Here is a 60948-nt window from a genome sequence, read left to right as displayed (position 1 = left end):
CCTGATTTCTCTGTTCAAAGGTGTAGCACATGTAAAGAATTCTTTAATGACTTTTAAAGTGTTTTAATTGAATTTTCTAAATGCTGAGTCATATCATTATTTATGCAGTTAATTTTGTCTTTCCTTCAGTCCCTGAAGCCACAAAAAGTAACTGTATTCATTGTTCATCCAATTATGGTAAAATGTCAAAGTTCTTCCCCTGCCCCCTCGTGCCCCCTCCCTTTCCTCAGAATAAAGTTTTCTGAATTTCTACACCAACTATTGCACTTGATTGAAATCACAAGCATCCAGTAACCCCTCCCCGCCCCCTACCCCATAAAACCAGCATAGCAAATACAGCAACCGAAAAGAAAATCTGTCGTGAAAATTGTTTTCAAAGTAAGTAATACTGAACATCAAATAACTGGAGACACTCTCTTTTCATTTAACAGAGAGCAGAGAATAATTCTGGTTGTGGTGGTTTGTTTTATTTTGTTTTTATTAGAGATCTTGTTTTACATCATGGCTGAAAGCCAAGCAGATTTCAGGGAAATTTTTTTGCAGTTTTTAAATCAAGCAAAATAAATTCCAGTAAGAAAACAAACCCAACCCTGTGTCCTAGTAGTGGTACTGTATGCTAATACATTATTTTCAGGAATGTTTGTCAAGAGAGTCTGCACAGTGATTGTATATTTACAGTAGTTTAACTCCCTGCTCCCCAAAGAAGCTGTTCCCTCATGTTTCTTCCACATTACTTAACTTGACACAAGAAAGAAATCCACTATACCCAGAGTCCCAGCACCTATCTGCTCTGCATTCAGTTAGAGTACCCCAACAATTCAGTGCTCACAAAGGCTAACCTAAACGTTGCCTTGCTGTGTACTCCTTTCCCCTTGCAGGTTGCAGGGCTTGAGGCAAGGGAGTGCTCTGGTCTGCATGACAACTTACCCGCCAGTTACTTGCTTCTTTACTCCTTTACAAAGTGGCACTGAGATCTTGTCATTCAGTTCAGTTCAGCTTTGGAAGCCTTAGGCCACATTTGTGTGTTTCCCAAGTGTGATAAGGAACAGTGCCAGGACAGAACAACCACTAACTGTGGTCAACAGTCATCACTGGTCTAATTTACAAACAATAAACCCTCTGTGTAAAAGGTTACTAGGAGATGAATCACATTTTCCTGGTCCTGAAAACTAGAAACCCCAAATACAGATATTCATTAATTTAGAATCAAGAACTATTAATACATATGACCGTATAATTTGGCTTATCATTCTAGTTAGATTCAGAGAGAAAATTAACTTATTAGTCTAACAGGGCTGATACACATTATGGTGCACTCCCTCCCGATCACACTCTTTGCACTCCAGTCTCGTAAAAAAAAGCACACCCAACACTTGCAGTTGCTTGGATCTGTCCCAGAGCATCATACCACCTTTTGCGGGTGTGGGTCTGTAAAGTGGAAAACACGTTGGATTAAGGCAGAAGACCAACATAAGCGAGCAGTTCATCACAGACACAGCCAATTAGACACAATCGGCTTGAACAGGCAAGTGACTGCCAACAAATATGCATTTATGTATTTACACCTTAAAGTCCAAGAGTCTTTGTAGCCTTCTCCATCCAGTCCGCATGTTTAAACTGACAAAAAATAATCTGTACACACAGCACTTAAACAGGGAGGCAAAGGAAAAAAAAACTGAAAAAGAAAGCAGGCAGACCAGCAGCTTCATCTTGGTATAATCATCCTTTCTATGGCACAAATGATATGATCCCAGTTTTTACAAAATATTGCCAGCAGTGTCACTGCGAAAAAAGTGCAGATGATATGAAAACGGCTCTTCATCATAGGAGCAATGAACTTTGCAATAGTAGAAACACACACTAAGATGACAGTCATGAAGGCCAGGATAACATTTATACATTTCCCCAGGAGCACTTTGGCATTAACCGTTTCCGACTGCTGCGCTTGCTGTTCTTGCTGATGGAGCTCCAGCTTTGAAACCCGGGTCTGGCATGATTCCAAGGCTTCCTGAAGACAGAAAACAAGAATTAGGGCAATTCTATTTCCATACACCACTTTTCCCATTTTAGCTGTAGAGCCATCCATCAGCTAGATAGAAGTGTAATTTATTATAGACTCCTAAAACTTGAATGAACCACCAACTCACAAATGCACAGATACATCTGCATGTGCGTATCACTGTTTGCTCAGGCATAATCAATTCTGACAACACTGTCCAAAATGCAGTTTTTACATTTTTCATGCTTGAGAAAAAAAAATATAACAACTCTAATGGTCATGACAGATAATGTTTCCTGCATATACTGATGAGATAAAGAACTGGGAAAGCTGTTGCCATGGCAACTTTCACAGCATTAAAACAGCATCAAAGTAAGTTTCTTTGTATACACGGTAGAAAACATTGGGGTAGTACACGCTTGCTGCCATAATAATTAAATCTACTTTGCAACATGGAGCATGTGGTTTACACCATGTCTTCGGTCTACATTACCTTTTTTACTCAAAGCCACTACAGTGCTGAGATTGAGTCCTCAGTAAGAGGTTGTCTTCTCCCCCTGTCAGTGTGAATGAATTAATGAAGGCTCATTAATCCATACCCCAAGCGGGCAGCGTGCACTGGAGAAATCTGTGGTGATGCTTTTATGGGATTCTCTCTCACATGATATATTCCACTTCACATTTTGTTCTACAGAAAGCAGACCTTGCGCTTCTGCTTGAGGGTAGACTAAAAATGGCCTTTGAGTAAAATGGTTCCCAAGTCACTAACCCTATACTTGAGGCCTCTCAAAGTGAAACATGGAAAAATTTCCTACTGCTTCACTTACTTGCCAAAATGCCACTTTTTGCTGGAGCTGCAACTTGGGCACCACAATGTAACATAGTGCAAGGCTATAACTAATGAGATTGATCAACTTGACATAACATTTTACCACTGTGTTAAAAGGGAAAATTATGCTCCAGTTTCCTGACTTTCTTCCCCACTCTCAAACTCCAAACATTTTCCTTGCACTGGCAGGGGTGTTCACCTGATCCCACAGTAAGCTGATTCAACCCAATCCTCCACATAAAAACAAAAAAACAAACAGGACCACTGCACACAGAGTTATTAGCTTTCTTTGGCTGGCTCACTCCTCCCTTGTTTTGGCAAGTTGAACTGGCTTACCATGTGACCAGCCAGGCACTCAAGTCCACACAAAGCACATGGGACAGTACCTGACAAAAGGCTTCTTCCTTTCACTGTTCTAGGAGTTAGCAAGACAGTTCTTAACGGGTGGCATAAAGTCCCTTAAGGTTCATGCATGCTCTCCACTACACACTAAAGAGCCTTCCTGGTCTTTCTTCCACTCTGACCATAAATTATTCTCAAATCATCTTGTGCTGCTTTGGAGAAAGTCCAGCTGTAAAAGTCCAATACCGGCAGTTCTGCATTGAGAGGCTGAGCAAGTGTTTTAAAAACGCTCTGCCCATCCCTTAGGGACAGAGTGCTCTGAAGGTAGGCTGTTACTTAAAATATCCACAACTTACAGGCTTTTACTCTATTTTAGCTTATTTGCCAAACCCCCTAAGACCCAAATGTACAGAGAGAGAAGAAACAAGGCTGTAGCAACGTAGCGCTTCAATTAGTTTTAAAAGTCTCTGACACCCCTCCAGGGTTCTGCTAATGAGTCAGTGAACATTTCACAGCCCTTCCGCTGGAGAACTCGGGTCTCATTCCATTTTTACATCCTCAAGATGCCTTCACAGAAAGGAGTCCTGCATGAGACACCTCTCTTCTTTAAACCTATACAGGAACTTATGATATGCTTAGATTCAGCACTATCTCTTTCCCACTCTGTTCCCAGGGTGTTCCCAACTCTCACATCAACCAGGGAACAGGGTGATCATCCCGCTGCCTGCGCTCTCTGTGTTCAGAAATGCTTAGACTTTGGGTAGAAATATTGTGCATTAATAAAATTATATTATGTTGTATATAACTATTCAAGTATGTAACTACATGCTGTCAGGATGGACTTGTAGAAATTATTATTGGCTTTTGATTGAAGCCAGACATGACTACAACTGATCACTGAGGTGAACACACCCTACAGCTTTAATTATACGGGCCGTTGGAACCATGGATTAAAATTGTTAAATTATAATTGGCAAATCTACAAGTTTATTTATCAATTAGCTTTCTAACTTTTTACCTTAAACTCAATTTATAATAAACCTTGCCAGTGATATGTCTACATATCGTTGAAAGTAAAACCTCTGAGCAAGAGGTTCGTGTTAGGACATTGTCAAAAGTGGCATTTTACACAATACAAGGAGACTAAATCCCTGCCTCCTCTGGTGCAAGAAATTAAAACAGGCCATTCTTGATCCACAAGCCTGCCTGGGCTATATCATCAATTCCAGCACATAAAAATTCCAAATCCCTTGAAACAACTAAGATTTAGACGTGCCGGGTTTTCATCTTAAACCAGACAAAACACAGGCTTAAATCTTTCCCCAGATTCCTTATATACAAAGCTGTAGAAAGATGCAACTATTGTACAGTACGAGATTTCTACAAAGTCTTAGAAGTTTATGAGAAGGAAAAAAAAGTACCTGAACGTCTCGTGATCGCTCATATGCTTGATACGCCACTTTCTCCTCTATGCTGGCCAGCTCTTGTTTCAAGTTTGCTGTCTCATGTTGATGAAGATCAGTGAGGTCATTTAACTGGTCTTCCAATCTTTCATATCTTATTGGGAAAAAAGGTCTAAATTTAGTGCATGCTAGATCATGAAAACAATTACACGTTTTAAAAGGTAACTTCTCAGTGTACTATGGATTCCTCTGACTGGCATTACAGAGCACATAAAGAAATCAGTAAAAACTTTGGAAACCCTCCATAAGCATTTATTCAGCAAACTGAAAGCCTTTTTGAGTGTTCCCTTGCTGGCAGTGGGTGTCAAAGAGCAAATATTTGTACATCATTGGCAAATTATATGAACTATAAACAGTGGCTAAGGGTATCCAACTCACATTTTTCCTTTTCTCACTTTTCATTTAGACAAGAAGATATGGTTTCATAAGTAAGCCTGAGCCAGTTAACAGCTCGCCAATAGTGAAAGGAAAAATATGTTCCCTGGATCCCCTTTCCAACAGAACTGCAAGGTCCTGCCATTCATGTACAGCCTGTTCTGGCATGTCTGTGCACAGTAAACCATTTCAACTAAACCACCAGGAAAATAATTTTTTTTTTTGGTGAGTTTATTACTTGATTTAACACACAAACTGGCAAACACTGCAGTTGGCACAAAAATGATAGAGGCAAAATTATCCAGCTGTGGAAATGGTGGCAGGAGGTTTGAGATCTTAATGGCAGTTAGCAGTCAGAAAAGGCTGTTCTGCCTTCTCCTGAAACCAAGTCCTGAGCACAGTAGGCCATTTGCTCTGTTCTTTCCTCCCCCATGTTACCACCTTATATCCAGCCTTCCCTTGTATTTCAAGAAGTGTAAACAAGGGAAACATTAAATATTGCAATTCATACTGAGTTTTTGCCCATTAGCGTAGTAAAGACTTCAAGAATCAACACTTTAACAAGCAATGTGACAAATGGGCTATCGGTACAGCAGGTGCAAGCCCTCTGTAGAACACATCTCACTTCCCACAGTGATAAATGAAGGATGATAAAGGAATTAATTGCCAAGTAACAAATGCAACAGGAAGTTGTGCTACGGCACTTAAAATTACATTTCACAGTGGTGCGTTACCCCAGGGTACAAAGTGTCATTGCATCCATGAGATAGCAACGTGTCTCAGAAGTATTTGGACAAGGTACTCAGGACTAAAGGGTGTATTTATCAGCTGTATATCAGCTCTGCTACACCATAGGCTGATTAGCATTTTCAAGTCACAATAGATGGGAATTCTTCCACCAGTTACAAAACAATTGGCATCTCCTATTGGCAGTATTACAATGGCAGTAATACAATATGCCAGTTAGATGTCAGAAGCAAGATTTTCTGACACACCTTCAACAAAAGGCAAAGAGCTACCACATCATTTGATAGGAAATCGTAGTGTTCTACATGTATTTTCAGTTATTTGAATGAGTAGCACATTTTAATAACAGATATTGATTGGAATTATTTTTTCCTCTTGCTTCTGAAATATCACACACACAAGCACATACCCACGTTTACACTTTCCAAATAGCTTCTATACCCATTCAAAAGTCATTTCAAGAGAACAGTTAAAAAAATAATACCTATATCTTTCCTCTTGTAACATCTGAGAAATAAAGCCATAGTCTCTTTTAAATTGTGCTTTTAAATTCTCAATGTCATCAGCTAATTGGGACTGTGTCTCCTTGATTTCCCTTAGTTCTTCCAAAATCATGGAAAGTTTTCCTTGGCTATCCAGAGTACCTGCCACAGCAGGACCAAAGGAAGTATTCCCATTGCTATCTGCTGAGCCAGAGGTCCCGCTGGAGCACTCATCATCACTAACATATTTTGGTTTGGCAACAATGGTGGCACTGCCCCCATACGTTCTAGAACTCGATTCTGGCCGAAATTCATCCAAGGTATTTTTGAGATGAGCAATGTTGTCTGCACTACCAAATTTGTTTCGGATCAGGTTTGCAAACTCTCTAGACTTGCTGAAAACAAAGACAGGCGGTGTCAAGGACACACCCGGCACCCCCGACTTGCTGCTCTCTGTTCCATGCCCAGAGGTACGAGACTTTCCATGCTGAATATCTTTCAAGTTATCTTTGGAAGTATCCTTAGTACTTTTGGAAGAGCCATTTTGTTCAATATCCTTGAGCTTTTTGTGATACTGTTCCAATTTCTTCTGCAGCTGGGCAATGGAGTGGGCAGATTTCTGGTTCTTCTTCTCAAAGACTTGCTTAATGCGCCCAGCCTGTTGCTTGTCTGCACTGTTTACCAGTTTCAAATATTCAGCCACGTTTCCATCTCGAGCTGTTTGTTCAACTTTGATTTGTTCCGTAACCTTGAGGATTTTCTGTTTCAAGCTATCTGCACTGAGTTTGACTTTGTGAAACTCTAGGACCCCATCTGGTACGTCAAAGTTCAGGTTGGTGTCAGAGCCTCCACGGCGAATGTTAAGTGGTAAACTCAGAGTATTCATATCATGTCTTTCCACCTGAGGAGAGAGAAAAGAATAAATGAAATTTCAAATTTACTCTTTTAAATCCAACTTTCAGTTTCCTTTTCTGCACGTTGATTATAACAAGTACACAATATAAAGTAGCTTACAGTAGGACAAGAGCAATTTCCTCATATGAAGTCAAAGCCACAGGGGAGGCATGAAACAAGAATGACCTAACCAGAATAGCATCATCTTGTGCTAGCCTCTGGGACAAAGAATGTACATTTCATTAAAGCTACCACAACATCGTATCTGTAGAGACTGCTTAACAAACACCCTAGCCATAACAGGTTTTCAGAGCTTTAAGACCAGAAGGAACTAATACAATTGCTCAGGCAAGACAATTGCAGAGACAAGGCAGAAGCTATATTAAAGTATCTTTTAAAAATGCATCTGTGAAATGCTTTAACTGCTCTTTACTTCAAAATGCCTGACATCCTATGTTAAAAGTTTGATTTCCAATTACAGTATTTATTATTGTCTATAATAATTAACACCTTGCAGCAAGATCTATGTGCACATACATGTCCAGTCATCACCATTCAATCTTCTCCTTCATTAAAAACATAAAAATATCATTAAGCATTGTTGTAAGAACTGTTTTCTCATCCTTCCAGAGTTTTGGTGGCCCTCTTGGAAATTCTCTCCAGAATTCCTGTATTCCCCTTAAAATACAGGCTCAGGAACCAGACATGGTGTCCTGCTGCGTTTATTATATGCATCATGCACATATTGATCAGGAGAACTATTCTCACCCTTTGTCTATCATGATGGGTTACAAACACAGAGGGCGTAATACAGCCATAAAATTGGATCTGTATCTGACCATTTCAGAGACAAGATCATCTCCACTCCTACTTTATATTCTTATCCTTATATTACTTTTTTTTTTTTTTTTTTTTCCTTTTTCTTTTGCTACTGCACTGCTCATGGTGCAAACTACGTAACATAAAAGTTCACACTCACCAGCCTCTAAGAAAAATGGACACTTGAAAAAAGCAAACTGAAGGGCTCTAGAGTTGACAATTTCTTCTGGAGAATATTCGTGACCTTTAAGTCTTGTACTCTATTCCAAGAATTAAATCAGTGCTGTGGCCTAATAGTTCTGCGCTTTACCAGTTCATTAAAAATAATCGATATCAAACCATATGCTTAATTATTAAAAAGAGGTGTAAGTAATTTTTATAAATATGTAAAAATTGTATATTATTTAATGTTATTGCTCATACATGCTTCACAGAAAATCCACTTTATTGATGAGATCTCATTTTAGCATTTGCACATGACACACATGGATGGCATTCTATATTCAGGGTCATATCCAATTTAAAGAGTGACAAAAATCACAAGTGTCAAAACTAACTTCCATTTTTATTGATTTTGTTTTTTATAATTGAACAAGTTTTTAAAATATAACTAATAGAAAAAAACCGGCTTTTACATATCACTTTTTAAAGTGATAACACTCATAATACTGTTGTGGTAGCTAAAATATGCGTTTAATACAGACAAAAATTGTTTGACATGGGATACTTGTATCTTTCCAAAGACTCATACAGCAAAGAAAAACAATCAAGGCAAATAGCTGAAAAGCTTAGATACTAGATCTGTACCCCATATTGCAAATATTTCTTTAAATGCAGTTACTGGGTCTGGACAAATTCAGTAAAGAGGAAAAAAAGCTCAGTATAAACAACAGTTTCCTGAAACAACCTAAGACATTTTTGAATAACCTTTGGCACAAAATTATACTGTAATAAATCACGGAATCGCATATCTGCAATATCTTGCATATCTGCAAGACAGATCCCTCACTGATGTCACTCAGGACAAGCTGTACATACTTCCAAGAATGGGTGGGTCTACCTCTAACCTTTATACAGCATTAAGTGTTTACTTCCTTACTACAAAATAGTCTAAAAATATATTGTAATAATTGGATACAAGCCCAAACCAGAACCCCTTCTCCCTTATGTCCTCTCCCTCACTGGAGTCTCTAGCGGTCAGCAGGGTCTATCATCACCATGCCCTCCCACCTTCCTGGAACTTCAAGGTCACAACATCAATGGAGATAAAAAGAACAATAGTGTCCAGGGAATATATCTGCTGGAAGTTGCATTGCTTTTGGAGCTGTAGGAAATGAATTAGCATGTGGCAAAACTACTTCTGAAATGAGTAAAACTAATCATAGGGTCAGTTTAAATTCAGTGAAGTTTAGAAAAGAACTGTGTCTAAATTCCCAAAACGCTACTATGAGTAGGTTTTTTGCCCACTGGATTGAGAGCTCACAAAGGGTACGGAAGAGTCATATCCAAGACATTCCTCTATCTGATTGTATTTTGCCAAAATGGCAGTTCTCCTCTTGCCATCATGATGCAAGGCTGGGTCAAGCAATATGTGCCCTTGAAATCTTCTCCTGATGTAATACACCCTTTTGTTGGTGGAGTGGGGTTTTGGGGGGTTTTGTGCTGTTGGTTGGTGGTTTTTTTTTTCTTTTTGGTTTGTTGGTTTTGTGTGGGTTTGCAGGAGAGAGTTTTGGGGTTTGTTTGTTCTTTTTTGTTGTTGTTGTGGTTTTTGTTTTAAATCAGAAGCAAGCAGACAATGAAAAGTGGCCTGTCACCCATCTTCTATCTTGACGAGGTAGAACAGTTTGGCAAAGATCCATTTGTGATTGCTTTATAGCTCAACACTAATGTTACACCAGAGGTACAACTTCAAATCCTATCAAGTCCTATCCTAAAGCCTCCTTCCTGCAACAGTCTCATCTTGAGATGTCTTTTTAACTGGGGCTTAAAGAGACCCTTTCATTTTATGGAGCAGTTCACACATACACTCTGCTACAACCCAGTTGAGAACTAATGGTAATCTTTGTGCTGCTCTAGCTTTTAAGAACAGTGATTTAGGACTGCAGCAATTCAGGCTCCTTGCCTGCATCAGAGCCAGACACCAGAGGTGACTAAGATAGGTACCTCTCAGAGGTGAAGCGACTTTCTTCTGCCTCAACTCCCTTTTTTCCAAGGAGCCAAGCTCTTCATGCAGCCTGTCCCAAGCCAAAGTCCAGAGCTTCAAAAGGGGTAACAGAATAACCGCTCTGTGCAATGAACACAAGCGCACTGCTAGGAATCCTTCATCACTCATGAATTGGCAGGTTACCATCCAGTTACCATCTTAAATGGTAACTGGAGGGCTGGGTAAAAGGCGACCTGCAATTCCTACAGAAGCACTCAGAGCACAATAGTGCTTTGAAAACACAAACACAGAAGCAAGGATTAAGGATTTTACTGGCATCGCAATTATCCATGTTTTCTCACTTACAGTCTTCGAAACCGACCCAAAGCTCAGATTTGCAGGCCATGCTAACAATGAGCTCAGAGCACAAAAGGACCCACGTGCCCAAATACCACTGGTAAGACCGTTGGAAAGGGGTTCCATATGGACAGGAACTCCTGAGTGGTTGAGAACATCATGCTTAGCAGCCTGTGTAGATTGGCCATTATATCCTCTGCTTGCAAAATACAAAGCAGACTAGAAGGTTATTTCTTCCCCAAAGGTCTGGGAGGAAGAAATCTGTAGTGAATAGATCATAGAGAGTATGCAGCCCACCCTAATGCATCCCATCCTCAAGCACTCATCTCACGGCTGCTCAGATAAATCACTTCCTCTGTTCCACTGACTGTGTCAATAGCTCTGCACTGACAAATGAGAGCTCAGCCACCTATATTTAGGTGGCAAACCGAATTGTGCTGTTTATTTCATAAATTTCTTTTATAATATTTTAAGAACTGGCTGAAAGAAGCACAGAGAAAAAGCATTTGCAGGACATAATCACTGACTGCACATACGCACCAAGCTCCATAAATTACGCATCTTTGCATTGTCTCACTAACAGAAGCAACACACGAAGACACAGTGATCTACAATAGGCTCACTTTAAAGTTGGTTGTTTTTTTTTCTTTTCCCAAACAGCCTCATTACCATCACCAGTCATAGCTGTGCAAGCGAAACAAAATCTTATGATCACAATTTAAGTCTATCTTGCAAGACTTTTAGAGGGGCAATTGATTAGTGCTTAGAAAAAGAATCCCATAAGAAACATACACAATAGGATTAAGACAGCTCTAAAGCTTTTATGGTTTAGAAATAGCAACAAAAATAATCAGGAGTAATTCTCTTTTTGTCAAGAAATATATATCTACCAGAAGCACAGGGATTCCAATGGGTAAAAAGGCATGCAGAGGAGGTTTTGTCACTTTTTCAGTATATTCCAAAGCAGAAATGTGTTTGGAGAGAGAGTTTTACTATCTTGTTCAAATTCATTGCTCCTTCTAAAACCCACAAGAGAAGAGTCCTTCATGGAAGGTTTAAAACAGTGCTTAATCATCATAAAAGGTTTTAAGCTATATAAAATCAGCCCCCAAAATTACTGTACAGTATGTTACAGCAAAACACATTCTGCTCATACTTTTCTAAAGACTTAATAGTAATACCTAGAAGTACCTACACTGAGAAGATCATACCAATAATGACTCTTGAGTATATAGGAATGGAGGGAGAGAGCAAACCCTGCTTCTACTTTTTACCAAGGAAATCAGAGATCCAGGGTAAATGATTTGTCTGAGGCCACTTCCAATAACACAAAAGGTTGTTCTTTTATCAACAACAGTTCCTCCATCACCTATCAAAAAGACTAACACTAAAGCTGTAAGGCATCTCACTAATACACACATCAGGGGTTTATTCCAGGTGGTAGTCAAAGATAATCCCAGATACCCTTTGGCAGGTACCTGCACTTCAATATTCAAAGGCTAGGGAGCTTCAAGGCCATTTCATGAGTAAGGCATCGTACAGAGGCAGAATAGCCTGTAGAGCTTTGGATACTTCTGAAACTTTTCCCCATTATGCCAACATGGTCTGGTCATTGTAAAAATTCAGTTGTTATACCGAGCAACCTAGGCAAGGCCTCAGACAGTTGAGACTATAAGCACAGGCACCTCAAGAAAGACGTAAATGTGCTTGCAATTCTGGTTTAAGTGGGAAAAAATCCCAGTTTAAAATGCTTTAAAACGAGTTCTGTAGAAAGCAATGCCAAAGAAAGTATATACAATTAAGTTCTGCTGTTTTTAGAAAGACAGCCTTTACTGTCTTGAGTCTAATCTGGTCAATGCCAAATAGCTATGTATAACCTGTGACCCAAACAGCCAAGATCACATCAACGTTTTTTTGCCTCAAATCCTATGGACATGCTCAGTTTAAACTAGGAGTGTCCCAGAAATAACCTTTTATCTAATTTCTAATTAAAGGACTGAACTAAGGCCAAATTAGCTGGGTCACTGCTTGCGTGTAAATAAGTCTTTAGATATGGTACTATTTCAGTTTAAACCAACAATGGGAGAAGAGAACAATGGGGGGAAGAGACAGTTTTCTGCTTCATTGCTATCACCAGCGCCTTCAAAATCCAGCAACATCCACTGAAAATTCTCCCGTGTCTCAATTTGCTCTCGGTCCTGTTCCAGGTTGTTCTGCAGCATAAAACTCACACGAGCAAACCAGTTCCAATACAAACAACTGCTTTGCCAAGACACTGCAAACATCAACAGGCCTTTGTAACACAGTAAGTAACCTACTTTCTATTTACCGTCCAGCAGTCATGTTAAAAAAAAAAAATACCAAAAAATAAATCACTGCCATGGCTAGGGAAAACAATACAGCAATAAACTAATACTCAGATTTACTATGTTAACTTTCTTAAGTGGGCAAGAGGTAGGCTCCACACCCCACAGTTAACTATTTTGTTTCAGCTCAGTCCCATTCTTTAGATAAGCACCATTAATTAAGGAAGGGTCATTAAAATACTCTCTTCTAACTTCTTAAAATAAATGTCATTTTATGTGTATGTTCCTTCTCTCTCAGGTTTCCATAGCAATATATGGAAATACTTGGGAACCCCAAAGCCCCAGGCGCTACACGGATGGTTCCATTGAGAAGCACAAGAAGCCTGCACTCCCGCTGAAGGAGAGTGCCTTTCACCTGACACAAATCCCTCAAAACACAGCCACTATGAATCAGTGTGGGGGTGGCATACTTTTGAAGGGTGATGCAAGACATTCTGTATCCCTTCTAGACTAATTGTTCATCTCACTTCTAGTGGTTCTAATAGGTGCTTTCCCACCCTCCCCACCCTGCTTTTGTGGATTTTCTTCCCCTTTCATTCAATAACAAGCTTTCTTTTTCTAAAGATGTTCACATAGGTGGCAAGAATGAAGTTTTTCAGAATACTATGGAATACTCTATGAAAAGCCAGCTGCTATACATTTTCAATTATTAAATCCTTTTCTATGAATGTGAATTTGATAAATAGCCAGCCACATCCCTGCCATGGCTAACCACTTCTCAGAGTTACAGCATATGCTTCTGATTTCGAGTGTGCTTTCCTTCGTGTCACTCCACTGTCTAACTTCACATCACAAATTATCTATTCCATGTTGATAAAGCTGCAACAGCTCACGCTGCTCCCTCCACCCAATTCTTTCTGTTTCACAGTCAGCTCTTAAAATTTCAGCGCTATTCATATTGGTTTAAGCATTTCCTGAAACCCCATCTCCTAGAACTGTACAATCATACAAGGGACTTTCATGGACTATCACTAGATTTCTTGCCCTCAGTTACAAAGAAATAATTCCCACATCTAACTTAACAGTCAACAACGAACCAAGTCCTCCTTCCCCCAAAATACAGACAAGGTTAAGGACATTATTTAAAATGTGATTTACAGATCTACAAAAATCAAACCCGCAACCCAACACTGATTTTAGAAAGTATAATTCATGACTTTTTACTGCTTAGAGCTGGCAACATTTACATAAAAACCTATTTTCTAACAAGAACATTAAGATTTTACGGTAGCAGGGAATTTTGGAAGTACTACCACTTAGAGATAAAACACTCTTTATCCAGATAGACTGACCATCAATAGGCAAAAGACACAAGACATGAGTCTCCTGTTTGTTTTAACCATTGAAATACTTCCATTTATAAACAAGAGAACAATAGCTCCATCACGCATCAGATCTTTTCATTTGCGTTAATGCTGTGGCAGCACATCCTGAGCATATAAACAATCACATCTTGTCCTGTACATGAACTGAGTCACTTGCTCAAAGGAGCCTGCTTGCTTTTTCCTTTTTTCCCCACCATTCTTTCCACATTGCGCTGATAAGGTAACACCTCAAAAATACGATTCTTTTACACCAGCAGTTCTGCCTATGTACAGGACTTTTAGTTCATTTTTTGATACGAAGGACTAATCAAAAGATAAAGTCTGCTTCACTATATTATGTGATCAACAACCATAGGCTGTTAAGCAGCTTAGATGTCATTTTTCATTATTATGGGAACTACTGGAAGGCCTACAGCCATGGCTTTGATCCCTCTTTAAAACGACTTCACGCACACATGATACTCCTCCTATCTTTCTAACTTTTAGATATTAGGGATTCTAAGCTTTGCTTGTCCATTAAGTTCAATACGTGGTAGCCCTCCTTCCAGGTGTCAGCAGCAAACAAACCAACCTATTTGAACTTGGGAAGTATGTTGAACGCCACAAGGTCTCTCCTTCATCTCTCCTCCTCCCCATCCCTGCCCTTGTACTTCAGGCTGCTTTTCAGGAAAGGATCTCCATTCTGAAGAGTATTTTATTTACCTCTCCATGGTAACTAGTACATCTCCTGACAAGTCAACTTTATTTTTTAAAGCTTGGTTACTTATATACAGAAGCAAACTTTCACTATTTGCCATATTACACATATATGAGTACTTTTCTTTTTTCTTGTTGTTCCACACCTGATATCCAAGGCATGTATTTGTACCCAATACCACAAATAAGCCCAAAGGCAGAGAACTGCAGAGAAACTGAGCCATGAAAAATCAAAAACCTTGGCCATATTTCATGATCTACATATACTGAAAGAAAAAGAGAAACAAGATAACAAGGCCCAGAAAGAAAGAAAAGAAATAAAAGGTTTTATTTTAAAACCTACTTTATAAAAAAAAAGTTTTAAATTATTTTTATTAACAAAACTGTATTTCATTATGCAAGATAAGGACAATTAAAACTGAAATAACACAGGTGGCATTATTATACAGGTCATTTGTTATTCATAAACACTGCTGCAATAATGATATTTTAAGCTACTATGCATAACCGATTAACACTGCTCTGAATAAACTCTGGACAAAACATCTTAATTGCAGTGCAGTAAGTGCCAAAATTCTCTGCAGATTCAATGTATTTAAACCTCTACCTCCTGAAGACCACAACAACAGAACTTTAAAGCATTTTCTTATTCACATTTCTTTTAAAACTAGCAAAAATCTTTTCCTTCTTTGTCACTGAAGGGGCAATATAAAGTACTAGGCAACAGAACCGCAGTTTCCTGCTCAGGCAATATTCTTTGTGAATCTTCTTCCTGGAAGAAAATGAAACATTGTCCCCCAAGTTAATATAAATAACAGTGTTTTGAAAAGTAAAAATATAACTGAACATGGTTTTTGCTGCTGTGATTATGCTACTAAACTGGGTCACAGACGATGCTTTCCATTCATGAATAGAACTAATCAAATCTTCTCCAGAGCAACTATAAGGGTTCTCCTTATTCTGGAGGAAATGTCTTCAAATATTATTTGTGTGTTTACAATCTTCTTATTTATGTACATGTACGCAAATAAAATATGCTTTTATGAATATTTTTTAAAATATACATAAGATTATTATTATAAACAAGTACTAGTCCACAGAAAATCTCATAAGCGTACCAAAGAAAAATAATAAAGCAATGTTTCAGTTGATGTACATCTTCTGGAGAGCCTGCTCGTGGCAAAGTATTTTAAGTTTACACCCTAACAATCAATTCAAATAGTTAAAACTAAATATGAATTCACCAAAAAAAAAGATAACTTTTCCAGAAAAAAGACAAATCACACACATTTGAAGATCAGTGTGTGTCTCTACAAGCAGATCTCCCTGAATCCTCCTTTTTGAAGAGGCTCCGCATGCACATAATAGCAACACAGAGTAAACGACTACTTCAGCTCATGTTTTGTGTGCTCTCCACAAACATGTTTCCTGTATGCATCAATTGCCTATTTGTTAGTTGCAAAAGAAAAAAATTCCTTTTAGAAGTCTACAAAAAATTTTAAATAAACTCTTAGGTTAAGTGTCATGAAGGAATCACCATACATTAAAACACTGCCTATAGCACACAACTTTGAACAATTTCTCACACAATTTCGTAAAATGCTTATGAGTTTGTACTGGCACAAGTCATTCCTATAAGAAGTTGAGGGTCTGTTTTTTAAAAAACATAAACAACTTTACCAGTCTTTTCTCTCTGAACAAAGTTCAGCAAAGACTGTTATATCAATTTTATTAAAGTAAAATAATCCACTATTTGTACTTACTGATGGGTCACTTCCATACTCCATTTTTCCCTTTTCTTTCAAATTTGTGTATACACCATACACGTCAAATACTAATGCACATTACAGAAGATATCTCAACCCATTAAAAAAAAACTGTATTGTAGAGAAGTCTCACAAGTCAATAAGATAACATCAATTAATTAAAAACCCAAAATGCAGAAGGCTTGTCTAACTGAAAAGAAAAATCAAAGAGATTCATACAATTAGAGAGGAACAAAACCCTACGGTAAAATTATTATCTAGTTTTAAAATATTCCTATCCTGAGAACACACTTCCCCAATTAATGAGATTTATTAAACTGAATTACTTTGAGATAGCAATTCAGACAATTTTGAAAGATAAACTAGGTTAAATTATACTTATGTCACCATATTGAACTTAAAAAAAATTGTGATTGAACACTTGTTACAAGTTTTAGGGGTAAAGAAACTATTTTTAAACAACTGCCTTTGATGAGGATTCACAAAGTTTTCAGAGTATGGTACAAAGCCTCTGATGTCATTTTGAAAAAGCTTGAGTAGTAACTGGTATGTATTGCCAGGGCAGTACTGGCAAAAGAAAGACTTTTTCTCTCAGAGATGTTTGCAAACTGAAAATACATCTATCTCTGTTTGGCCAGAACTAAAGTGTCAAGGGTGGAACGAACTCCTGTATATACTAAAGGCTCATTATAAAGCTCACTGCCTTCTCCTCCAACTATAGGGCACATTTGGTGAACATCTCTTTATGTAAGACAAATAACAGGAGAATGTATAGTATGCGCAAAATTTAGGCACAGATTCAGTGTTCATAAGCTAAACAAAAAAACCAAACCAAACTAAAACCAAACAAAAAATCCCCTCCTTTCTTCTCTGCCATCCAACACAAAAACCATTCCCAAATGCAGAACTACAAAATGAGAAACGCAGCCAAGAAACAGCGACGACTTTGTCTAACAGGCTACTGGAAAGGGCTCAGAAACTGTACAGTTGCATAGCACATGAAACTGTGTAGAGCAGAATAGGTTCAGTAGAAAAACTGTGTTCAAGTTGGTCTTTCTTAATCCGCTAAAACCATGTTGCTAATCTAAAAGTCATTTAATACAGTGAAATTAAAAACCCTTATCTTAGATACTGTAATTGAAAGAGGTTGATAAAATATTACTGACCAACTTCTTTGCTATTTTAATACATGTATGCAAAATTGTGCTTCATGTGGCACAAATCTAGTCAAGAACTGTCATAGGAGACAGCAGAGCTAAAATGGCAACACTAATAATGCAACAGCAACAGGAAAAGTCCCATAAGAAAGTGACAAGCAATGACAGTTTTGCAGCCTGTATTCCACTGTCTTTTGTTGCCTTTGGATAAAGCGTTACAGACCCCTGTTCTTCATATTCAAGGCCTCTCAGGTTTTTTATGTTTGTTAAAACTCTGTCTAGAAGGACAGAGGGGACTAAGGCCATTATAATGTTTTTAGAGTCACAATTTAATTTGGATCTCGGCATCATTAAGGATATCTTGGGTGTTTTGTCTTAGCCCTCCAGAGAAAGTGATAATGTCAGAGGGATTATTTATTTAATTGAATAGGGCAATGTTAACAGTGTTTAATTGTTCTGGGATAACATCTCTCAGGTAACGATAAAATTATTCTTCAAATAATATTTATTGAAACAATTAAAGTTCAGAGAGGATTACTTTACCAAGACGATTATATGGTCAGATGCCGTAATAACCATACTTTAGCAACAAAATAGGCAAACTTGTCAATTCATGTCAACGAGGACCACTGGCTAATCAAACTGAGATTTTTTGGGAGAGGAAACCTTAATATTGTCATTGGAATACTGTAGTACAGTAAACTTTACATAAAAGCAAGTATAGCTTGCTACAGAAGTAATATCTACACTGGTAGTTATGTACTTATACTCTAAGTTTGTACATTTTTCTTTTCAGTTATATCTTTCTTCTTATCATCTTCTTTTACTCATCTAATATTTGCAACTTCATCTTTTTATCTGAAATTAGTTTAATCATGTTTTTTATCTGGGATATATTTTACCTGCTACAATACTTGCCAAGATTTGCAAAAATTGCATTAATATTGCTTAAGAGTCTTATAGAAGGAGATACAGGAAATTAAGACTATCCTAGAACTATTTGTCTTTTTAAAATAATAGTGATGATTTATATTACACCACACAAACAACAAGTGATTTTTCTGGATACTGAACAGGATTTTATGGAATACATACATTTCAATTTGAATGGATACTTGACACAACAATTGATAATATTGCTTAATTAGTAAAACACAAAAGAGAATGGATTTTGCTACATCCTCAATAGAGTCCATTATTAAATCCATAGTAATGGGTAAGTCAACTGGTATAAATACATATGATAAAGATGCAATTGTCAAGTTAGGCAGTAGCATTTAATATTCTGCTTTACCCAAGAATCTCTTTTAGCATTGCTGGTAAGCTTTACATGCTATGAAGAGATATAAAGCTATTGTCTAAGCAGAGATGGTAATAGAATTTATTCATATTCTATCTAACAAAAACTTTATTAAGCAAGTAGGTATTTCAAATTCTTATATAGCCATAACCCATGTAAGCTAGACCGGGACAGCACTTCTGAAACAAGAGCACAGGCTATTGCTTTTCTGCTTGATCGAGTGGTCACAAAAACGGTCACCATCCATGACTTACACCTTCCAGAACTGAGTCACAGAGCTCACCAATCAACTTCTCTGCCAAGTGTATGAAAACAATAGAAGATGCTTCAGAACGTTTTTAAGAGTCATTTTTCAGCTTATTGGAAGTCACTGCCTCCCTTACCTAACCACAAATAACTGGGAGAGCCGCTCTCAAGCCACTGCCATAGTCAAACAGTAGCACTCATCTCATTATAACATTCTTGTATGAAGCTACAAGTTGCCCAACTCAGTTAAGTTTCTTCCCCATGTTCTTTGGCCATTACAGCACAACAGAGCCACTTAAAGCAGGACACAGAAGTTTAGTCACGTGCGTCCCTACCTACCTTCCCCCATATAATTTTATTATGCCATAAAATACTGCAATAAACCTAATGGTCTTTTTAAGGCAGTTTGTAATCTTAATTCAGAGCGTTTTAAAATAATTATCAACAGAAAATGCTCTGTGCTCAGCTTACATTCAAGATAAACATAGAGGGTTTCTCAAAAGCACACAAATGCTAGTTGTCAATTTTCTTTCAATGTTAGTTCCTACGTATTAAAAACAGATTTTTCTATTTTTAGAGTTGTGGAGATGTTAGCAGCCTATTTACTGATATGATTTGATTAGAAATGAAGCTGCAATCAATATTCCGTTCCTAGCCTGCCTCTCTCCTTTGAACTTTCTAAACAGACTTTTTTTTCCCCTCAAGTTTCTATTCAGACAGTCTAAAAGGATATGCTTTATCATATGGTTGGCTTTGGTGTAAAAGATTTATAAACATATTACCATATTCAGTCATAGCAACAGCACAGAAAAAAAGGAACAAAGCGAAGCTCAGTGGGAAAGGAAGCAGACAAGAGTCATGCTGCCCTTGGAGTCCGACCATGATTACTGGCACTGCCCCGAGCCAGAGCTCTGTACCTAAGCAGGGAGCTCTGCTTGGCTACAGGCCCCAGCATCCTCTAGTAAACAGCCTAACATTCAGCACAGGAGACCTCACACCTTTGAAAGTGGAAAAGCAAAACAAAACCCAAAACACAGTATTCATTTTAAAAGATCAAGGCATTAGAAAATTGTCTAAAGATTTTTTTCCCTTTATCTCTCATTTGGTCACATCATTAGAGTAATTTAACCAGCATAAACTATCATCTATAAATCAGATATTTAGTGGTCTCAACAGGCAGATGAAGATCTATATCCACTACTAAACCCTCAAAAATATGCCTCCTGTGAGATTAGCCAAATGATGCTAGCCTAATTACAATTTATACACAGTGAGTAAATATTCTGGACTGTATTACATGTTGAAAAAAAAAAACATTCCAGAGACTCTTCCTGGACAGACTGACAAATACACTCACTTTCTGTAGTCAGTTACTTGAATAGTTTGAGAAACGCCTAAATCACACCATAAAACTCTTACACAAGCCAGTGGTGCCAACAGTTCCTCAAGTGAGTCCTGCCCTTCCTTTCAATTACTGCTCTTGGCTCATTCATGAAGTCTATCACACCTCAACTTCCATTCCATTATTTCTGAGAAATGCTTTAACTATTATCTCACTGAAAATTCCACAATGTATGGCCAAGGCCAAAAACTCAGGAGCCACATGGATAGTGGTTATGTTAGATCTTGGACACTCCTTTCCCAGAACAACTTGTATTTGCTGCTGTGTCAAGAAGTTTTTGCTGATACAACTTTGAATTCAGAGAAAGAGAGGGTTGTGCAAGAAATTATAGTGTAAACTTCAATGGAACCTACTTCACCTTATGCCTTCTAGTTCTTGCTATGTTCTTTACAACCAAAGCAGACTGCTGACAGCTAAGCAAGCGGAAGAAACAGGTTAGAGGGGTCACCTTCCTTACACAGGAGTAGTAAGCACCAACCTAGCTGTAGTTTGGATTTTGGTTTCAGAATAGCAATCATTTTCTAAAGCTGAAAAAAGTACTTGCTACCAGCATTAAAGTCTGGACAGAAATATAGTTTAAGAAGTAGCTCATGCAGAATTAACACTGCTTACAATAACACAAAGGTTGGGGGTGGGGGGTGTGTGCGGGCAGGAAAGCAGGTAGTAAACTGAAACCAAGAACACCTCACTTTTCAGCAACTCAAAGTGGCCTGAATGGCTTATATTCTATGTAAACTAGGAAGGGAGCTTGTAGATCTGCAAACATTCATTAAGTGCTTCAGGAGACTTTAATGTGTTGCAGTGATTTGCACAGGCCAAAAGCCTTCCCTGCAAGAGAAACTGAATGCAAGGAACTCCACCCACGCACACACCCCCAAACAAAAGAGCAAATGACGAGTCACTTCTTTATTGATCTGTTCCTCCAAATTCAGATTTAAAAAGTCTGTCTCTACATATGATTATGGTACTAATCAGGCAACACTGCATCATTTTAACTTTATGGAATAAACTGACGCAGTTAATTATTCATCCTATTTGGTCTGTAGGTTTTTTAGTTGCTTTTGATTACCTTTCTTGTTCATTTACTGCTTTAACAAGGGTGTTATAAAAATAAAGGTCAGTACAGAAATAAATACACCAGGTGTTATGTTCCTCTGTGTAATGCAACAATATTTAGACAATAGTCATATAGCCTGAAAGCAAAAGATACAGTAAAAAAATACTGAAAAAGCCTGTTAGGGCTGTCTGCCAGCTGAAAGCCAAAGACTCACCAAAATAAAAGCAGTTGTATGTTCAAACATTTTCAGAATCGCTTATCACAGATACCGGGACCACTACAGTGTAGTATATCCACGTTAACAACTCTTAAGCACATTTAAAGTACTATAAATAGACTAGTAAAAACAACTCTTTGTCATTATTTAGCTTTTTATTGAAAAACTGCTTCTCTCCTCTCAGTGTGATGAAAGTGATGTTTAGTTTCCAGTATTGACTTCACAGTACAAGATTTTTAAAAAGATTCATGCACAATGCTGTGCGTCCATTCTTGTTTAGTGTGCAGAGCTGGGGTTGGGGTTAGCAGGGTGTAAAAAAAATTAAGATATTTATAATGTGGCGTAATAAAAAAAATACCATTTTAACGCTGCTTTTCAACTTCTCTTGATGGCTTCTGAGTCACGTGAGGTAAACAGATAAGAAAAGTTCTTACTATGTCTAAAATATCACAATATTGTGATATTCAATTACCTAAGGTATTAGGGTTGAAACTTGTGTCGGAACTGATCACAAGTTTTCTTACAGTTTTACTATTATCTGTCAGGAAAGGAAAGGACTCTTCCAGGAAGAACGTTGTTCCAGAAGGTGTGTAGTTTCTTTACATGCAGCAACAACACCATAGGCACTATATAAATTTTAACCCAACCAGAGAAAATTTGTTACAGCCTAAAATGCTAAGACCCAACTGCAAGTACTTATCTTGCTGTCAGACAAAATATCAGAGTGCAAGTAAAAGAAAATCTAACGGCTTCAGTAGATGTGCTAACAGGCTGGTCGCATAAGAGACTGCTACATATGAACATACACAAAATCACTACCTACAGACTTGGCAGCCTGCCAACATTGCTTACAGTGAGCAAGTCTAGCAAGGTCAAAATATTTTCAGAGTAAAATTATCAGAGTTGGGGTATTATACCTTTATGATCACCTTCTGAAGAGTTTTCATTTTTTTCTGAAGAGTTTTCATTTTTAATAGTAGAAGTTAAAAGTTATAGCTGGTAGTTCTAGATACCTGTCACTGGCACAACCTGCTGAAATGATTTGAGCTGTACTTCTGACCTGCGAAAATGCAAATCCTAGAAAAACTCCACTAGTTGCATGAGAATCCCCAGTGACAAACTACATCTCAAGGCTTGCATTGAGATAGTCATGCCAGATACAGTCAATGATCTGTTCCATAGGAATTTGCCTTTCCCCCCAAAGCACACAAACACACTGGTGGGCAATACAAGCCAGAGATGAAACGAACAAAAACTAATCACCACATTGTTCTTTCAAACCAATCACGAGTTCCAAGTATTAAAACACGATCTATTTCTTTCCCTTTTGGTCAGCGTTGTCTTCTGAACCTGCTCAGCATGTGTTCATGATATGAAGATTTTGTGATCTCCCACCCACAGAAGATCAAGTGTCACAACTGTTTTCATTGTTGAAACATCCAAGGACTCCTGTTAGGCCAAAAGTAAACAGTGTGTCTTTGACAACCCCAGACACTCGATCAAGTGACTTGACCTGTTACATTCAGACACCACACAGCTCCTGCAGCCACCTCAGGTGAAATTTCATCCTCCATCTGATACCACAGGCATCGGACACCTTGCACATAGTGATTCTGCCACCTGCAAATCATAATCTAAACTCTTTTGTCTTCACTTTATCTCAATGGCATGGCTGGCATCAATGAATGATGATGGTAGCCACTTTGGCACGTAGAAGCTGAACGAGTCACTATTCTGGGTGAAGCAGGAAGGCCAGGAATTTCTCTAAGTGTTAAGCTCAGGGAGGACACTGCAGGACCCGTTCTGCTCCTTCCTGGAGCATGGGAGGATGCCACATACAAGGACTTTGCTTCAAATCACAGCTTACTGGTTAAGCACAAGTCCATGATTTCTATTTGTGTGAGCAGAAGCTCATGTGAATTTCTGCCTCACATGAGCTCAGGCTTTTCCCCTTACTGCTTTCAACCCTTCCTTTATCTCTGTATACTTTTTTTTTGTGAACTCTTCTGTTTTCAGTTCCTTCTCTGTCACTGCTTCCCTTCCACTTTTCTATATACATACCTTGTAATAGTTGGGTACCTTTCCCTCACTCAGAACTTCTGCAGGATCTACCTGGTCCCCAAAATTTCCTGACTCAACTTAGATTTTTCTTATCTCTGAGCCAAGGGGTCTCAAAGCTTTATAACATTTATAATAGAAGCATAGAATTTTTCATTAGTGGTACAACTTCCTGTAAATCACACCAGTATCCACTCACATTAGGAAATTTGAGGAAAATAACCTCACTATCCAAGCACAATCTTTCTAGTAGGTCATTCTCAGTCTCTCAAAAGCTGTCTTATCAAACATACAGATACTCTTCAGTTTAGATAACTCCACAAGGAAAGCAACAGCAGCTTTAGTTCTAGGCATCTAACAGTAAGTTAACACCAACAATAGATGCAGCTGCAGAAATAAGTACCCACTTGAATGCAGAACAAGCAGCTCCGTAAGCCACGTAACAACCTCTGATGCTCAGCCTTCCCCATCAGCCTGCCAGTACCTGGAAGAAACTTTTTCCTCTCTAGCCTCTTGTGTATGTGCCTTCACTTCCCAGAAGCACTTAAAAAGTATGAAAGGGATCACATATAAAAACCCAAACAAACCCAGGCCAATCCTGAAAGCCTAAGTGCTAAGTTACTATTGACCATAATCTACTTGTGAGGCTATCCAAGCTGCCACTTGCCTGTCAAGCAAAAATAACATTTGCAACCTACCATTGCACTGTACTGTAGATACTGTACAAGGGGGAGATGATTGCAATTGCATTATAAAATATAATTCACTATTGTGTTCGCTAACCTTTTTTTTTTTAAAGCTTAAGGCAATTAAAAGAATAAATTAAAGCTCTGTGTTATCTGTATAATGAAAAGATTTGCCAACATCTTTTTGCCTCTCTTTTGTGCCACTCAAATAACAAAGATTGGCAAGATAGTAACACTTTAAAAGTAATTTTACCTGATTGAAACAGAGCCATGATTCTAAATAACCTACAAGAGAACTAACATAGGTAGTCTGAAGACTTTGTACTAAGGCAAATGTCACTGTTTCAAGTGAGATGCACTTCGCCAGTCATTTCCTGAATTCTTTTTCCTGTTATTTCACATCCCTTAAATTCTATTTTCCTGAAAAGTTTATTCTCTCATTCTCCAAGGATTGCTTTTCAGTGACTTCATAGTAGTCCAGAGCACTGATACTACAATCTGTTGCCAAGGGAATCATATCTGAGATGGAAAATGTATCATGACTTCACTGCAGAAATCAATGGGGAAATACTCCCATGATGAGCGTTTAGTCATATGTGTCTTCAGTGACAGACATGGGGAAAGAAATAACCTGTAGACTTGCTGATCAGTTAAGATTGTTCATCAAGGAAGTAACAGTTGGGTTCTAGCCTCTCTTCAGCTTCAGACATGTTCACAATCACAGCTTCAAGGAAGATGCTCCAACCACCAAACTGACAGCTAAGACAATAGCATTCCTTTGTCTCTCTTGAGGAACTCTGGCCACTGGAGACTGAGATTTATGGAGAGATTACAAAAGAGAGTAGGGCAGTGGGGACATGCCCCACAGGCGTGTTTTGAAGAAATGCACTGTCACTGAAAGAGGGCACACCAGTGTCACTGAAAGAGGGCAAGCCAGCTTCTCAGGCTTGCTCTTGTTATTATTCAACAGGGAACTTGTTGCCCTGAGCCCCTACAGCACTGGGGCCAACCTGACTTGGAAGGCACAGAGGTCTTGATCAGACTGCACACCTCAAACACAGGCTCCCAAGCATCAAACAAGAAGGTGGGGAATACACAAGGTGTCCAACACACTCCTTTTCTTAGTTCAGCAGCAGCTTACTCATGCTGCACTATTTCTATGAATCATGTTGAGTCTAATTTTTATCTTATTCCTGTAAGACCATATTTTGGACCATTTTTTCAGTACATTATTAATCAGCAGGGTTTGAGCCACACATCTCTCCCATTAAAAGAGCAATTGCAACGTAATGTTCCCCATCAGACATGACCTGAATGGAGCTTACATCCATCACTACTTAATATTGACAGGAATAACTTGAAAAATGGTATTGTATTCAAGCCAAAATGCTTAAACGGACTGCAAGCATAACCTGAGTTCCATACACTGTTCTTTTCTCTTCAGTAAATTCAAAACACAAATAATGCCATCCAGTTACCTCTAAAATCATGATAGGCTGGAATCGGTTTATATACTTAAATAATTCACCACTGAAGAGAGGTGATTGCAGTCCAGTCTGAAATCAACCCACAAGAGCCTGTCACTGATGAGACGCCTCTGTGCACGTTTCCTGACTTAACCCCAAGCTTTTGGTTACAACAGCTTTAGCTGTTATACCTGAGCACTCCATGTTATTATAAAACTCTTCTGATTTTACTTTTTTTCTATTATACTCATGAAAGATTTTCATCAACTAGACAGAGGACAGCAAGTGCCTGCACCAAATAGCTTACAGGCTTTGGAACATTTTCTTGGGACAATCCTGCTATATATCAGGTATTAGAAAAGGTAATAGGAAAATTCTGAAAAAAAAAAAAATTCTCTATCAACTGAAGCTTCAGTTTTTTAGATTATTAACCTTAACATGGATGTCTAAAATTTGGCAAGCAAAAATTGAACCAGAGCTAAACAGTTACCTGCAATATCCAGCCTTGTATGCAGCAAAGCCCAACACGTATTAAAAGTCAGATTTTATTTTTTTAATGAAAGTGCACTAAGTGTAGACAAACTGTTAAACACTTAACATTTGGTAAGATACTACGCAAAAATCCATTCCAAAAAAAGCAACATTTGTTAATTTTTTATGAAGGTCATGGTTTTCTTGCTTCAGTGCTCATGAAAGTGAAATATTAATGTCATGCACAGGAATGAAGCAGACTGAAAATCCCCAGAGCTCTGTCAAGACACCTAGATCCAGAGTTTCAGAAGCAGCAACCAGAGCTACTGCAGTAAAGACCGTTCTTCCACACTGTGTGGCAGCTAAGCAGTGCAGAAAGGTATTTCAAATATTTGACAAACACCAATTGCTTTTTGTGTTCGCAAGCATGGATGAATCCAGATTCTCAAAAAATTATCAAGAACATCACTGTGCTATGCACCTGAAGACAATGAAACACTGTCAAACAAAATTAAGCATGCCAAAAAAACAAACCACTAAACAGCAATGGACATGTTGTGTTCTTGGAGAGAGAATTCAGAATGTAGATTGACAAGAATTTTCAATTTATCCCCTGCCACATGAAGCGTGTACCCAAATGTAGTCAACTCTAGTCTTCTATGAATCTTAAATTAATTCATGGAGCATGGATGAAAAATAACAAGATCAACAATTGTTTAAAACTAAAAGCTAAGCTTTTATTTTCTAATAACAAATGCAACCATAGAAATGGCCAAAATGGGGGGAAAAAAAAAAAAAAAGGGAACCAGCACCCTTCTAAAATTTTGATGACATGTTCTATATGTATCAACACAAACACTTTCTATGGGACTTGTTCTCAATGAAGACAGCAATGGTGTGGTAGGAAACAGGCACATAAAATGCAGTGGATACAAAAATAACTGTGCACATCAATTATGGCAGGAAGCACTTTGGGTAATACCAAGTACCACACCAGATCAAACGGGTCTGCTGTCAATATCTGCTTCTTCACTTGACATGTTTTGCCTTCCCAAAGGCACATCATCTCATTTTGAATTTGCCTACTTCCCTTCACAGTGCTTTTTCCAGCCACTTACTTGCTGCTAAGAGCACAAGAGTTGGCTGGGATGTTCTGTTCAAATCAAACTTGCCTTCCCAATGCTCCTACAGAGGTCTCTCTGGCAGGCCCATTTTCTCTTTCTACACTCCAACATGACTCCAACATGCTAGAGCGCCTTCATCCAAGCATTTAGGATAGATCACTAATAAAGCTTTCACTATTAACACACTTGTGTCAATTCACCGCTACCCTGCTGATTTGAAAACTTCATTCAAGTTAGAGTATAAAACTGCCTTTCATGGGAGAGTTCTGTGGTAGTCATAGACACTATCAGAGGGCACACGTTACACTTGGTCGGCAGCTGAATAAGCACCAGTTACACATCAAGTAGCTAACTTGATCCCACATTAACTCCATGCTTCTGGTTGTCATGCTTCTGGGTGTCATTATTGTTAGCAACACAATGCAGAGGAGACCACAGATGATTAAAAATTTGTTTCCACAGAGAGAGAGAGAACTCTTTTGCAGGACTGGTTACATGCAAACTGATGGTCAGCCCAAAGACAGCAGCATCAGACTGTTTTCAGAATCAGCAGACAGGCATCTGCTTCTAAGGTTACTAAAGAAGCTAAATAGGAAACCCCACACCTGAGCACAGTCTGTATGTTAAGCAACTTGTCTACAATTCTACAGCTCAAAAGCAAATACCAGTAACTGCTTTAAAGATACCAACAACCCAATTGCCTCGCAACTGACAATTGACAGATGAGCAACAATTACTATGACATATTGTAGGAATTTTCCAAGAAGCATCTCTAAATCACTGCTAGAAACCACAATACCCACAAAGTCTAGCCAATCCATTTTTAAATGATACATTGGATGTCCCGGAACATAAATCTTCTGTTACACTGTGACTTAATGCTTGAACTGGTGAGCACTATGGGCAAGAACATCTACGTGTTAACACATCATTACTATTTTTTAAGCAGTAATTTGTGGTTGGCTTAAATTACCCAGGCTACAAACTCCAGCAACACACTGTCCGTCATGTAACTTTTTTCAATTCACCTGGAGGGTATCAGGACCAGTAGGGTGGGCAGAGGGCTACAGTGAATATGTATTCTAGACTAACACCATTAAGCAAAATTAAGGCTTACCCATTACTCAATGGACTGGATTGTTAGCTAAGCAGTTTAACATAATAATTTAATTTGGACTGAAATACAAGTTTGTCTAAATTCCTGTGCGTGGAAAAGCATGAGATAGGGGATCTGACAGTTCTCTACTACAAACAGAATTTTTGAAAGCATTCCATAATGCAAAATTATCCACTACCTCAAAGATTTGAACCTTAGCTCAGCCTGACTAGCAGAGTGGAACAATTGCTATATTTCTTTGGACACATTCAAACTGATAGAGAAGAAGTGGCAGGGACAGTCTGCTGTATAATCCCCCACAATCCAGCAGAAGCATTAGTTCAGTAAAACCAATGAAACGTAGTACAACATGGACTTTAGACTCATTTCCTACAGCAACAACACCAGCAACATCTTCCCAGATCCCCTGACTCCCCACACCCCAATACTCTCAGATTCTCTTAAGTCCCTAAAATGCTACAGAGTATTTTTTGCTTCTTCCTGTGTCCTTTATTGTCCTTTATGATGGCTCCAACTTCACCAGTGTCCCTTGCATAACCCTTCTTGCCCAGCAGGTGGGCAAGAGAGCATATTCTGTGGATAATCTTATACTATCCGCCTACTGACGGACCAGCAGGCCAGCTGGTGGATAATGGCCAAATTGTGACTGACTTTCACTCACTGCAAGAATGGATAAGTACCTGGTGATGACACATAAAATTATTTTCACAAAATGTCTGGGCTCATTACCTTTGAAGTCACCAGTCTCTTGTCACATTTATTAGACAAAATACGTTCACCTTCAACAGACCTGAAAGATGCCAAAGCCTCAGGAAACACGTAAAATAATTTCCAGGACAGAAACAAAGGGCTTAAAGGAAATTCCTGGCTCCTAACATTAAAGTTACATTCATAAACTTATCAGGCTTCCGAAATTCAGTATCTGAATCTCTTAATAACAACAATTTAAAGGTATCAAAGAGTGATGAAAGCTAGTGAGACAAAAGGACTGAGAATATCTTAGACCAAAGTGAAATAGAGACAGAGAGGAGAGGGGAGGGGAGGGGAAATCTGCATGCTTCAGACTAAGAAAAAAATGCTTAAAGAATCTGAAAAACGATCCAGCAGTTTCATAAAAGCTCTGGACAGGATTTAGAGCTGTAACATGAGGAATCCTTAGGTCTGTTTAGAGGGTCTCTGGGCTTTCTGTAGTGTTACGAAAAACATATGCTGATACAATAGCACTGGTTCTTTGTTACCTGATCTAAGTACTGTCAGCACTACAAGCACCATAGGCAATTCAATTTACGAGACATCTGGCTAAAGTCATGGTGACACATGCAAGAGTAAGAGCAGTTTAGCCACTGAAATACTAATGTTTAAAATAAAAATAATTAATACATGTTGCTACTGTAAGTCATACTGGACATTAAATCCCAAAAGCGGATATGTCCCAAGCCAACAGCAATAAAATTCTCTTGCGGTAGCTTGCAGATGAACAATGCTTAACGGCTACTTCCTAATCTTAATAGCCTTCGCCTCTATTCTCTCAATTTTGTCTTTTCATAATGACTACAGTTTCTATACAAGTTTTCCCAGAGACAGAAAACTGCAGGGACTGGTATGAAATATAGCTTAAAAAAAAATAATAAAGTAATCACATTCCATGCATTTCACATGGTCTAATTTTACAATCTTCTCTCCCCACATCAAAACACTGGAGGCAAAAATCAGCCAGAGTTTCTAACACAAATACAGTATACATCATTCTGTTTGTGTTCATTTTTCTAAAGGGAGAAGAAAGGTTAAATACATAAAATATAGAAAAAATATTTTAAATATTTTATACATGCATATATATATATGTGTACATGTGTATAAAATAAAAGAAAACACACCATGGCATATATTATGGCAATAAAATTACATCCTTGTCCTCTTTTCTTCTCTCCCACAAAACACTGACAACCCCAAGTCTAAAATTGTTACTGCTGAAAATATATACTTGATGCAAACTGGCCGTTTTAAATTAACGTATAGCAATTAGGAAACTTTATTTGGCACCTGCAAGAGTAATATCTAGCATAGCAAGAATATGGAGTTCTGAGTCCACTTAGAAAAAAAAAGTTATTGTGAGAGAGCCATGTTGCATGAAAAACACACCCTGCCAGAAAAGAGCTTTATACAGTAGAGAGAGTCCATTACTTGGGTGGGAACAGGGGTATGACTTCATATAATTCAGAATAAGAAGATTAAAGATACAAGTGTGTCTTCTGGGAAGTTCAAATATCAGAACACTGCAATATTTTCACATTGTCAATTTGTTCACTTCTGAAAAAAACATATACAGAAGTGATGCAGAATATATAACATATACTTACAATTTCAAATAATGCATGAGCATCATCTTTAGTCATTCTTCCTCTTTAAAATGACAAAGGGCTGAATAAACAATGCAAAGCCTGCTCAGGCAGAAGAAAGCTAAGCATAGTGTTAGCCTAAGGAATCCTTCTGAGCATTCAACATTCAAATAAGCAAGCACATCTGCTGTGATAATGCCAAGGGTTTTTTGTGTTTGGAAATGAGCTGTTGAATTGAGGACACTTTGTACCTTTGTTAACATGACTGTCTCCTAAATCTTATTGCTATTGCGAAGATAATGACAACAGATAGACCTGTCTGCCTCAGGAGGAAAAAACATTTCAGAGAATGACGCAACTTTATCACTAAAGTCTCAGAGCATTCAGATCTGAATCCTCCCAGTATGTTAATCACAGCAGTGGATGGTACCAGCCACTGCCCTTCTAAAAGCTTCCCCAAATTTGCAAAGAACAATTACTACAGGAAATAAAGATGTATTCTCTACTAAAACATATGGCAAGTTCATCGCTTCTTACATATAAATCTAAAAATCTCAGCTCAAATACAATACTTCCACGCCAATCCTAAGTCTGCAGCATTGAAACACATTGATACAACAATTCAGTATATTAAGACATGAGACTGTTCAAAATCATCTTGGAACGAGAATTTCTTCCCATTTCCAATTGACTAACCCTACTTTTATTAAAGTATGTATTTATCAGTCCATCAGCCTGTTGGTCACCAAAACAGCAACATCATAAGCAACATATTTGGCCCTACATAAAAACATACAGTGATAAATCTTAAGTATTCAGACACAGCTATTAAAACTTCGTCTCACTAAATCATGAGGAGTTCACACCCCTAAAATTAGCAAGCTACACTGGATGTAACCAGAGACAAAAATTTCTTCTTAAAAATAGAAATTAAAGAATCTATTTCAATGTGCAAGGGACATTTGTAATATGAATTTAATGCTATGTGACATTTTAAAGTTATCTTACTAGGCAGTCTACATATTAATTGTTGCCCTTTATTTTCCTACAATCAGACATAAATGTTATTAAAAAAACTAAACCCAAAACAGTATGAGGGTTCTGTTTTGCACATAAAACTACTGTTTCCACTTTTAAATATGCAAATTCTAACTCAAGTCCTCAGTTTAGATTTCAGTTTCCGTATTAACAACTTCAGTACAAGTTAATTCAATCAGCATCTGGTATAAGGCTGAACAACCTTTGTTTTCCCATTGCTAGAGAAAGACAAAGTGAGGGAAAGTGGCAAGGCAAGCTGTGTGTCTGCAGGAATAGGGACCAGTGCTGCAAATCCCTATGTCACAAGCAGGCAGGCACAAATATGAACTACACAGTTACAATTGAGGAGTGATGAGTCTGAGCAATCAGATCCAAATTTCCTTAACTCAGACACTGATTTGAGCCTGTAGATAAAGGGGAGAAATTTCCTCTTTCCCCTAGCTCCCTCTTTCCCCCTATTCTCTTCAAAATGTCCATTTAGGAATAGCAAAAGCAATTATATACTGAAGATTATGGGGCACATTCCAGAAAGAAGACATTACAGTTTGGGGAATTCACTGACAGCTCATGTTGAAGAAACACTTACAAGGGGAACTAATGCATTCTAACTCTGAGGATTGGACTGGAGGAAATTAGAAGATCATCATAAAGACTAAAACGTTCAAAGAAATTAGGACACAGTATTATCTGTCTCTGGAAGACCAGGATTTATGCAAGTCAAGCTACGTGTTTTCTCAGGCACCCTCTAAGTTTGGACCTCTGACGGAGCCATTGAGTACAAATTCTAGACATGCTTTTTAAATAGAACAGCAGTGCTCCAAGACAACCTTTCCACCTCAAACTTCAGCCCTCTTTGCTCTTCTACCCCTGGCCTACCCTCCTGTGCCATATGGGTTCCTTTTTCAGCCATACCTACTTTACAAAATGAACATGTCAGCACTAATACTTGCCTGTGTCTGGGCATTCAGTAGTCTCATATAAACAACATGTAAGAGTGACATTGAAAACTTACCACACAGCACTTCTTGCCAAGATGTGAAGGCTCACTGTATACACTCAAACACTATACAACTTTACATCCTAGTCTTAGAAAACTAGATTGCTCCTCCTTAGGGAAGATTCATTTTAATTGGCAGAACCTGCCAAAAAGGTTAAGGTAGACTGAGGTCTGACAGACACATGAGGAATAAACAACTGTCTAATATGTCCTATTGTTACATCTTTTGCTGTAGGTCAGGCAACGCCAAGGTGAACTCCCTAAGCCAAAAGAAAATTGCACTGGAAAAAATAGCTTACTTCAAACCCAAAGTAGTACCATATATACACAAAGAAACAAGAACAAGTTCAATCACATTTTCCAATTCCATGTTCTAAAAATTCCTACAGAAATTTCTGCCTTGGGCTTTTTACAAATCAAATTCTGAATTTCTGAACCTTGTGATGTCTACCTTGCCAAAAGAAATTTATTTATTTTTTTTTTCCATCAGCAACGCCTATAATAAGACAATACAAATATTTTACACTGTGGCTGCGTGCTCCTACCTTCTATCACTAAAAGCTTGTCTCTTTCTTACTACTTACCGACATGCTGTAAGTTCCTAAATCCCTGTTTTCATTAATGAAATTACTACAAACAGCATCTGCAGAGTGCCTAATCCTGTACCTCTGAAATCACCCAGTGTTGCTGCTGATTTACCCAAGAGCAGGACACAGCTGATGGGAATGCCCTGGTAGTGGTCTCATCTACCTGCAGCCTCAGGTCTTCCACAAGACAACACATGGAAGTCAGCACCAGTCTAATTCCAATTCAATGCATCACTAACAACGTGCAAAATGCTGCCAAACGTAACATTATCAGATGCACATGCTATTACCAGAAGTAAAAAGAGCCCTACAGATTTACAGAAGCAATCTTTTTACTGTCTTGCAGTAACGATAAGGCAAACTCAAGATTATTCTCCTTTTTTCCAAGTCACACATTGGTATTATTTTCACCTTTCTTCATTTATTTAAAAAAAAAAAAAGCAAACAGCAATCCTTCCACAATTTAATTCTGGCTTAACTACACAGAGAAAAATAATGCATTTCTGTACAGTACTCACAGCAGGAGCACTCTATAATATTCCCAATTGAGCCAAAACAGAGAGAACAGGGGAAAGGAAAGGTAACATCCTGTACCGCCAAATTTCTGATCAACCATAGACCAGTGGTTTCTATGCATAATGGCAAAGCTGGCAAAGACAGAGATTTAAAAAAAATAAAAAGTTTTTGTGTAGCTATGCATAACTGAAATGAAGATTCGGTAATATTAAGAATGCGCAGTGCAAGAGGGAGAGCCAGAAAAGCCTTTTGCTTGTCTGCCTAATAAAAGGAACTCTAAGTCAAGGGTAAAGTTGATTTGGCACAGACACCTAGATATTCAATACATACATCTAGTTCTAAAATACAAATTGCACCATTTTTAATGTATCTTTTCTGCAGTGCCTGCAATGTCCACTGCTACACAGCTATTTAGAGGGGATTGAGTCTCACCCAGTTTCAGATGCTCACCTAGATGTGATTTAGTTTAAGCTTCTACTAAATCAACAGAGATCAGCAGTCACCTGTAAGAGCTGTACCCCTCTCAGCTGCAGAGGATGCCCTACATAACTACTATGAGAGCAGATGCCCAATTTCAAACAGTTGCACATGACTTAGACAATTCTGGAGGGGAGAAGCACCTATGGCAGATACTCTTAAAATCTGTCTGTTATGGAAAGCAGAAACACGTATCCACTGCATATTTTTGAATCTCCACAAAAAAGTCAGGTGGTTGGTTTTTTTGTTTGTTTGTTTTTTAAAGTACATCCAGATGGCTAATGATTCTGAAATATGTATCCTTCACAGCATTTATCCCCTCCCCTGTGCACATTGGGAAAAGTCATGTTCTCTTCAGAGAGGTTAAATGACTCCCATCGTTACACAAGGGCCGAGAGCTGCCACAGTAGCCTAAACTCATGTCACCAGAGCCTTAGGCTAACATTGTCACCACTGCTCTAGACTTCATTTCAAAACACAGCTACTCTTCAAACAAATCACTGAACTTCAACCTTCTCTGACATTAACTGCCACACTGCATAATGACACAGAGCACACCAAGATTATTCTAGTTGACTCTCTCAAGTCCAAACAAGAATAACTGAAATAAGGGCTTGGCTATTTGTTTCAAAACACCACAAGTGGGTGTATCTTCAAAATTAAAGAGCAGTTTGCATATATGCTACAGAGTAATGTACATATTCACTAGTAAATGAGAAATCCCACATAAAGCATGCATGAAAAGTGGTAACATAAGTCAAAACATTTTGTGAAAGAACAATTTTTAAGCTACTGCACTCAAAGCCCAGCTTCCCAAACCGGAAAGACTATTATAGCTTCTGGCATCAACGAACCACAACCAAAAGCTTGACACCAAGTTTTATGAATGTCACTAGAGATTCCACTTGATCACTTTCAGTCTCAGCTTTGTCAGGTCATGTCTTACTCTCCTGAACATTTACCTGTAATCCAAGGCTTCCATGTTCCTTAGTAAAAAGAAAAGAGTTCCTTGGAAGCAAAAAAAACTGCAAAAAAAATCCCAGGTGCTTCTTTTTTCCAAATTTAATCGATGCCCCCCAGATAGGAATCCATAGGAAGACAGTTTCATAAATATCAGAAATAGAAGATTTGCTCAATAGAATCCCTTTGTGCACTAGAGAGAATACCATACGAGTTAACACTGGAAAGACAACGGAATGACCTGATAATTGCAGACCTCCTTTACCAATAGCAGTAAGCATCTAGCTCTTACAGGCAGTAATGCTCCTTGGTGCTTCCCAAGACAAACTATATGGATGTGGTCCTAAGTAATTTATGGCAATAAAAAATGCAAGGGCCAACACAGAACGCCTCAGAATTTCTTTATAGACCTACTGGCAAACAGAGGAGAAACTCTCACTGGTTGTCAGAGATCTTCTCATTGTCTTCACTCCTTTTCTCAAATCTTCCTCAGTTCTTGTTAAGAAATACTTTCACTCCCTCTCATGCCCCAGCCTTCCTGTCCCTCTGATACAAAGGTCTACCAAATCCAATCCACTTGCACAGGACAGAAGGAGTATAATTCTTGTACAGATCACAGGCCCTCCTCAAGGCCAGCAGCACCTGCTTGTGACAGTGCTGTATATCGGAAGAGCCTGAGTGTCAGCCACTGCATGAATTCACATGTGAAGAAAGGGTTCTACTGTAGAGACCTTCACAAAAAGCTGAGCAGGACAACAACATAAGAGTATGGCAAACTCACTGTCAACCTTCCGGACACATTCTAGCACAACAGGAGCCTGGCAGCTACCAAACCAGTCTGCTGCCATTTACTACCTGGCTTTAAAAGAGATTCCCAAGACTATCCCTTTAACTCTGGTCTTAGGAGCAGGCTGTCATCCTTCTTCATCAAAACGGAAATTGTGTAATTTGCTCAAAAAAAGGACTGGTTACATGTGAGAAGATGTAATCAGATTTCTTCCTTAAGATATGGGGGGAGGAGGAATGAACAAAGATGACCACTTTTTCTGGATATAAGAGGGATGGGGGAAGAAATAAATCAGAAATCTGTGTGAAGAGATACTTTGCTGATCTGGCAACAAACACCAGGAGCAACCATGACACAGAATTGTGTTATTCCAAAATTTCTAGTAAAACAAGTATTCCTAACATAGTAAGAACCACACACCCCCATATTATGCACATGCATCAGTAACTGGAGTCATACCAAGTACTGAAGCATTTCATTTTATTTTCAAGTCATCTGTGTGGAGTCAAGAAGGGAAACAAGAAAATTACACCTGACATCTGGCATAAATTTTTAGCCAAATCCAATTTTTCACACTTGCTTCCATACATCACAGATTCTTCTTAGTGGTTTAAGTACAAAGAAAAAATAAGAAAGCCAGATATCTAATTCAGTAAGTGCAGTCAAGTTTATTTTACCAGACTAAAGAGAATCCAAAGGATACATCCTCTTCATAACCCAATGTATCAGAACATTATTGATAAACAGTAGAATTGGGGCAGATATGAGAAGAAAAGGTTCCAGAAGTTGACATTTAACTAAGCTTTCCTTCAACAAAACGCCATAACAAAAAGACATATCATAGGGGGAATGTACATTTCTTGCTTAACATTTTTACTGTATTAGTCACTCTCACACTAACAATATTTTTTTACCTTTTCTTCCTTTGCTTTTTTTAATATGTGCCCTACCCTCAACACCAAGAAGCATTTCTCCTGTCCCTTCCTGGTTACTATAATTTTCAGGTTTGAACTCATGTTTCTTCTAGACTTACGTAAGATAATGGTAGTTTATTATTTTATAATAATAAAATAATTATAATATATTGACACTGGTATGACACTGTTGACACTGATAATCCAGTGTCCACACACAGCACAAATACCTAAGTGTGGATTCAAAGGCTCCAGACCAGTACATTAAAAATTCACAGATTGACAGTACATAAAAATTCACAATTCAAATTCACTGTGAGAAATTGTGTCTCACAGCGTCTACAACATTTAGACAGTTCTCTTAGGAGAAAAAAAAAAAAAAGTGAAAGAGAAAGTGCCCATTGTGGGCAGAGCATGTGAAGTCCCTTGCTATTCCCCCACAGACCTGGGACATGGAGTGAAAAAGCTTGTTACTGGGAGGGGTTCAGAATCTGTAAGCACTGACTACAGTGGGGGTGAAGAAGCTCCATGCTAGGGGTACTGTTAACAGACTTGACACAAGATAGCTCTGAGCAGCTTTGGGAAAGCTGGCAGGGTGAAGGTGACAACCTGCAATGCTGCAGAGATTGGAGGGGAAGCTATGAATAAGTACGCAGTCAAAAGTCTTCTTTGGCCCTCCTTAAGAAAGAAGAGTTCCTCACACCTGATCTAGGCAACTCTCACTTCACAAGATCTGTTCATTTAGTTTTTTTAACACTAAATGTCTCTGAGACTAGTACTGGGTTTAATCCTACTCGGTTGCAAAGCTTCCATCTTTCCTTGCAGCTGTTCGCAGCCTTCAACCAAAGCTTCTTGTCTACTATAATCCAAAACAGTCAATGACCACTAGAGTCAAACAGTCACCTCTCATTTGATTTAAATTTATCTCCTAGTAAGTGAGGGCAAAGCAGTGAATCTTCTGAAGTCCTTCGCACACTTACAGTACAGTATGCTACTAAGCTGTACTGCCCTGAATTACAAAAATGTTAAAAGTCAGTTCTAATTCATCTGTCAGTTTGATCTTTGGGCGTCACACACCTGTACAGACATGCTGGTATGAAGCAGCACATTTTCTGCATATTTACATCATTTTGCATTTGAACAGAGAGCACTAGCTTAATTGTAATTTCTGTATTACATGTACTGGAATAACTTGGAATAAAAGGAGGAGTCAATGCTGTGAAACCAGAGAAACTTGCTACATCAACTTAGCCTAACAAGGCTTCTCTTCCTGTCACAGTAATTCTTGTAGTGTAGCCCAGAAAACCCACTTAGATTTAAAAACTAGTAATCTACAGACCCCAAAGCACTGACTCCTCACATTTCCTGTAATCTGTGTTACTTGCTTTTTTTTTTGTGCTGGTAGGAAACATCAGGTTTTTCTTAAGAATGGAGGACTTAATTTTCCACCAACTCTACACAAGGCTTTTATAAACTGACTCCAGAGCATTGCAGCCTTCTCTACCTTTAAAGCACCAACTTTCACCATAATGCTTCAACTGAAAAGCCTTCCTTTAAACACAGGATTAGCAAGTCAATAGAAAAAAAAAAATTCTTATTTAATGCTTGAGAAGCCAATGGTGTAGTATCTTGTAAATGTGAGTCGCCTTTTTGAAAGCCATAGTCCTATTAAACTTTAACAAAAAACACATGACATAGATAATCAGAGTGTTTAACTGTTGCAATCCTTAGATATACACACACTGGCTGCTCGTTTCCTCCCAACTTTAAATAGGTTTCTATACATTTTTAGCCAAACCAACTACAAGAGCATTTATTTACAAAACAAAAACAAAGATCAACACCCACCTCCACCATCCTGGTTTAAGCTAGATGAGACTATAATACAAACTGGAAGTAGCATCTACCATCCTGTAAAGAACATTTAATACGTAGATGATTTTCCAGAAGGCTGTTCTAATTCACCTTGAATTGGTTCCATAGGCCACTGATGTCAATCAAAAGTTTCCAACGGATTCAGCACTACTTGGATCACATTTAACTCTTTGCACCTGCATGTAACTTCTTCATCTAGAGCTACTGAAACAAAAGTTTACACAGGAAGGTAACTATTACTAAACTGCACACACATCAGTAAACCAATTAAAAGGTGCATATTATAGTAAAGGTTAACAGAGAAGTATTTAGAATTGATGCCAAATATTTTATATCAAAGGTCCATTAAAGTACATGATAGTCTCAGTGTCCAACACAGAGGTAGCTAAGAAAATATTAGTAGCAGTGGTTTCCATAACTTCTGCACTATAGAATTTTATCCAGTTGCAATACCTAAACAGAACAATAATGAAATGAGTCAGTTCTCAATATTATTAAGCTTTTCTGGATTTTTTTCTGGAAAAAAAAAGCACCTCGTTTCAGCTACAAAACAGCATCAAAGCTCACAATTTGTAGATATTCTTTATACCTCAGCCAGTAGAGACCTCTCTCCACTCTCAATCTGGTCCCTAAATAAAAGCTTAGGTTATGTACAAAGATACACAAAAAACTGCCTTAGAGGGGTTCCACTTGCTGAGTGTCTGAAAAAGGTTAGCTGCACAGATACAAAGCATCCCAGTTGCACACCAGGTCCCATATGTCAAGGCTTTAGAACAGCAGGTTTATTTTTTTTCTTTGCATATTAAACCTCCACTCTCAGACTAAGAGAACAGCAGAAAACTTGCAACAGTAAAGATATTTGCAACCCTCATTAATGATAGTGCAAATGCTCTTTAGCAAAGTTTCTCTATCTGGATACATAAATGAAAAGCAAGAATTATGCTCCACAAGAAACTCATCTCCCACACAGGTCTTTCCCAAAACCACACTCACTGTGGGGGTGATGACAAAGGCTGCACATTTGCTAATGGTGCCAAAACAGCTAAAACTGGACAACGGACAGCAGCAATCTTTTTAGCTTGGACAACGTTAGACATCAAATCTAGCCAAACTCTTAAAGGCTTCATCCTCAATGCAGGCATTGTGCCAGGTGGTGCCTAGTTAAAGCCCCACCTATGGAGATGACGACAATAAGCAAGCCAGGGATCTAGAGCTGTTGGCATCCCCCTACATCACCACTGGCAACCTGACAGAAGGACAATTAGATGTTCTTCAAAAAGAAAGCACACCAGAAGGTTGGCGATTTCCCCCAGTGACCATTATTTTTTAATATACCTAACATTTAAAAAGATGATAATAAATGCTGCAGTCCTGCAAGAAATACCATCCACTGCAATAAGGATGCATCAAAAGCACAGCAAAGGAAAGGATACACTGTACAATCTTCAGACACATGAATTTTCCAGGAGGAGACCAAGAACTATGGAAGGTCTAAGTATAAAACTTCCAAACCTAAAAATTAGCTTAAACCTTGAAAGGAACATGCATTCCCACGTCTACATACTGTTTAAAATTGTCTTCTTGGGTTGGAAGGGAGAAGCTGGATTGGGTGAAAATACAACCTTTATGACTTATAACTCTACCAAAGAGGTTCTCCTTGCAGGATCAGGGGAGCACAGCAATACTATACTAAGCTGTACAGCAGTAACTTCCCCCTTTCTTTTCTGTTTGACAACAACAAATTACACCTAATATTGACCTTTAGCTTTTAGATGTATTTAATCCCAACACTCAAAAGTTTACCAAAAAAAGATACCAGCTTTGTAAACTTCCTAACATTCCCTTCTAGCAAAAAAATTAAGAAATTACAGTTCTCCAAACAGTCCTACAATGACAAAATAATCAAAAGATGATTACTGTTTTACATGAACAAACCGCACTTTTCTTCAGTTCTAACCAGCTAATCCATCTTACTGGATTCACATTACAATTGTGGTTTCCCTCTCTTATTCCCAATACTCCTGCATCATGCAGCCTACTCTTTGACAGGTTTCACACGTTTCTAGATACACCATGGATTTAACACCAATGCTTCGAGGTCTTAACAATACTCTGTCTCATCAAATTATCTTCCTCTCATGTCAAAACATGAGGGAACTGTGGGAAAAGTGTGCATAAGTTCTTCGAGCACAAAATATCTGGAGGTTTGGTTACAAGCCACAAAAGCCCAGAACAAGCATTTCTTCTAGAGCAATCTTTGCATTTAAAGGAACATGGGGAGATTTAATCTCCAGTTCTCTGAAAACTCTGGGTGGGGTGGTTTTTTTATCTTGGGTGGGGTTTTCGTTTTTGGTTTGGTTTGTTTGTTTTGGTTTTTTTTTTTGTTTAGATGTTTTGTTTGGGTTTGGGTTTTTTGGGGGTTTTTGGGTTTTTTTACTTTTTTAAGCCTTCTATGTCCCTTTAGGTTATTTCCTCTAAACTACTAAAGATTTTAAGAAATAAAGGGAATCCAAGGACAGATGATGAAAGTGATTAGAGGCTTAGGAAGACTTCCATATGAGGAGAGATTATTAAAAAGACTGCCTCGCTTATAGACAAGATGAATGGGAGGGATCATAAAAGAGACATGGAAAATGAGAAGAGAAGTTCCCAAGAATATTTTTTCATCACTAGAAAGCAAGCAGATTTTTGTATTCTTTTTTAACGTAAACCTTTTTGGTGTGTGTGTGTGATCACGTAAGAATCAGTTCATCTACAAAACACTGATTCTACTGCTATTCTCACTAAGGCTGAAAGCACAAGATGACTGAAATTACGGTTCTCTGTTTGTTAATAAATACACCACATCTGTCCCAGGTAAGGTTTTTTTTGTTTTTAAATAAAGGAAGAATTCTGACCATTTCAAATATGTCTACCACTAATAAGAGAAAGTTCTGAATAGGCTCCAATGTGTGAGAAATTACATAATTAGGACTTCCTACATCTCTCTCCAAAGCATCTGGTTCTTGTTAAAAGCAGGACGTATCACAGCATAGTCTTCTGATGGGATGCAGTAAAGGAACTCACATGTTTTAGTTGTACTAGAAAAGGATTTCTTTTCCTACAGTCATACGTATAAATTTGTAATCCTGATGAAATGTGGAGGATGTTGCACTGTAAGGGGTAAGAGATCAAGAGTGAAGAGCAATGCCCTGATCAGCAGCAAAAAAAACCCATGCACACGGGTTTCTGAGATCTAAATAGGACAACCTGGTGAGCATTCAGAGATCACAGCTTTAATAGAGCCTTAAAAGGCAGTCCTGACACAATGCTCTGTAAGCAAAATGAGGCATAAGTTAGCATAGCCAAGCTAGTTTGAGCATCAGGGATGTCACTATTGCAATTGCATAGCCTTCTGCATGGACTTATTGCTAAGAAGCACTGTGTAGCCAGAATATGAGCACCTCTACATTTCCCACAGTACTCACTTCAAAAACAAGTCCCTTAAGAAAGTACCATGACATTGTAGCTGTTCTGCAAACTACATTCCAGCAAAAACAGTACTTGGTGCAGGACTGCTAAAAATGCAATCCTTGTTCCCAAGTCTTGTCCTACTTCATGGCATAGGTCCCAATTCTGAAAGATTTGGATTAGTTTTTGAAGTGTTGCAGGAATCAACTCGTAGAGGATGTGAAGCACAGTGAAGCTGCAGCAACCGGTATTAGCAGAGGTGAATGGAAGCGTTTTGCACAGCTGTATTGCTCACATCAATTCCACCTGTGCCACCTGAGCAAGCTGCAGTAATCCAGATTATAGTGACCAGATACAGTTGACAAGGAGAGACAGGAAAGCCTCTAAAGTACCCTTCTTAAAGCTGGGGATGGATGATTTACCAGAATCAAGGTAACCACATGACTGTAAATCTATACCCACCAAACAATACCAAAACTGTAAGGCACCAACACCATTACACTATGAGCAATAGTGGTTTTACATCCCACTCTGTGCTGCCATGCACAGCATAGCTTGGCTCTCTTGTGACTCGTCCAAGGAAGAGAACAGGAATTCAGCTTCTCCCTCAAACTACTTGGCCTCCTTAGGCATCAATGACTCCCCCCATGTTAAGAATGACTCAGCTGTTCTTTATTAAAGTGTTTTCTCTCTTTCAGGCACTGGGAACTTTTCACAAAATGCGACATATGGTTCATTGGAGAGTTGTTAGCAGAGCCCAAGATCTCTCATACTTGAACAGGCCTCAAAGAAGAAGGCATTGAAGAGACCTGTTGACTTACACTGAAGGAGCTTTTTAGCTGCATGAGGAATTTTAAAATCCTTTTCCCCTCAGATTCTACTGTTTGCAAACTCCAAAGGCTATATTCACAGTAAATTGTTCCAGCACTTCTGCAACCTGAATTTGGTGATACCTTCCTATCATATATAGAGATGCAATTTTGGAACAGTCTTCTTGCCTGTCCACAGAGAAGGCTTCACTTTCTCCTAAGAAAAATCCTTATCTAAGATTGAAAGCCACAGGCAGTAACCTCCAGGGCTGGAGAAGTCCTTAAAAACTTGCCCACCCAAAAACTGGACTCAGTAGCCTACATTATATAGGCTATGAGATCCAACAACTACTTTGACAGCTCTCTTGCCCCCAAACTTTATTATATGTATCTCACCCTACTTAACTATACACTGTCACTATCTTGCTGACAAAACCAACTTCAAGACTTTATTCACACAAGCAAGTCTCCCTGCTTTGTTCAGGGTCTCTGAGTGTCCTCCCATTAGCTCCACATTGCCGTGTTCATGCTCTGCATTGCTTTTCTCCATGAATGTTTGGGAATGGCAGTTTTAACTCCAGCTGCTCTGATGCTTTTCATTCAGTCTCTAAAAGAAAAACAGCATCCTGCTTTCTTGCTTCTTTCCTCCATAATACCACTAGTTGTTGCTGCTCCAGTGACTGACCATTTCCACCCCCCTGGTTAAAGCGGTAAGAGGAATGTTGAAGTTTCCCAGGCAATTTACCCAGGAAAAACTATTTGTCTGGAATAGGCACAAATGGATTTAATGCAAGCTCTTGCTATCATCTGGAACATACAACCTGCTGCTACCACCTCTAGAAATTATATTACAAGTTCTGTGATATCAGACACAACTTGTAAAGCCCAAACCCTGGAGCAATGCAGTTACATACAACTCTACAAGCTTGTAACAGAGTTATACTTTCAGTTCTCATGGTCCAAGGAAAGGAAGGAGAGGCTAATTCTGATGAAAAGAAACCAAAAATCAGACAAAAGCCCAATGCTTTCATAAGCCTTAAGCATGAGATTTATTTATTTTTTTAATATACAAGTTCTATATGCAACACTGAATGTTAGCCCCAATTTTAAGCAGATCAGCTGGACTACAGAGTAGAGGCTTCAGGTTTAACTAAACATACCAAAAATCATCCTTGAAGGTATGCAACTTTCTTCCATGGCCACAATCAGCTAGGTAGCACATTATTCTTACAGCAAGAAAAATTAAGAAAAACTACTTAGTTCAACTTGCAAAGAGAAAACCAAAAAATTTTTAACGGGGTTATGACTAGCATGTGCTCCTGGCTTACGGTATGAAGATCAATGTAGACTCCAGTAGCAAAGGCACAGTGCACCTTTTTACCTATTTTTAAAACATTTTATTATGCAGCAACAATCTGAAGCACACCATCTCCTTTCCAGCACTGTCAATTGATGGGCTGGAGGGATGGAAAGAACAACTATCATGCAGTACAGGAAAACAAAACACCCCCTCCCCAAAAATCCTCTCCTCCCCCCCCAAAGTCTTCCTTCACAAATAGCTAATCTCTACACTTCAAACTGTAGAGCTCATTTACTGACACATGCACGATCTCATCTTGGCATAGAAAACAGAATTTCTGCTGGTATCTCAAGTCAACTAGACCAACCTTTTTCTTCGCGTCTATCTGCCCTACACAGTAAGAAAGAGCCATTTGTTTTACACCTGTTTGAACTAAGCATTTAGGGAAGAATTTGGAATCTATGCATAAACTGGAGAGCACCAGCATGACATTCACCACAAAGAATACTAAATATATGAAAGGATCACAAGCATTGCCTATACATGATTATCATATATTGTATGAACAAACCATCAAAATAGCAAGATAAAGAAAGATGAACTTGCCAGCAGACCGTAAGAAAAACTACCCCATAAAGACATATGTCATGGATATATAAAGTATATTGTTACTTTATCCCCAGCACGCACACACACCTTTGCTGTCGATCCCCATCCCTGCCACAGCTCTCTTGTAAGTAACTTCAGGAAAGGAACCATAATGATCCTCTGCTGCTAGAAACAATCACCTGATCCACAGTTTATTAAACAGAGACCTTGAGAAACAGGACCAAAACCAGACACCCACCAGCGTGATCTAGACAGAGTCACTTCATTAAATCATCAGCACTGTTGACTTTGGTGAGTAAGTTCTCCGTTACTCTCACTTCCAACTAGTTTCTGTTGTGGACGTATCTTGAACATGAGTTTCTGTGATACCAACAACCGCATTCGTTTTCTTATGCCAAAGAGTAGGAATATGAAAAAAAAAAAAAAAGCACAGATAAAAGAAAACCCTTCCCTTTAGATCGACAACCTAGCAAACGCGGAGACCTCTCGGGGAACACGCTGCAGGTTGGCGGCTGCCTCTCAGAACTCGGCACCCCGGCCCACCACCCTTTCCTCCCCGGGCCTCCTCCTTCCAAGGGTGGCCCCGACACCCCTTCCCGCGCCCTCACACTCCTTACCCGCGTCTTGCGGCGCCGGTGCCGCTCTGGGTCCGAGTACGTTCTGTCCACGGCCAGCGCCGTGTCGCTGCCCGGCATTCTGCCGCCACACCGCCGCCTCCGCCTCCTTCTCCTCAGCGGTGCCCGCCAAAAGCCCGCGCGCAGGTAGGGGGGTCCCGCCAACGGCCGCCCAACCGCCAGCCCAACGGCCACGGCTCTGAGGGGGCTCGGGGCTGCCGCCGCGGTGCGGGAGGGCCGGGCACGCCCGAAGGGGCGGGCCCGGCCCTCCCGCACCGCGGCGGCAGCCGCTCCGCTTCTCCTCAGCCGCCACACCCGGATTAACCCCCTCAACTCCCCGGTTCCCGTCAGCCAGGCGTCGCGGCGCCTGAGGGTCGGGTCGTGAGAGGGTCGGGGCTGTGGTGTTTCCCCTCCCTCCTTCGAAAAAGGGATGACGCCTGAAGGGAGAAGAGGATGGGAGAGGGCTTTAGCCTGAGGGAATGGGCCATAAATCGCTTTCTTTTTTTTTTTTTATTTATTTATTTTATTTTTTTTGAGGCTGCCGGTTCTGAGGGGCAACAGGAGCCAGGGAAGGATGGTCTCCCAGACGTATGGCTAGACAGAGGGGTGACGGTCCCACTCCTCCTGAGGACAACCGCTGCTTTGGTTCAGGCTTTTCGCTAAAGCTCCAGCTCTTGGAGTGAGTTACGGTCCAGATGAACTCAATCGACCACTTCGACTTCTGCCAAAAGAAATCTAGACCCTGTGGCTACAGCTAGACCTCACAAAACATAGCAACTCCTAAAGGTTCAGAAATCCAAAGGGGAAAGAAAGGAAGAAACCAGAAGCATTAAGTATGTTGTTGCTTTGGGGCAGACTCACTTGTAAGGTTTTGACTGCGGTAGCATAAGGCACCCAGTATATGGCTGAGTGCTGCCGCTGGAAAGCCCTCGGTACCCAGAGATTCTCGCAATAAACACATTGTAAAAATTCTGTGAAACCAACTGAATAATCAGGGTCTGCATTTTCCAAAGTGGTCAGTGGAGCACAGCAACCAATTCAGTCCCCATTTCTGTCCATTATACATATGAGAGAAATCTTTCAGTGTCCTAGCACGGGGGAGTTTCAAACTACACTTGTGAACAGCCAAGGAAAATATGTTTTCCAGGGCATCCATACACCAATGTACTTAAATTCCTAAGAGTTAAGCAGAGCTCCTGACTGATTTTTTGCATTTATCTTCAGAATACCTATGCTAAGGAATGCACCTAAATCAGTAACCCCCAACACATTTGAAACCACCGAAAAGCATAAGAAGAATACAATTTTTATTATCGCTCATTAAGTTGTACTGGAGATGTATGTTTTTCTTTGCTGGAATAAGTAGAATTGTTGGGTTACCGCTTCTACCTTGTTACACAAAGTAAATCTGGAGCTCCTTTGGACTGACTCCCTTGCAACAGCAGCAGGACTTCACCTTTTAGGTGCAGTTGTTATGATGCTCATGCATGAGTCACACTGCTTTGCTTCTCTAGCTGGGGACAGCAGCAGTCCCAAGGCATGTGCATATATAAACATATATAAATCAACACAACTATCTGTCCTAGAGGGGGCATGCAGCTTTGTAAAAGTATTCCCCGAAACCATTTACATTTTTATTGGAAACTTGTGTTCCGAGATAACATTCCTATTGGAGGTTAATTATCTGACACAAGGGCCTCCTTGGTGTTTTCATGTGATGAGGTCTTCAAAAACTAAAGGTGTGAAATCCCAAAGTAAAAATAAATCCTAGACCTCACCTTCTTGGCAGGGGTTTCTTCTTCAACTCTAACACCAGTTTTTACAAAGTCATCCCAAACTCATAGATAAATGAAGTAGTGAGTGGGTTCACTAAGGGGCAGGTGATGACTTGCCATCCTTCCTATACATTTTATGCAGCTTCCCATACTTCTTATGCAGCTGAGTGAGATAGGTGAAGTTGGAAAGCTGCTGGGAAAAAGTTTTAAAATGGGAATCAGATTTCTTCAGTCCTTCAGCTCAGACATGAAAGCTAGTTCATGACTCCAACTGTGCCAGAGGGTGGGGAACTCCGGAGGCAAAGGTCAATAAGAAATTAAACAGGAAAATGTTGTGGGTTTGGGGTTTTCACTGAAGTCATAATTGCTCATTTCCAAAGGGGACTGCATGCTTTCAAGCACCTAGGATGAAACATACTTATTTCCTCAGAAACTTTCGGGAGGTTTTTTAAGCCTTGCCAGATGTAGTTGATCAAAGCATAGAGAGGGTAAGTAGCTGGAAAAGGGGCACATAAAAGGCCTCAACTGCTTGGCTCTTTAGTAATACAAGGCTTATTATAGATCATAGTTTATTCAAAAGTTTTAGAATTTTATTTAAATAATATCAGAGCAGACTAGCCACAAAATGATGAAACCTCAAGATGAAAAGAGGCAGGCATGTGCAATATATATTTACAGGTACATCATGCATGGTTAGGCTCAGCAGTATTAACATATATACTAATATATTTATAAAGAAAGCACTTTCTCCTAGTGTAGCATCTAAGAAGAGAGGAAAATATGGTTAGTCTCATAAGAACTCAGTGTTGCATTACTCACACCTTCCAATCAAGCCTGTGGATCCGTTTGCTTGGGCACTGCTCTCAGTGGTGGCTGTTACTGCCATGTGCACCAGCAACAACAGCTCTGGTGTCCTGGCCAGCAGCGAAAGCCCTGGCACTGGGTGGTTCCTGCAGGAGCTGTGAGCACGGGGCAGCGGGCTGGGCAACTAGGAACAACTGCTGCGCAGAGTAGCCAGTTATGGCAGAGCAGAAATAGCTGCTTGGGTAGAGGCAGCTGGCCCATAGGTCAGGACAGCCCTTCCATGCAAGCCAAATGAGGAGCTGTTGCCATCTGGGCAGTCTCTGCAGGTGCCACACTTTGCAAACATCTCAATAGATGGTTCTTTTTGTACGTTGCAATTAAATCGTCTGCATCTTCAGAAGGTAACTTCAGCATATACCAAATCACGGTGCCATGCAGTTCTTTAGCCAAAGGCTGCTCTTTCACCCCCTTTGTCTTTCCCCCTCACACATGCACTGCTAGGTTATCCCTGGGCTGCAGCAGGAGCAGAAAGACTTAACCTATGGCATGTTTGTGGAATACACTTCATTTTATTTGTCTGAGCAAAGAAAACTCCCCCTCCTCTCGCACACACAGTTGGTTTGTACAGCACTCCTTCCCCACTCCAAAACAGGGGGACAATTCCTGGAACGTGGCAGAATACTGCACAGCACAATACCTCTGACAGCCTCACCAGGTACTTCTCTCGCCGTTATCTTCAAAAGCCCACGGAGTTTGAATAAATAATCTTCCCACATGCTGCACCCAGCTGAACCCCTTCAACCCACTAAAGCAAATCCTTCCAGATACTGGAAGGAGCACGAGGCTGGACTCACAGTGACACAGATAGAAGTGGTAGTCCATAGATGAACTCTCTCATCCTTTGTTCTTCTCACAAAGTATTTTTAAAATAAATTTCTATGGTTTAAATTAATGACAAAAGCGCTAAATCACCCCAGACATCCATTGTGCCAATTTTAAAGTTCAAATACCTCAAAATCCCTCACTGACTGCTCAGCTGTCCTTAGAAGCACAGAGTAATTTCATCCTTTTCCAGTACTTTCCCTCACTTCAGCACACTGGCACGACCCACAATGTTTAACTCTTGGTATTGACATTATGCTGCCTGCCTTTTTTAAAAGTGACCTTTTAAAAAATAATGCCAATTAGGAATGGTTAGACTGAAGATCACTGTACAAGGGCGTACATCACTGTATTGGGCTTTCAGAGGGACAGACATCAATAGGCAGGTTTTGCCTGCATTGCCCTGTTTTAGGAAAATCAAATCTCTGGAGGGGCAGCAGAGGCACTTGCCCAAAGTAGGTCTGTCAGGCAGTGCCTGCGCTTTCTACAGACAACTCCTGTCTCATTTTTCCCTGCACAGGCTGTGCCTTTGCCATTCATCTGCTGCTGCATGACCCTGCGCAGCGGACACAGCAGTCCCACCTGTGAGCCATGAATTATCTATTCTGACTCATGCATAGGCCACAGAGGCAGAAGAAGAGGCAGTGGCGACAGTGGGATTACTTAGCAAAACCCAACTCCCACACAACATAATCCCGTAGAAGTGGCTGTGCATACGCACTGGAAATTAAATACCACAAGAAAGGAAACCTTTATGGAGATGGAAAGCATGAAAATCCTATCATTAGGAGGCTGGCTTGAGGTTTGGCCCTGTTCTCTTTCCAGTTTTATCATGAACCTGGATCTTGGCAATTTACTGTATTTCTTTGGACTTCCACTACCACACTGTAAAAGAACATCTTCTCCAGAGAGTTTTGAGCTCTCCAGAATTAAAAATGCTATTATTAAATGTTGTGTTCTGATGTTGTTGGGAGAAATTAAACATACACCGTCAAGTGTATATTGGCAAAGGTACAATCAGGAAGAAGCCGAAGGTCCCTTTTTCTACAATGGCAACATCTGTACTCTAAACAGGATACCGGGGCTTCTTAATGAGAGACGTTTTAACATGCCCTCCAAATCTTTTTCCAAAAGCTTGTAGCAACTAGCCTCTGAGGGAAAGGTCTACGTGATGACAGACGCTCAGTGCCATTTCTAAGTCTGACAGCAAATGGGACAGTGCTGAGTGACGTCTGTCTTGCAGTTTATCTGTGAGTGTACTGTCACAGTTGTCAGTTTATCTGCCAAAGCATGAGCCTCTCACACCCAGAGGAAAGGAGACACTCCGCTTGTCTGTACCCAGCGCAAACCACCAAGGGATAACACTGAGACTTACAGATTGCCAAGCGGTGACATTCATTCATTCAGATGTTGATAAACATTCAGATATCAAATGAAAATTTTAACTCGACTCCTCTCCTCCCCTGTCCTCCCCTCATTAAGAAATTTATGTGCTTTCAGGACGTAAAAGCCTTGCACACTCGATGAGCACCCACTTTTTACACAGGAAAAAAACTCCAAAGCTAGGACTGCCGTTGTGTATTAGTGAGATGCATTGATAGGGGGTGAAGGTTAGAGAAGCAAGTGAAAAATTCCAGTTGAGGTCAATAGAAGATCTCCCTTTTCTTTCTTTCTCCTGTCTACTATCCCGTGTCCCTTGTTGGATGATGAGAGGCAATTTCAGTCCTTTTCCTTGTTCTCGTACAGCGTAGGAAATGTCTGTGAAATAAATCCTCATTGCTGCTGCTGAGTGGCAGCAATAGCGCAAACAGTACCTACAGGATGGTGGCAGTGTTTTGCATTCCAAATGCTGTGAATAAGAGCCACCTTTTTAGCAGACTTGAATGACAGCTACTCTGTATACCCAAGAACTTGCCTGGAGCCCAGCTATTTACATTAAAGATGACCCCTGTTGAAGGGGCAAGTACAGAATTCTCCCTTGGGCAATCTGAATGGCTGCTGCTCATCAGCTTACAAATTTTCTTCTGCCTCACAGTATGTGATTTGAGGCCCTTCTGGGAATAAGTGTACCCAGCCTGTCTGTCCCAAATCAGCCCCTTTGATATTGCTATGAGGTATGCCGGGCTGACAGCTGCAGCCTGTTGGCGCATAAAGGTGTACCCCATTCCAAAACACAAATGTGAACTTGCATCCAAACCATTCAGACAGCAGCCAGAAGACAGACAGCCTGGATCTCCTATTACTGCATATCCCGGTGGTTACATCAGTGAGATCTTTTAACCCAAATTAAAACAAACAAGCCCAAACCTCAAACGAGGCATATAGCCCACGAGCACAAGAATTGCTCTCAGGAGGTGCCACTTCTACCCACTGCTCAGAGAAGGGCACGCAGCCCCCTTGAAGTGGCGCGTAGCTGGATAGGTGACATCTGAGCTCCTAAGGGCTCTGTAAGTGAGTACACCGCAGCTTTCACCCTACTGCTTTATGGCCATAGCTTCGCAGACATCCCTGCTCAGTTTGTGGCTGATGGTTGCACACAGAGATTCTAGGATAGGAACCTGTCAATTTTGTTTGTCTATGAAGTGCATCGCGTGGCTGTGGCTCTGCATAAGTTATGTCATGCTAAATGTGTGACATCAATTATTTCCATATCAAGAGACAATGTCAAATGCAGGATTAGCACTTCTTTGCCAGTCAACCAGAAAACACAGATGGGTTATGAGAGGACAGAAAAATTAACGATTATACAAGTAAGCCTACACCTCTTTGTGGTAAGCGTTGTTATGATGCAGCCCTCTGGGTTTCACTACAGTGACTATCTAGAGATGCAAGTTACAGGGATGTGAAGCTCAAGTACCTCCACCACTATCAAGTCAACCACCTACAGCTCATCTAACTGTGGGTCTGCTATATCTAATTCAATGCAATATGAAAACTTTCCTTTAAAACCAGATGAACAGGGAAGTGGCTTAAGTCACTTATCTGGTGGGTTAACCAGGTATTAATAGAAGCCATTAGATAAATATGCTGAAAAGCCCATTTAAGATGAGTGTAATAAAAACAGAAAGCTCCTTCCAGTTTACTTCTCAATCTGCTAAACATATGACATTCAGCTCTGATTTGGGTGACAGGGACATGAAAGATTAACATCAACTTAACAGAAAAGCCCAAATGCTTCTGTGTTTAATTAGCATAAATTTTCCAAGTGCCTGATTTTCACAACAAATATTTTAAAGGCAGGAAATTGCAAACAAAAAAACCCCACAGCATAGCACAGACACTTGCATTAGGCTAAGAAAATCTGCATCAACCATCATTTATAAGTATCAACCATCATTTATAAGTATCGAGCAACACAGTCCCTTTACTCATCTAAGTATACTAATTTATCAAGGAACAGGTTCTGGGTTATTACTTTGTATTACTCCAAAATTCTACAGGATAGTTTACACTGAATAAAGTATTTGCTCTATTTGCTCCTTGGTTGCATCGCTAACAGGTATTAAATTCATCTTACTTTCATTTTATAAGGCTTTTTATGGATAAAATCCAGGTCCGTTGATTAAACTTTTGCCAACTGCTTCAGTATGCAAGGCCTTTATCACATAGGCCTTCTGCATATTTCACAGCAAATTCACTCACTACTAATTTTCCAAAGATAGGGGCAGAGCTTCATAACTTCCTGCACGTAAGTAGGCATTTTTAACAATACCAAACTGCAGCATCTGTATGTATATGTTCCTGGATCAGAACTATACAATTATGACTACCAGAATCATGATTTAGATTGGAATTTAGATTTAGTCAGTTTAGACTTGCAAATAGATGACCATGGAGGCAAGTTAAAAGATATAACATGATTCCTATTTTTAACTGTTCTTGTGCTGTCAGACAGAATAGTCTGTGAGAGGACACAGATTTTAAGCTGAAAAAGTAAGTCTGAATTTTTAACATATACTCATCTTTTGGGCCTTTTAAAGTCATAAATTCATAACCTATCATTCATTAGGAAATTTGGGGAACAATTTTTGAAAGATTGAAGTCTTCTGCTTTGTTCTCATACAACAAGTGAAATGTATGAGATATCATAGAGTACAATCTTCTTATCCCTGGGACATGAGTTTTAGCAGGAATATATAAGAAGCAGCTTAATTTGTAATGTTTCTGGAAACTGTAGCAACACGAGTTAGAGTCCTAGCATTTAAGTTTCCCCTTGAACTTCCACAAATGGAAAATGTTACAGCATGAGATCACTAGAAAATGGAATGGTAGAGATACAACATCTGCCAATAAAAATTCCTGGTCTGCTATATAGAAATACAATTTTCTGGAACAGAATTAATACCTTTTTCCTCAGCATAATTGTAACTGAGCTTTTCTTACTAAAGTTATATCCATGAAGGGTAGGATTTTCTTTTCTTTACTTTTTTAACCAATACAGCTCTGTTGATAAAGCATTTATATGTAAAGCAATCCTAAGGCAAGAGAAGCTTAGAGCACCTCAGTGTCCATGGATGCCTGATGGCACAAGCAGAAGACACCCTGCAGCAGCCAGACAGCTCTGTGGCTGGAAGAAACTGAGACTCCTCTGCCCTTCCAGCACCCACTATGTACAGAGCTTCAGCCCTACCTGTGGATGGGGTAGCCTCAAGTGTCACTGAAAGATGAAGCTGTCCCTCTTCCTGCCTCAAAAAAACCCCAATTTTGGCAGCAGGGTTTGGGTTGGTCTGATCTGGAAGGTCGGCAAGTAATTGCCTCTGCTCAAGCTATGAGCAGCTCCCCACATCTTTTTTGTAACCACCTCAGGCCGACAATTTTACAGATGTCAGACAGATTTTTCAAGCCCAGTAGAAAGGCATGTCATTATCAACAAGAATCTCACAGACATGCTTACAAATCAAATCAAAGGAAAAAACTCAAATAATTATAGGCTTACTAGTGAAACTATTTTTTTTACAACATTCCCTTAAATTTATTGATGCTTGTATCTCCCACACTTACACAGCCTTATAAATAATTTTATTTAAAGTATTATAAGGGGAGAAATGGAAGGTTCCAGCTTTCCTATTCTGCTAATAAACATTAATTTTATTACATGTTGCTTTTGAAACGCTTGTAATTAGGAGCCTCAGGAGAAAGCATCAGAGCAATATATAAACTCTAATAGCAACGTAAAAACTCTAGTAGCAACATGGTATATATCAGTAGTAATTAAGAGTTCTAGCGACCAGGCATATAAAAGTTAGGACCAAGTAACATAGCTGAGCAGAAACCGTATTATACAAATCAAAACAAACCCTGGGAAACAAGCGATGTCTCAAAGAGATAGGACACGAAGGGAAAGTGCCTACCTCACTACTCATTCTAAACTGGCCAGTTCCGATGACTTTCAGCATCTCAAACACACAGGTCTGATACAATTAGGAAACAACGGAGCATATTCTTCGTTAACACTCATCAAAACCTTGCATTTCTTCCAATGAAAGGTTGTCTTTTTTTCTAAATGATACATTTTATCACATTGTCCATCTTTCAAAACAACACAGCACAAACCTTTCACTGTTTGAAAACTTAAGAGGAAAAAAAAATCGCGAGAGGGTTTTTCTTTTCATTTTCATTTTTCATGTCACTTATTTTTCATTCCTGCCACAAGTTTTCATGAAAATAACCTACCATTTTCCAGCAGTTCCCGTTTGCACCGTTGACACGCTGGGCATCGTTTGAGGATTTGCTTAAGCTGAAAGGCACGGCTCTGCCTTGGCTGGTGAGCGCAGTCGCTCTCGGCACATACCTGCAGCACTGCTGTAACTGCACAGCGAGTAATAGCAAGCAGCTGCAAAAGGGTGTGCTCTATATATGCAATTGTTGTGTAGATAAAGAACAGCCCCAGCTACAGGTGGGGCCTCCTGATAGTACAGCCACTGGCTGACATCAGAGGCCTTGAAACTACGGCACGGGAAGGTATCAGAGGCCCCAGAGCCATAAACAGAAATGGCCAGTTACTGATACCAACCTGGAAGCAACCCACATGAGCTGCCCACAGGCAGAGGAGTATTTATACTACGTACTTAAGCTGCAATAAAAAACACTGGCTGCTGGGATGCCACTGCTTCAGAAGTAGAATTGATGACTGGTACCCTGTCATGCTACATGTGTATGTATTATCAGGGCAGAGAGATGTACCTTTAACGCCTGTGTTTGGTCTAGTGTCTTAACCTTGAGGCTGGGTTGTAATTTGGATGCAACAATGGTGAGCTAATCAGAGAGCTGATCCGGGGTGAAAACTACTCTGTCAAAACAAAATAAATAATTAGATTGCAAAAATACACACGTATGAGTTTTATTAGCTCCCTCATCTGACTGGCTGCGCAGCTCCTCAGGCTGTGGTGTTGGCTCAGGAGAGTGGGCAGGGAATCATGCCTGATGGCAGAAGGACTAAAGCTGACCATGCAATCACATGCTTAGTTGCCAAGGGTTTAATTGTGTCATAGCTCGTTGGGTACGTTTGTATCCAAAGACTCTTAACTTCAATACTTATAAAAGTTAATTATCCTTGTAAAAGATATGGAGTGAGGATAGTCTAATGTTAAGCCACCTAACATTTATGGAAATCTGTAACAGCATGGGCACCCCAAAATGAACTATTTTCTCATTTTCTAACAGAACTTCAATAATAGTGTGATTCAGTCAGGCCTTGGAAAAGTAACAAACAGCTTCATCCAAGCAAAAACCTAGTGGGAAGCTTCAGAGTGAATCTTCTGGTGAAGCTGAGATCAGCAATTATATCTGAGTATCATAATACCAGCTGCTGAAATTATGATGAGGGAAAGATGAAAACTAACAGGGCTGCCTGAAGGACCAAGAATAATGCAAATGTGGCATTAGAACATCTGTGGAGATAAAGCATCTGAAGCATGCAAACAATTATCTGGTTTGCTAGAAAAGCCAAAAAATCTTTCTATATAACTAAAATAAGTGACCCAGCAGGAATATGCTCCTGTTTTCTCTAAGCATGTTTCATCTCCAGGGGATGCTTCACTAAATCTGTACAAACTTTCCCCTTGCTACTAATAATGAAATTCCTTTAGTTATCTGGACTTCATCTAGTCAGTTCTCAAAACCATAATGTATTTATTTTTCTAAGGAATCCAATAGTAAGAAAGAAGTGTGCATCTGTACACAACTCAGCTTCACTGATGCAGAAAAGTAGATAAGCTCAGCTAAATCAGCAGGGAATACTTGCATTTCTCTGTAGTGAATGGACACAGACAGCAGAATAAACCTTTTAAAGTTAAACAAAGTCCCTAAGCATTTAAATAGCTCACAGTGAATCCTCCTCTTAAGATGAGACTAAAAACAAACAAATGTTTAGTAACTGCTCTTAGCAAGACATCTTCAGCCCATCAATCTTAGCAATTTTAAACCAGAAGAGTTTAACAGACCCCAAATCAGCAGGTTCTCCTCCCACAAGACATGTTTTCTATTTATGGATAACTCTTTATTTCCTCTTTGCATGAACAGAGCTTAGAATCATAGAATATTTTGTGTTGGAAGAGATCTTTAAAGGTCGTCTAGTCCAACCTCTCCTGCAACGAGCAAGGACATCTTCACCTAGATCAGGTTGTTCAGTGCTTAACTCCCTGCAACTTGCTTGCATTGAGACAAACCTCTTTTTGACTTGATTCCCCCAAAACTTCTTGTCACAGCCCTCGTTTCCTTTTGTAACTTCTAGAACTACACACATACAAACGTGCATTGGTAAACACATATACACATTAGTATTTCCCCCTCTCCTAGTTTTCCAATATTCCTTAGGAGCTGTGAATGACATTTCCAGCAAATGAATCCCTACTATTTTCAACTATGTCTTTATACTGCCCTGTAATCTCAGAAAATCTCAGAAATAAGAAAAACACTAGACAGAAAACTTTCAGGTTAAAAATACACAGCTCAAGCTACCTTCGCTTTGTTCATTAGCCATTCAACAGACATGTATATGTATAAAAACACATTATTAATTTATACCTCCCCAGTGCTTTACAGCATTCTACAGGCAGAGCGAGCAGTTTACATGTGGCATGGTGTGGTGTGTAGGGGGAACACCCACATCACGCCTTCTTGACTTCAGTCTGCCAGAGGCCTGGACAGTTGTCAGCCGGGCACTGTGTTGGATGGACAGTAAACAGTAAAACAGGGCAGTGGGAAGAAAGTTAAGCTTCTTTGAGAAAGGATGTACCAATCTTGGTACATTTTTACCCCAAGAAGAAAAAAATAAGTGGACTTATTCCGCATGTTACATGTTGATTGGAGGGGTTTCTGAGCTGATTTTTAGTAATTAATTCTTGCAACGGATTTTTAAAATGTCCTGAAATTGGGACAAAGCTTTTGACCTCTGTGAACATTACTGGTTTTCAACAGCTAAGGACTCTCCCAAATCTCTTCTGTTATTGCTGATGGATTTTTGTTCAATAAATTCTGGACAGCCATTAAAGTAGGGAAAAGATCAGTCCTGTAAATGCAATGAGCAAGTTCTTCTCATGTTCTGCAGAACCATTCAAATATGATGCAGCATCAGTGTCTGTAGTTTACTAGAGCCCTGCTGTAGATGTGCAATAAAATCTTGCTTTTGGGCACTAGTAAATTTGAAATTCTTTTCACCATAAATTCTGTGCCACTTGGATACCTTTGAATGTCAGATATGGAGCCCCCAGTCACACTTACTTGAGCATGTCTAGCTATTTCAAGCTAGAATTTATATACATAAACACATATGTTTATAGATAAATATATAAATATATACACAAAAGAAATACTATGCAGTAGCATCATTTCTTGAATCACAAGTATGAGAAACTGTATGAAAAGTTGTGATTTTAATACTGAGCAGCTGCAGTGTTTTCACAGTAAGAGGCGAGCTGCAAGCTAGCAGGAGCATGTCCACCACGACAGTGTCTTAGGAGAAGGGAAGAAACACATAACTTGTTCTAGCTGGCTTTTTCTAATTCCATTTACTAGGATTTAATTGAATGAGTGCAGAAAAGCTATCCAAGAACCATATACATGACAACAGTTTATTGCCCATAAGAAACTTCAGAAATATGTCTCAAGGTTTCTGTATGTATGTTACCTCTCTTATTCAATTCTAACGATAGTAGTTAAACTGATTTTGACCACCAAAGATTTGACCAGCATACAGAGCCGCCGCTTAAACATACAGGGATTCCTACGCGTGAGACATCACAATTTAGTTGGACCTCGTAGTCAGTACATATTAGCATCAGTCTCTGGAGCAGCTGGGGCAGAATTTACCACGTAGGTGAGACACTTGCTGCAATGGATACTCAGGATTAATTCCTTGGACTTTGAATTTCACGTCATTTTGTGAAGACACTGATGTATTTATGCAAGTACTTTGAAGAATATGCTGACCTTGTCAGATCATGTGGCACCTGAGAGAGAACATGGAAACTATTTTCCACATTTTAGAAATGCACAGATACAAGTTATTGACTTAATTTACGACCAATGGCTCTTCCGTAAGGTTATTTGAAAGGCACTCTGATATTTTACAAAATTATCCATCAATCAGAGCTATACATGCATCATTTATTAAAACTTAACTTTCCCTGGATAATCTATTGGTCTTTTCACTCATTTTTAATCTGTCTTTCCTTAGAAGAAATCTGGACAGTATCAAGGTGAGGTGCTAATAAAATAACAGAAAAAAACCCACCCAGAATTAACTTTCAGATATGGCCACGGCACTAACACTGCTAAACAGGGAGTCTGAAAGGCCGCCTGCTGCAACCTTTTATTAATATTCAACCTTGACCTTTCTGCATCCTTTGATTTTGTGGCTTAATTGAAAGACTTGATACATACAGGGATCTTTCAAATACCAGCCTGAATGTTATTTTTTATTTTATATATATATATGTATAAAAATTGTTTATAGTAGTTGCACTTCAATAGCAAATCAGAGATGACACTGTTCCCAGAGCAGAGCCTCTGGAGTTCTCTCTGCATGGGGCTCCATTCCACTGTCAGGGGTATCATGTGAGCAAGGAATGAATTTCACCCCTCAGACAGTTTCCAACTAATCTCATTTCTGTCAGCCTCTCTGAAAGATGGAAGACACTGGATGGATGTGTCAGACACATGAATTTGAAATAAACCGTAAGGAAGATAGATGGTGTTAACCGGGTCTCTTCTTCTGCTGAAGGCTGATGCTTCAGCTATGTACTGATAGAAATTCTTGTCAGCACAGACGGTTTGTTTTGACCACACTATGTCATTTAAATGTTATAATAATAACAGAAATCGGGTTATTTTGTGGCAGCAGCCAGTTTTCAAGGGAAGTTAAAAGCACGTGGGCACTGAGAAAGTTATAACTGATACTAAGCACAGCAACAAAACTCAGCAATCTGCTGCGTAGGTGATACTGCAAGACACATGAAAGCTTGCCTGAAACAATCCACCGCATCTGTTGGCGAGCTGTAATCCAGGGGTATCATGTTTTAAATTTGCCCTGAGGTGGGAAAACTCAATGTAAACAATCTCCTTGTATTTGTCAACACTCATCTTTAAATGTATATGATAACTGGAAGCCTGAAAAAAAATAAAACCAGTGTGCAGTGCACAAGTTTTCACCGCAGCTCTGGCAAAAAGAGTGTTTCCTTGTCCCAGATGGAGAACAGCGGGCACTTTCTTTCAGTCCGACATTGCTCCACTTGCTGTGAAGTTCCACATCGGACCCTTACTCCAGCAAGAGCAGAGGAGGAGGGAGCTGGGGTGGCAGATGTCACCTACCATGTCCTTGAGGAGCTGATGTGCAGGCACACATTCTGCTCTGTCCACTCGTGGGGTGAAGGGAAACTGCCGAGAGATATTGTTGCCTCCGCTGACGTGATATGAGAAATTCTTAAGCTGTTTTTTTTGGTTGGTTGGTTGGTTTTTTCCTGTTAAAATCTGCCTGTGGCCTTATTTACTAATGCTGGCTACCCTGGATAAATGCCCAGCAAGGACTGATTCACACCAGTTCATCTGAGGAGGGAAAGAGGCCGGACCATCGGTAGCTCCGTCTTTCTGTTGCTATGCTTTTCAAATATTTTGTGATGTTACACTGCTGGTACAGGACCCTGGGGACTGTCATGGGGAAATTACTGGGGCACATACATTCTTGTAACCCTTTTCTAGGTGCAGTCTACAAAATGGAGATGAGGATGAGGCCACGGGAACAGGCTCAGCGGCTGAGCCTCACTTGGAGGCCTTTACACAAGAAGCAGAGACAAATCCTACATTAAGAAGCTGA

The 60948-nt window shown here is 39.5% G+C and overlaps 1 protein-coding gene across 1 annotated transcript; it reads right to left on the bottom strand.

The window, feature by feature from the left end:
* Positions 1-427: 427 nt before the first annotated feature.
* TMCC3 (transmembrane and coiled-coil domain family 3) lies at positions 428-46371 on the bottom strand. Its single transcript, XM_074168085.1, has 4 exons — positions 46180-46371; positions 6240-7138; positions 4592-4727; positions 428-2008 (listed from the first exon to the last, which is right to left on the bottom strand). Exons 1-4 carry the CDS (start codon positions 46255-46257, stop codon positions 1706-1708), a joined length of 1416 nt encoding a protein of 471 aa, XP_074024186.1. The 5' UTR covers positions 46258-46371; the 3' UTR covers positions 428-1705.
* Positions 46372-60948: the final 14577 nt, after the last annotated feature.

Source organism: Numenius arquata, chromosome 2 (genome assembly GCF_964106895.1).
Source record: "Numenius arquata chromosome 2, bNumArq3.hap1.1, whole genome shotgun sequence".
Lineage (NCBI taxonomy): Eukaryota > Metazoa > Chordata > Aves > Charadriiformes > Scolopacidae > Numenius > Numenius arquata.
The sequence above is the reverse complement of the archived record's forward strand: the minus strand, read 5'-3'. Positions and strand labels throughout refer to the sequence as shown.

Coding starts and splice junctions, on each gene's coding strand:
- TMCC3 (XM_074168085.1), bottom strand. CDS start 46,257: ATGCCGGGCAGCGACACGGCGCTGGCCGTGGACAGAACGTACTCGGAC. Junction 7,139..46,179: donor ACCGGCGCCGCAAGACGCGG/GTAAGGAGTGTG, acceptor CTCTCTCCTCAG/GTGGAAAGACATGATATGAA. Junction 2,009..4,591: donor AGCGATCACGAGACGTTCAG/GTACTTTTTTTT, acceptor TTCTGTCTTCAG/GAAGCCTTGGAATCATGCCA.